Raw genomic sequence first — 72,089 nt, 5'->3', positions numbered from 1 at the left:
TTTTGCAGGGAAAGGTCTCCAGCCGAAAACCAAAATCGTCTGACGCTACTGCTGGGGACCTTAAACTTCTTGTAGGGCGCAAGATCAAATGCCCAAATGGTCTTATTATGTACTTTGTTCCTGAATCGCTTGCTACTTGCCCTATCAGTCCAAATCTCGATCTAAGCTTTCATAATCCACTGGTTCGTCAAATGTTTTTGCTTCACAATTCTCTTCGTGAAGCCTATCCCCCTAACTGCACTATAGGGTACGACACCAGCTGCTTCAGAATGGATTATTGATAGTGGGTGTACCAATCACATGACTGGCAAGCGAAGCCTTCTTATGGACTCAACACTACGTCCATATGACAAAAGTCACATCACATTTGCTGACACTGGTAAAAGCAAGGTATTGGGTCTAGGTAGAGTTGCAATCTCAAAGGATCAACACATGGATAAAGTCATGCTTGTTGAATCCCTTGGTTTCAACTTAATGTCTGTTTCAATGCTTTGCGATTTAAACATGATTGTGATATTTGGAAAACATCGTTGCCTTGTACTAATGGAATCTGACAAGTCTCTAGTGTTTGAAGGGTATCGGAAAGATGATTTGTACATGGTAGATTTCTCAGCAGGACCACAACTTCCCGTATGTCTTCTAGCAAAAGCTTCTGAATGCTGGCTCTGGCATCAGAGGCTAGGGCATGCTGGCATGAGGAACCTCCACACCCTTGCAAGGAAGAAGCATGTCATAGGCATCGAGGGCGTCAAGTTCAAGAAGGATCACTTATGCGGTGCCTGTGAAGCAGGAAAGATGACGAGGGCCAAGCATCCCTCGAAGACAATCATGACAACGACTCAACCCTTCGAACTGCTCCACATGGATCTTTTCGGTCCCACTCATTACTTAACTCTTACTACTACTGCTTGTCTCTATGGCTTTGTCATTGTTGATGATTATTCAAGATATACTTGGGTGCATATAATCCTCTACAAGACTGAAGTGCAGGATGTCTTCGGACGCTTCGCGAACAACTATGGCGTCAAGATCAAGCACATCAGAAGTGATAACGGCACTGAATTCAAGAACACTGGTCTAGACACTTATCTTGATACTTTGGGCATTACACATGAATTCTCAGCTCCGTACACACCACAGCAGAATGGCGTCATGGAACGCAAGAACAGAACACTTATTGAGATGGCCCGGACGATGCTTGATGAATACAAGACTCCAAGAAAGTTCTGGCCTGAAGCCATTGATACTGCATGCCATATCATCAACCGTGTTTATCTTCACAAACTTCTCAACAAGACATCCTATGAGCTCCTTACTGGAAAGAAGCCAAATGTCAGTTACTTCAGAGTATTTGGTGCCAGGTGCTGGATCAAGGATCCACATCACACCTCAAAATTTGCACCAAAAACACATGAAGGTTTTATGCTTGGATATGGAAAGGATTCGCACTCCTACAGAGTCTTCAACCTCTTTCATTATAAAGTGGTTGAAACAGTGGATGTGCGGTTCGATGAGACTAACGGCTCACAGACAGAGCACCTGCCAAATGTGCTAGATGAAGTTCCATCCAGTGAATCAATCAAACTTATGGGAACTGGAGAAATCATACCTTCTAAAGCTCAGCCTGAAGAGGAAATTATCATCTCCGCACCTGATCAACCTGAAGACAATGCTCAGCCTGAATACTATCCTTCTAACGATGACAATGATCAACAAGAGCAAAATCTTTGTCCTGTACATCCTCGTGTCGCAAATGAAGTACAGATTGAGAGAATAATTGATAGCATCAATGCACCAGGTCCACTCACTCGTTCAAGGGCAACACAGCTAGCAAATTTCTGTGGGCACTTCGCATTTGTCTCAATATCTGAACCCAAGAAAGTTGAAGAAGCCTTCTTGGAACCTGAATGGATTCAAGCTATGCAAGAAGAGCTTCAACAGTTTGAGCTGAATAATGTATGGGAACTGGTTAAGCGTCCTGATCCTCACAAGCACAATATAATAGGCACCAAATGGATATATCGCAACAAGCAAGATGAGCATGGTCAAGTTGTCAGAAACAAAGCTCGTCTCGTTGCTCAAGGGCACACTCAAGTTGAAGGGATTGACTTTGATGAAACATTTGCTCATGTGGCTAGACTTGAAGCCATACGCATACTACTGGCCTATGGAAATCATCATAACATTCTTCTGTATCAAATGGATGTGAAGAGCGCTTTTCTCAATGGCAAGATTGAAGAAGAAGTGTATGTTGCACAACCGCCTAGCTTTGAAGATCCAAAACATCCTGACATGGTGTACAAGCTCAACAAGGCACTGTATGGCCTCAAACAAGCCCCTCGGGCTTGGTATGACACACTCAAATACTTCTTGAAGAGCAAAGGCTTCAAACCTGGTTCCCTCGACCCCACTCTCTTCACGAAGACATATGATGGTGAACTATTTGTGTGCCAAATATATGTGGATGACATTATCTTCGGCTGCACCAATCAGAAATACACTGACGAGTTTGGATATATGATGCAAGAGCAATATCAGATGTCCATGATGGGTGAGCTGAAGTTCTTCCTTGGTCTTCAAATACGTCAGCAACGCAACGGAATCTTCATATCTCAAGAGAAGTATCTCAAAGATTTCCTGAAGAAATTTGGGATGCAAGACTGCAAAGGCTTCACGACGCCAATGCCCGCCAAACATCATCTGGGTCCCGGCGACAATGGTAAAGAGTTCGATCAAAAGGTATACCGCTCCATGATTGGTTCTTTACTGTATCTATGTGCATCTAGGCCAGATATTATGCTTAGTGTTTGCATGTGTGCTCGATTCCAAGTGGCACCAAAGGAATCGCATCACTTAGCTGTGAAGCGAATTCTTCGATATTTGGCTCACACCCCAACACTAGGATTATGGTATCCAAAGGGCTCAGAGTTTGATCTAGTTGGATTCTCGGATGCTGATTATGCTGGTGACAAGGTGGATCGCAAGTCTACATCAGGCACATGTCATTTTCTGGGACGATCACTTGTATGTTGGTCTTCAAAGAAGCAGAACTGTGTATCTCTCTCCACTGCTGAATCTGAATACATTGCTGCTGGATCTTGCTGCGCTCAGCTTCTATGGATGAAGCAAACACTCAAAGACTATGGCATTCATCTGAAGCAAGTGCCACTCTACTGCGACAACGAAAGCGCCATCAATATTGCCAACAACCCAGTTCAGCACTCGAAGACAAAGCACATTGAAATTCGTCATCACTTTCTCAGAGATCATGTTGTGAAGGAAGATATTGATATCATACACGTCAACACTGAAGAGCAATTGGCAGATATCTTCACCAAGCCCTTGGATGAGAAGAGATTTTGCAAGTTACGGTGTGAGCTAAATATCTTGGAATCCTCAAATGTCCTGTGATCAGGCACACATCCTAACACTTCTGCATATTGATGACTTAGATGTGCAACACATGAAGTAAATTATATCTTCAATCGATGAAGACTTACATTCTAAGTGTGAATACATTAATGTGGAATTTGACTTCGGAGCGCCACGATAATTGTGCACCGTGTCTGGGTCTAATACTTCCTATACGGTGGGTAACGCCACCACAAAATTTTTCTGTTTGAAGTGTTTCACTCATGGCGTTACGTTTGGTATGTCTTCACATTTGGTTTGGTTTCAATCTCAACCTGTCTTCATGATTATCTTCACTATGTTGATTATATATATACTAGTGTTCTGTCCTCTACAGCATTCACTTATAGCTATGTCTTCTTGTTGAATCTTTTGAACTAAGTGAATGTGATCGGACCCTAACCTCTCTATGGTTTCTATCTCAAACTCTATCTCTCCAAACCATATGCATTCTATTGAAACTGTCGAATATCTTCTCTGTGTCCTTGTCAACAGAAGATACAGAGACAAACATTAAGTCCGTTTTCAATGCTAATTCCTTCACCTGAAACCCGGAGAAGTGGGAACGACCACCCGACAATCCAGGCGTGCGTGGGAACGTGGAACAACCTCCGATATGTTGCATGATGGCCACGTGTCCTTCAGATGTGAATCGCCAGGGGCACCTGTGTAATAACACTGTGCCGTCCCTGTCTCTATAAATACACGCCTCACCACAGTCATTATCCTTTCTTCCACTCTCACACAAACCCTAGCACCACCGCTCACCCTCGACGACGCCGGCGACGAAGCGCTTAGTTTCCGCGACCTCACCGACGCCGTCTTCACGCCGGCCGCGGACATCGTCTTCTCTGCCGTCGCCGTAGGTGTCCTCCGTCGCCAAGTTAGGGCACGGACAATCGATCTGCTCGGCCTCCTCTCCCACTCCGTCTAGCAGTTCTTCAAGTGGTAAATAAAACTTCTTTTTTACGGCCCCTTTGATTCTATAGATCCATCACTTTCTACCACAAGCAGTTTCTGTTCACACAAGTTGGATCTATTTCATACTGCATCTCATAATATGCCTAGTATGTTCACTTATGCTTCACAAAGTAGTTAGATTCCTCACTTGTACTTATTCGTGGATTCGTACAAATCTGGAACCAACTCCCTATCTATGAGTGAATGTCTTCGCACTATGAGGTCAATGTCTTCTAAACTGATTTATCTTCAAAATCTTCTGAGAATGCATATGACCTCTTCCCCTTCCTTCGCACCTTAATGCTGTCATAGGTACATGTCCGTGGGAGAATCCCTTGGTTCTCATAGTCTGCATTCATTTGCAGAATTCTTACAGCATCATATAAATTCTTCCGAAGCCAGTTCCTGTTTGACCAGCAAGTGGAAGCCTTTGAAATCTTTGAACGTGTTGAAGCCATTCAGTTTGAAGATCATGGCTACAGAAAAATCAGCAAGGAAGGGTGGCCGACAGCATCGATGTCACAGCCCTAGAGTACCTGAGTGAAATTGTTGCATCTGCACTCATGCATCATGTCTAAAATTTCTGAAAGTTGAATCGAGGTTTGTTGAAACCCTCAGATACCAGTTCAAAAATAATCAACATTAAAATGTCTTCAAAGAAGTCCAAGAAAATGTTCCTCTTAGTCTTTGAAAATATTGGCAAGAGGTAAAATTCAAACCAATGTTTTTGGTATCTCAGAAACATTTATTTTAGGCCTTTGAATTAATTCAATAACTATTTGCATTGGATATATATTCTTTATATAATTAATATATGTCCAATAATTCTAGAACATTTTATGTGGTTTTGGATATTTTAGTTCTAGCCACATAATTATTTTCAGGATTTCATAAAATGGTTTGGTGTTAAAACTAAACCCAAAACAATTGCAGAAAAATAGAAAACAGAAACAATTTAGAAAACAGAGAAGAGAGAGAGCTTACCTGGGCCACTGCTGGCCCGACACTGTGCCGGCCCAGCCGACTGGCTAGCGCCAGTCACCCCCTACCTCGCGCCAGAAGGCAGGGTCGCATGCTCTCCGCGCGCCGGCCACGCGCCGGCCACCTCCTGCCTCCCTGCCTGCCTCCTCGTCGCTCTGGCCCTCCCTCGCGACGCCACGCATCCCCCGACCTCTCTCGCACTCTCCCTCGCCCTCATCCCCTCCTCTGTCTCTCTCTCCCGCGCACGACCGAACACAGCCGTCGCCGCTGACGAGCTCCCCCACGGTCAGAGCCACCTCCGAGCCTCTCCGACGCGTCCCCGAGCTCCGCTGTGACGCCCCGGTCCTTTCCGCCGAGCCACATGACGCCGGACGCCTCGAAGCACCATCCCCGACCCCTTCATCCTCCTCGGGTCGCCAGAGATTCGCCTCGCCGCCTCGCTCGCTCTGACACCTCCCCGGCCCCGCCGTCTGCACCGGAAGACTCAACGTAAGCCCCTGCCCCTAACCCCCCTCCTCTACGCCTCGGTTGCGCCCCCTAGCCACCATCTCCACCGAGCCCGAGCACTCGGCTCCGCCGGCGACGCCGTCGTCGTGGCCACAGCCACGCGGGCTCGAAACCGAGCGCGTCACCGCGTTTGCCACACTCCCAGGAGGCCGTAGCCCCTCTCCACGCCCCTGTTGTGTATCCCAGCGCCGAACCCGAGCACGCCCGAGCTCCGGCCGCCGCGGCCGAGCTCCCCGCCGTCGCCTCCGGCCGCCCCAGGCCCGGCTGGCGCCACCATCCGACGCGCGCTGGTTTGGGCTCTCAAACGAGGCCAACCACGCTGCGAACGGGGCCCCAGAGCCCGTTCCCGTGGCCCTCCGCCACGTCTGGTCATCGCCAGCGGCTAAACGCCGGTGGTTTAGCCCCGGTTGACCAGGGGTTTGACCTCCCCTGACGTGTGGGCCCAGGCGCCTGCTTAATTAGTGTTAGGTTTAGTTAGTGTTAATTAACTTAGCTAATTAGATGAGCCACTGACATGCGGGCCCCGCCCGGCTAACTAAGTTAGTTAGGGCTAATCCTATTTAGGTTAGTTAGGTTAGTCGCTGACCAGTGGGCCCAACCCAGTTAGTTAGGGCTAACTAACTTGGTTAGTTGACTGGGTCACTGACCAGTGGGTCCCACTGGTCAGGTTTGACCTGGCCGACCAGTTGACCCTCTAACATCACCCTTGCGCAATGCTGACACAGTAAAGCTTTTCTGGGATTTTAAATAAATCAGAAATGATTTATTTATTTCAGAAAATAGCTAAAACTTCTAAAAATCATAGAAAATAATCTATAACTCCAAATGCAATAAATTATATATGTAAAATTATCAGAAAAATCCAAGGAATCTGATTATGGCATTTTCATGCATGTTTGAACAACTTAACCTCACTGTTTAGTCCAAAACATGATAATGCACTATTTGAATTCATAGTTTGAATTTGATTTTGAACCTAGTGTTCAAACCAACTCCATTTAACTTGTTGCTAGTTGCATTAGCTCAATCAACAGCATATTGCCATGTCATGATCATGCATCATATTGTTGCATCGCATTGATTGTGTTCTTCCTTGTTTGCCGGTGATTGTCCCCTGTCGGTAGACGCTGCTCCGATGCTGTGATCGTTGACACTGATGAAGACTCAATGTTATCTTCAGAAGTGCCAGGCAAGCAAAACCCCCTTGTTCATTCCGATACAATCCCACTCTCTCGCTCCTGCTCTCTTTTACTGCATTAGGACAACAACGATTCATCTGTTACTTGTTGCGGTAGCTGAATCCCTTTATACTTTGCATGACCTGTCATTGCCACAGTAAATAGATGAAACCCACTAGCATGAGTAGGAGTTGTTTGAGCCCTGATGTGCCTACTCATTCATGCTTGTTGTCATGCCTGCTACTGCTTAGAGTTCAGTCAGGTCTGATTCATCGGGGATGAATTGGAACAGTGATGAACATGTCCTACTGTGTGTGAGCTAAGTGTGTGAACACGATTTGGTAAAGGTAGCGGTGAGAGGCCATGTAGGAGTACATGGTGGGCTGTCTCATTGAAACCGTCCTTAGGAACTGAGTTCTGTGTTTGTGATCCATGAAACAGTTACTACCACGCATTGGGCCCGAAACCAATGGACCCTCTCGGCTTCTTGATCACCCTTGTCCCCTGTCCAGGAGTTGCAACTAGTTTCTGGTGTTTATAGGATATGTGTTGGTGGCCGTGCGTAACGCTGACCCTAGGGGTGGGCTATGATGTGGTAGATACACCGTGGCCGGGCATGCCGCGCGCCCGTTCGGTGTCTCGGAACCCTGTACACATCGTCCGGGGCCGTATGTGGAAACCTCGGCTGCACTCCCTGCGGATGGAACCTGGATAGGCGATAAACCTGGACTAGAGACTTGAGTGTTTAGGTAGGCTGTGGCCGACACCCTCGTTGGGCCTCCGGTTGAAGGTTGCCGAGTACATGTCGTGTAAACGGCGGTAAGTGGTGAGAGCGTGTGTGAAGAAGTACACCCTTGCAGGGTTAACATCATCTATTCGAATAGCCGTGTCCGCGGTAATGGACTTCTGGGTTGCCTATAACAGTTCATAGACGAGTGAAAGTGGATACTCTAAAACTCGCAAGATAAGTGTGAGTGCTATGGATGGCCTTCTCGTAGGGAGACGAGAGCGGATCCATAGTGGTGTATTGAATGGTGAACATGTGGACTCGTGTGCGCCACCTCAAAAGAGTTGCTTGCATTCGTAGTTCAGGATAGCCACCGAGTCAAAGCTGGCTTGCTGCAGTTAAACTCCACCACCCCTTTGTTGATACCGATGCATATGTAGTTAGTTCTGATGTAAGTCTTGCTAGGTACATTTGTACTCATGTTTGCCTATTTTATGTTTTGCAGAGAGACGTCAGTCTCGCTAGTAGTTCCGCGTGGACTTCGACGTTTAGCTTGATACCTCAACTACGATCTTGTGCCCTCGGCAGGATCTGGTAGATAGTCAGGCTTCTTAGCCTTTTTCATTTGTAGATGTCTGTACTCAGACATGTTAAGCTTCCGCATGTGCTTTGACTTGTATGCTATGATTGTTGGGTCATGAGACCCATGTTTGTAATATCTCGCTCCTCGGAGCCTAATGGATAAATACTTGAGTTGTAGGGTTATGTTGTGATGCCATGTTGTATTTACACATATCGAGCATATTGTGTGTATGATTGAAATGCTTGGTATGTGTGGGATCCGACAATCTAGTTGTTTATCCTTGGCAGTCTCTCTTATGGGGAAATGTAGTCTAGTGCTTCCATGAGCCATAGTAGTCCGCTACAGCCCGGTTCACCGGAGTCCTATTAGCCCAGCACTACTGCTCGGGACACTTGACTGGCCGGCATGTGTTTCACTTCGTTCCTGTGTCTGTCCCTTCAGGGAAATGTCACGCGGTGACATCCGGAGTCCTGCCTAGCCTGCTACAGCCCGGGTTCCCGGAGTCCTGTTAGCCCAGTGCTACAACCCGGATTCACACGCTGCTGACCGACACGCTCGATGTGATTCATGTATGCCTGTCCCCATAGGTTAGTGCCGCTTTGGGTTCACGACTAGCCATGTCGGCCCGGGTTCCCTGTCATATGGATGCTAGCGACACTATCATATACGTGAGCCAAAAGGCGCAAACGGTCCCGGACCATGGTAAGGCGACACCCGTGGGAATATCGTGCGTGAGGCCGCAAAGTGATATGAAGTGTTACCGGCTAGATCGATGTGACTTGGAATCGGGGTCCTGACAGCATTGGTATCAGAGCCTGACTGCCTGTAGGATTGCCAAGCCAAACGGGTCGAAGTTGTGTCTAGAAATGCTTTAGTTATATAAGGGAATTGATTGTGGAAGGGAACATAAGGCTCTTTTTACTCCTTATACCTCATGCCCTCTGATCTGAGTCATCCTCTTCCTTCCTACGGGGATTAAGAACTAGGCCTTCTCATCTATCTATTAGGATGACGAATTGCTATGATAGAGACTTATAAGATTGTTGGATTCAAGCCTCAGTTCAGTTCCTATTATTTTGTATGTTGACCATTGATCTCGGAACCTTGTTATTGTGATGTTGAGTGGTTATGCCACCATTTTGCAGGATGTCTTAAATCTTTTGAGCATTTACAGCCGTTATGCTGTCCGAGTCATCCCAGGTTTCTAAATAATCTGATGCATTTGCAAATCCTTCCTCCCAGTTCCGGATGTCCTTTTGGGCCAGTTTAACCACACTAATCGGTGAGTTGAGGTACTCTGTTGCCTCGACATATATGTTGGAACTATTATTATGGCCATAGGTGTCTTAGGGAATCACCCAGTAATCTAGCAATGCTTTATATTCCTAGCGTGATGATTCTGGCCATTCTTCTCGAAAGCATCCCGTGATGTTATTAGTTAGTAGGTATTCTACTCCTGGGTTCTTGACCCAAGATTCACTCTACTTACCTCGTGTTGATAGTGTTGCTCGTACCTTTAGGATATTAGTAACCTTTGCGATAGTCCTCAAGATCCATGGTATTTCCTTCTTCCAAATACCATGAACCATTAAGGCAGAAGTTCTTTGAACCAAAAGATCACCATTAGAGTACTCCTGAGGAGTTCTCCATTCATAATTGTGTCTCTGCCAGTCCTACCTCTCAGCATGGGTCATCCGGAAGAAATATGTTGAACTTGTTCGACATACTAACCTATGCATCCACAACTCAGAAAGATATATGTTCCTTGAGTTGTCCCTCTGTAGTTGTATTCCGATCCTTGTCTATTAGTTGATAGCCAAGTTTATGTCGTGCATTCGTGTTATCAATGCCTAGTATTCTTGTGGTTCGTCAACCCGTTCTATTTCAGAATGACTAGGAGAAACAAACTCCAGTACCTCATCCATATCCAGGATTGGGTCAAAGCAGTTGTATTCCGTAGATCAAATGCAATCAAGCTTTGATTCTGTTCTACCCTGAAGTATTACCCACTTTTATGTCAGGAACGTCATGAGAATTGCACCTTATCTTATGAATTCTTGATGCAGTGATACTCTAGCCATCATCGTTCATTCCTTGGTCCCGTGTTGCCATAACCGGAATGCCGACAAGTGAACTGTAATGTGTGAAATCAATACTCCTAGCAACCTCGATACTTGGTAGTTAATGGACAATATTCTCATTCTTAGCGTGTTGGTTATTGAATCATCATTCTAAGATTGATTGTGCTACCTAGTCCATTTCCCTGGTGCACTCTTCGATCAAGAGTTGGGACTGTGTCTATCCTTGCTTATTTGATCATATTGTCTTGCCCTGACAAGCAAGATTTTTCTTGAGCTTAATAACATATCGGTGGTTCGTGATTTCCGAAGATCTTCTCGGAAGTATTACCTGGTTGTCACCTGACCGGTATGTTGAGTTCGTGATTAAATGGGTTTTCTTATAAATCACCCCTTCTCCAAGAATCTGTGTTGGATATCCCTGAGCTAGTTGGTTGAGCTAAACAACAACTTGGAGAGTTGGAAGATAAAGCTTGTCCGACTTAGTTCATGTTAAGGGATATCTTTTTGTGTGTGTGCGTGTTGAAGAAAGATGATATCTCCATCAATTGGTCCTCGTGATCAGTTGTTGGATCTATTGCCTTGTCAAAACCTTGACTTGAGTATGGGCTATCGTCAAGTCAAATCAGAACCAATGATGTTCGTAATGTTGTCTTACTCGTGGTTGATCCCTCGAGCATACATCATTACATCTTCTAGTCTGACCAATACTATCACCGTGTTCACATGATGGTGGAAGTCCAGTGATATGGAAATTCAGATGAGTTGCTGTTGAGCCCATTAGCAACATTCTGTCTTCCCCCATGACTCATGTTGAACATCAACCTAGTGTTGGAAACTTGTGTAAGCATTTCTTCGTGTTTCGTTCATGAAGCATATGTTTGGATGAAAGAAGCGACTTTCTCTGATTCATGTGCATTTGGTGCAAGTTGCCGCTATAAATTCGAGAAAGCTTGTTTTTGCTCCCTCTGGAATCATCCCAAGTTAGTCATGCCTATGTGCGAAGTACTCTATGGTATGATAGGTTGGCCGCCTCCATTCTGTATGTGTTCCTAGCACACCAAGCCACTGATTGATTTGTTCAAGGAGAAGAAGTTCCTTCTTAAGAGCTAATGATGACTTATGCAAGGACTTTGTTATCCTTGATGATGGTTCCCCACCTGAACTCGGTAGTGTTTTATTATAAGACTACCATGTGGTCATGCTTGTCTGGAACAGTGTGTTCACAGGTTTGTAGCAGAACCAGATCATGTTTTGGAGCCTGCTATCGCAGTTCATTCCCCGAGAATCTCGCAACGTCATCTCGTCAAATTGTGTTGCAAACCTTCATTTTCCTTTCTAGACTCGATGAGTCTGGAATATCCTAACACCAACCAGATCTGAATCTCAGGCAGATATGATGGTTGGAGCATTTTCCAAGAACTATAATATCGGTCTCTCAATAACCGGTAAAGTGGATGTTGTGGCCAACACACCCAGTCGGAAGATCTATTATTGTAGTATCTTGATTGAAGAAGTTGGCCACCTCTCTATAAGGATTTCGTAGGATTTTCTCCAGAAGTTGTTCCTTATGGATCCTTTGTATTCCGAAGTCCGACCACTACTTGATGGCTATGTTGATGCTTTAAAGCATGACCATGGTAACCAGTACATCAAGGGGAACATTAGAAGCGGAGTGCTAAATGTCTCTCGGTCGATTATCCAGATTTTATCCCCTTGGCCTCGCTAAGGTGAAATCTGAGAAAGTGTTATCTTCCTTTGCATCCGCATCCTCCACCAATATCCATCATGGTAGTATGTTGTGTTGCCAGGATCCTTGTCACGGATATTGGTAAAACCTTGATGAATATGGAAATGCTCAAGTTCTTGAGAGCACGTGCAAGCACTAGGATTTATCTTCGGCATTAATTGGGATCCGTTCTCAGTTTCTTCGATTATGCCATAACCTTTCAAACAGTGGAATCTCTCTCTACTGTTGGGTTCCTCCCCAGTTACTAGAATCATTCCCAGCATTTGCATTTTGTTCCCAGCTTGCACCTCCATTGTGTCCTCCTACTACGGACTACCCTTCTCAGTAATTACTGATCAGGATCATCTTCAAAGTGGTCCTACCACGGGTTCCATCCATTTCCGGTGATAAGCAAAAATCATCCATTGCGTTGTCTTCAACAAGGTAGTCCACATCATCCATCCTAGTCCAAGTATGCCATCTCTTCGAGCTATCTCAAACGATCAATTGTAAATTTCCTTAAGCCAGTATGAAGAGTTTCAATGATCTCTGATTCAAAAGTAATTCTTTTTGCCACTTAAGGGAATATTTCTGCGAGTCACCTTCCTTAAGATGTCTCGTTATGGTATCATGGCAATTATCTCCTCACTACCTTGAAAACCATGCACCATCCTACTCCAGCATGGAATTATCGCCTACCAATTTGAACCTTTGTCATATGTTTCTCTTCCATCATCTCCGATGCATGTTTTGCCTCTCAGCTCCAGAGATGTTTCTATGTCTCATTCCATGAGTTGATCTTGTGATCATTAATATGTTGCTCGAACCTCAAGAAGATGTTTCTTCTTAAATTCTCCCTTTCTACTCGTTGTCATGTTGGATGTAGTTCTCAAAGCAAGACGTCGAGATCAAGATGATGCAATAAATCAACATCCTCGAGAAGACATCTGGATCATGAAGATTTTGTTAGCTTGTGTTTCCCCCTTCACCTTACCCTACGCTTGAATCTCGGGATGAGATTCTTGTTTAGTAGGCGTGAGTTGTCACAGCCCTAGAGTACCTGAGTGAAATTGTTGCATCTGCACTCATGCATCATGTCTAAAAATTCTGAAAGTTGAATTGAGGTTTGTTGAAACCCTCAGAAACCAGTTCAAAAATAATCAACATTAAAATGTCTTCAAAGAAGTCCAAGAAAATGTTCCTCTTAGTCTCTGAAAATATTGGCAAGAGGTAAAATTCAAACCAATGTTTTTGGTATCTCAGAAACATTTATTTTGGGCCTTTGAATTAATTCAATAACTATTTGCATTGGATATATATTCTTTATATAATTAATATATGTCCAATAATTCTGGAACATTTTATGTGGTTTTGGATATTTTAGTTCTAGCCACATAATTATTTTCGGGATTTCATAAAATGGTTTGGTGTTAAAACTAAACCCAAAACAATTGCAGAAAAATAGAAAACAGAAACAATTTAGAAAACAGAGAAGAGAGAGAGCTTACCTGGGCCACTGCTGGCCCGACACTGTGCTGGCCCAGCTGACTGGCCAGCGCCAGTCACCCCCTACCTCGCACCAGAAGGCAGGGGCGCATGCTCGCCACGCGCCGGCCACGCGCCGGCCACCTCCTGCCTCCCTGCCTGCCTCCTCGTCGCTCTGGCCCTCCCTCGCGACGCCACGCATCCCCCGACCTCTCTCGCACTCTCCCTCGCCCTCATCCCCTCCTCTGTCTCTCTCTCACGCGCGCGACCGAACACAGCCATCGCCGCCGACAAGCTCCCCCACGGCCAGAGCCACCTCCGAGCCTCTCCGACGCGTCCCCGAGCTCCGCCGTGACGCCCCGGTCCTTTCCGCTGAGCCACATGACGCCGGACGCCTCGAAGCACCATCCCCGACCCCTTCATCCTCCTCGGGTCACCCAAGATTCGCCTTGCCGCCCTGCTCGCTCCGACACCTCCCCGGCCCCGCCGTCTGCACCGGAAGACTCAACGTAAGCCCCTGCCCCTAACCCCCCTCCTCTACGCCTCGGTTGCGCCCCCTAGCCGCCATCTCCACCGAGCCCGAGCACTCGGCTCCGCCGGCGACGCCGTCGTCGTGGCCACAGCCACGCGGGCTCGAAACCGAGCGCGTCACCGCGTTTGCCACACTCCCAGGAGGCCGTAGCCCCTCTCCACGCCCCTGTTGTGTATCCCAGCGCCGAACCCGAGCACGCCCGAGCTCCGGCCGCCACGGCCGAGCTCCCCGCCGTCGCCTCCGGCCGCCCCAGGCCCGGCTGGCGCCACCATCCGACGCGCGCTGGTTTGGGCTCTTGAACGAGCCCAACCACGCTGTGAACGGGGCCCTAGAGCCCGTTCCCGCGGCCCTCCGCCGCGTCTGGTCATCGCCGGCGGCTAAACGCCGGTTGTTTAGCCCCGGTTGACCAGGGGTTTGACCTCCCCTGACGTGTGGGCCCAGGCGCCTGCTTAATTAGTGTTAGGTTTAGTTAGTGTTAATTAACTTAGCTAATTAGATGAGCCACTGACATGCGGGCCCCGCCCGGCTAACTAAGTTAGTTAGAGCTAATCCTATTTAGGTTAGTTAGGTTAGTCGCTGACCAGTGGGCCCAACCCAGTTAGTTAGGGCTAACTAACTTGGTTAGTTGACTGGGTCACTGACCAGTGGGTCCCACTGGTCAGGTTTGACCTGGCCGACCAGTTGACCCGTTGACATCACCCTTGCGCAATGCTGACGCAGTAAAGCTTTTTTGGGATTTTAAATAAATCAGAAATGATTTATTTATTTCAGAAAATAGCTAAAACTTCTAAAAATCATAGAAAATAATCTATAACTCCAAATGCAATAAATTATATATGTAAAATTATCAGAAAAATCCAAGGAATCTGATTATGGCATTTTCATGCATGTTTGAACAACTTAACCTCACTGTTTAGTCCAAAACATGATAATGCACTATTTGAATTCCTAGTTTGAATTTGATTTTGAACCTAGTGTTCAAACCAACTCCATTTATCTTGTTTCTAGTTGCATTAGCTCAATCAACAACATATTGCCATGTCATGATCATGCATCATATTGTTGCATCGCATTGATTGTGTTCTTCCTTGTTTGTCGGTGATTGTCCCCTGTCGGTAGACGCTGCTCCGACGCTGTGATCGTTGACACTGATGAAGACTCAACGTTATCTTCAGAAGTGCCAGGCAAGCAAAACCCCCTTGTTCATTCCGATACAATCCCACTCTCTCGCTCCTGCTCTCTTTTACTGCATTAGGACAACAACGATTCATCTGTTACTTGTTGCGGTAGCTGAACCCCTTTATCCTTTGCATGACCTGTCATTGCCACAGTAAATAGATGAAACCCACTAGCATGAGTAGGAGTTGTTTGAGCCCTGATGTGCCTACTCATTCATGCTTGTTGTCATGCCTGCTACTGCTTAGAGTTGAGTCAGGTCTGATTCATCGGGGATGAATTGGAACAGTGATGAACATGTCCTACTGTGTGTGAGCTAAGTGTGTGAACACGATTTGGTAAAGGTAGCGGTGAGAGGCCATGTAGGAGTACATGGTGGGTTGTCTCATTGAAACCGTCCTTAGGAAATGAGTTCTGTGTTTGTGATCCATGAAACAGTTACTACCACGCATTGGGCCCGAAACCAATGGACCCTCTCGGCTTCTTGATCACCTTTGTCCTCTGTCCAGGAGTTGCAACTAGTTTCTGGTGTTTATAGGATATGTGTTGGCGGCCGTGCGTAGCGCTGACCCTAGGGGTGGGCTATGATGCGGTAGATACACCATGGCCGGGCATGCCGGGCGCCCGTTTGGTGTCTCGGAACCCTGTACACATCGTCCGGGGCCGTATGTGGAAACCTCGGCCGGACTCCCTGCGGATGGAACCTGGATAGGCGATAAACCTGGACTAGAGACTTGAGTGTTTAGGTAGGCTGTGGCCGACACCCTCATTGGGCTTCCGCTTGAAGGTTGCCGAGTACATGTCGTGTAAACGGGGTAAGTGGTGAGAGCGTGTGTGAAGAAGTACACCCCTGCAGGGTTAACATCATCTATTCGAATAGCCGTGTCCGCGGTAATGGACTTCTGGGTTGCCTATAATAGTTCATAGACGAGTGAAAGTGGATACTCTAAAACTCGCAAGATAAGTGTGAGTGCTATGGATGGCCTTCTCGTAGGGAGACGAGAGCGGATCCATAGTGGTGTATTGAATGGTGAACATGTGGACTCATGTGCGCCACCTCAAAAGAGTTGCTTGCAGTCGTAGTTCAGGATAGCCACCGAGTCAAAGTTGGCTTGCTGTAGTTAAACTCCACCACCCCTTTGTTGATACCGATGCATATGTAGTTAGTTCTGATGTAAGTCTTGCTGGGTACATTTGTACTCACGTTTGCCTATTTTATGTTTTGCAGAGAGACGTCAGTCTCGCTAGTAGTTCCGCGTGGACTTCGACGTTTAGCTTGATACCTCAGCTACGATCTTGTGCCCTCGGCAGGATCTGGTAGATAGTCAGGCTTCTCATCCTTTTTCATTTGTAGATGTCTGTACTCAGACATGTTAAGCTTCCACATGTGCTTTGACTTGTATGCTATGATTGTTGGGTCATGAGACCCATGTTTGTAATATCTCGCTCCTCGGAGCCTAATGGATAAATACTTGAGTTGTAGGGTTATGTTGTGATGCCATGTTGTATTTACACATATCAAGCATATTGTGTGTATGATTGAAATGCTTGGTATGTGTGGGGTACGACAATCTAGTTGTTTATCCTTAGTAGTCTATCTTATGGGGAAATGTAGTCTAGTGCTTCCATGAGCCATAGTAGTCTGCTGCAGCCCGGTTCACCGGAGTCCTGTTAGCCCAGCACTACTGCTCAGGACACTTGACTGGCCGGCATGTGTTTCACTTCGTTCCTGTGTCTGTCCCTTCGGGGAAATGTCACGCGGTGACATCCGGAGTCCTGCCTAGCCTGCTAGAGCCCGGGTTCCCGGAGTCCTGTTAGACCAGTGCTACAGCCCGGATTCACACGCTGCTGACCGACACGCTCGATGTGATTCATGTATGCCTGTCCCCATAGGTTAGTGCCGCTTTGGGTTCACGACTAGCCATGTCGGCCCGGGTTCCCTGTCATATGGATGCTAGCGACACTATCATATACGTGAGCCAAAAGGCGCAAACGGTCCCGGGCCATGGTAAGGCGACACCCGTGGGAATACCGTGCGTGAGGCCGCAAAGTGATATGAAGTGTTACCGGCTAGATCGATGTGACTTGGAATCGGGGTCCTGACAGTTGAGGGGGAACATCAAGAGATTTGCCTGATGACCTCTCAGAGTTGTACAAGACAGACCTAGAAGAGGATTACAATCAGCGCAAGACACGAATCCAATGGATTCGAAGGTACTGGGCTGAGCAATGGTTCAAGTACAGATTTGTGACCCAGGAATATGCAGAGAAGAATGCCATCAAGCGACCATGGGGAGACATCCTATACAGAAATCTTCAACCCAGGTCCAGAGATGAAGCCATTGAACAAGGCTTCTATCCCTGCATGGTCCATGGACCACAACCTGCAGATGCTGATCCATCGTCATTGCTATGGTGTCGTGATGACAATCTGTTCAAGCGCAACTTCCAGTTTGCCAAGAACTTGGCTAAGCAAAACAAGAAGACATTGGGACTAGACTTCAACCCTGGTCCTTCTGCTCCCCGTGCCGATGGCACCCGCGAAGCTGAACCCAATCTTGTTGGGCCTTCTACAACCTGGAAGGTCTCATCACTCATATCATGGTTCAAGGGACAGCCGTGGATGAGCCTGCAGATGACGCTGAATCTGATGAAGCGCCTGTACCACCGAAGCCAAAGAAACTGAAGAAGCCTAAAGCTTCAAAGCCTGCTCCTGCACCAAAGGTCTTACATGCGAAGCCACTGGCTACTGCACCTCCTGAAGACAGTGTGCAGTCTGAAGATCTATCACATATCTCCAAGAAGACTGAGATGAGAAGGAGTACTGATCAGGCACTGACTGCTGCTGCTATTCTGCGCAATGACGCCATTGATCTCTCCAGCGATGAAGATCTTGCAGATGACGCTCTTGAGCAACTGACCAAGAGCAAGGAAGAAGCAGAGATATTCAATGATCTGCCTCTATTTGATGTGGCAATCCTCCATAACTTCATTGATGAGTGGTTTGACACGCCCAACCTCAGCTTTGAAGATCTGCAACTTCCAATTGGCCTCACTGTCTCCTTCACTGGCGCCATTGCTTCTGAGCTATCTCTAGCTCAGCGCATCGTTGAACTGAAGCAAAAGATCGACTATGAGAAAGCTCAGTTCAAGAAGCACATGGCTAAGCTTAGCGTGCAAGATGTGAAAAACTTCAAGATTATGCTGCACGAGCTCAAGGAAGCCTTTCTCAAAAAGCGTGAAGAAGCTCAAGGTTCTCGTGAACACATGAAGAGCCTGGCTGACAAGTGTGTGCAAGCCTACAATGAGGCTGAGAAGCGCAAGGCTCTTGGTCGTCCTGGCATCGACCCAAGAATGGCTGCAAAGAATAAGAAGCCCTCAACTGACCAATCTGCACCTTCAAGGCAGGAAGAACCTCGCATAGTCTTCCCAAGCAGCATGACTGGCTCGAAGCCCAAGGTCAGGTCAACCGCTTCAGAACTGAAGAAGACGAGGACTGCCAAGGCTGAAGCCAGAAAAAGGAAAAATCCTGAAGCTTCTAATGTCGCTCCCTCTATGAAGAAGCGCAAGACCAAAAAGGATCGGGCTGCTCCCACAAAGCCCTTAGTTGTTGAACCCATCTCAATGGTTCTCCCTGCATCTGAACACCATGAGCGCCAACTGGTTGTTCATGAGCCTGCTTCCACAGAGGCTCATGATGCTGAAGACATTCCAGCAGTTGATCCCACCGCTGCTGAAGACATTGGTCACCATGACAATGTTGAAGATGATGAATTCCTTCCTCAGATCAAGCACCAACTGGTATCATCACCTGTGCTCACGCACAACAAACTCATCAGCATTGGCCGTCCTCTGACGCCAACTGCTCAGGATGCATCGTGGGCTGATCACGCACAGAGACAAGACACTCCATGCTCTCCCCAACCGCAAGCAACCCCATCAGTGCAAGAAGAAGATGACTTTGAGGCCCAGCCAACTCCATCTCCACAGGCGTCTCCAGCGCTACGCAGGCTTCGCAAAGGACCAAGGCCTCAAGTCCCTCTTTCGAGCGTTCCAGAAGGAGAAGTGCCCCACCAATCTGTTGCACGTCAAGTGTTTCCAGATGCCACTCCTACTATGAATGTCTCCGAGTCTGAGGCTAAAGCTGCTGAAGACATTCCGGCTGCATCAGCCGACGACAGACAAGAAGAAGAATGTGTCCCTACTCCCCCCCATTATTGAAGAAGCTGTTCTCGAGGAGAACGTGTCTGTGCCCGACCCTTCAGCTCATCAAGTGGAGGTTGAGAATCTTGATGCTGCCACCACCAACACAAATGAAGCCAATGACGTAGTCATGGCTGAAGCAAATGTGGAGCCTGCACCAACCAATGTGCCAGAAGTCAATGAAGCCAATGATGCAACTGCTCCTGAAGCCTCTGCTGTGCAGCCTAACACCTCTGTTAATGCCACTGCTCCTGTTCCGCCACCTCGGCCACACACTATCAAGCAAGCATTCAACTATGGCCAACTTGTCACTGTCAAATGGCCTTTCCTGACTCCTCCACCTGCTGCTGGTCCTCAATTTGACTATCACGTTGAGCACAGGCCTCAGGTTCAGAAGCCAATACCGAGGTTGCCCAGGTTTCTAGGCACTGCATCTGCACTCGGATCATTCAATATCAATGGCTTCAAGGCACACAACACCTTCTTCAATAGCGCCAAGAACCCCTACTCAAAGGCAAGAATATCTTCTGGTCGGTTCTGGAGCTATCAGCAGTGAAGTTATTACTCATGCATTCTGTACAATCAAGGTCGCATTTTCCCACATATGCGTCTTCACACTGAAGCCATAACTGGTCTGCCCTGTTTGGAAGAAGCTCTGGATTGCTTCAGAGAGTCAGGCTTGCTGCAGTTCGTCACTGATAAGGAGCACTGAAATGAAGAATTGTTGCTCCAATTCTATGCCACTTTTCATATCTGTGGCTATACCAGGGATCCGAAGACTTGGGTCCTTGAGTGGATGACAGGCAATGTTCATCATGAAGCCAAAGCCTTTGATATCATTGAGCTTACTGGCTTGCCCACTCCAGGAGATCTGTATGAACCTGGTTGTCAGCTTCATAGTGCTGCTATGGAAAGCATCTTCCACAAGCCTGAGCCCAATATGAGTCAGATGCTTAGCATGATGAAGTCTTTGCCTCCAGATGCTGAATATCCTAAGGAGTTCTATGTTGAAGACCTTGAGTATCTGCCACGTACCATCTATCACATCATAAGGTGAACTCTCTGGCCCATCAAAGGACATTCTCCCCATGCCAAGCTCGAAGGCGCAATGAAGACATTGGTCTTTCATATTCTTCATGGCAAAAGCTTCAATGCACAAGACTTCTTTATTCGCCAGCTTGCTGCATCAGGATCTGACATTTTTGGCTTGAAGTTTTACGCTCCATGGATAATGCGGCTGATCAAACTACACTCAGCTGTCACCTATCAGCCCTCTGCTCGCAATCATCGGATCTTTCTGCCTGACGTCGATATGTCAGTTGAAGCCATCTATCTAGAGCCTGCCAAGGAGCCTCTTAGTCTTCAGAATGCTGAGAATCAAAGCTCCTCTCAAAACATTGAAGGAGTTCAACCAGTCTCTCATGTTTATCCTCTGGCTGGCACTACACGTGCACCTCACCGTGCCCTCACTGAAGCCACTGACAGCACCATTGCCCAACGGCCCAAGAAGCGATCCCGTGTTCTCAATGATCGAGAGCTTCTGGTTGCCCTTCATCAGAAATAGGATAAGCATCATGACTGGCTGAAGCGCCAAATGCAAAGCCTCATGGTGGACGTAAACAGGATTCGCAATCTTGCCACCAAGAATGCCTTTGTTTCCCATGAAACTTGTCGGCATACATGGAAAGGGCTGACGCTTATGTGTTTTGAAGATGATCTTCAAGAGGACGGCTTCTCTGAACGCTTCAAGTTTGACTCAACACCTTCAAGAAGGACTGTGCTGCGACGAACTCCGTCTCTTGAAGACTCTGAGTTCTCCTCCTCTGCTGCAACCGTGAATGCCAGAGTGATCGATGATGAAGACGATGCTACTTCACCGCCCCCTACTTCTGCATGCATCGACACTGCCCCAAGTTCGTCTGCACCGCCTAACAACACCGACGACCCTGCTGCTTCACCTACTCCTCATGGGAACGAGTAGGTGCTCTATGTCTTCAAACCTTTTTGGTCCTTACTGAAAAAAGGGGGAGAAGCAGATGAGTTTGATAGTCTTCAAGCGGGTTCATATGGGCGGTAGTTTTATATTTTGCCTAGTGTTTACAACTCTTGCGTTTTGATACATTTGGTTCTTTGAGTTGTAACACTCAAACTCGATGGTCGTCTGCTACTTATTTGCTTTACTGTGATGCGATGATAAATTCCGCATGTGCGACGATAAATTCCGCACTTAGATCATTTTGCAGACGTCCATTTTTCATTATGCATGTCATTATCTTCACATACTTTTCATGCATGATGAATTGTCATCATAAGTTGAAGAGGATCTCCACAAGTACAACCTGCCATGTGCATTTGCATACCAAAAGCAAATTACTTATATGCACATCTTCAGGGGGAGCCTTTGCCACTTATGAAGACAATAACCTATCCTTTACAATTTCACATACTTTATTCCCCGTTGAAAACTTCAACTAGTTTGTCATCAATCACCAAAAAGGGGGAGATTGTAAGTGCATCTAGTGCCACCCCTAGTTGGTTTTGGAGTATTGACGACAAACCTAGTTGAGGGACTAATGTGTTTGTGAGAAAGGATAACACAGGTAGAAGTCCCTCATTGATTCGGTTTTCCTACCAGAGATGACCCCTAAAAATGTATGAAGACATTGAAGTCAGAGGTGGTATGTGAAGACATTCACATTGAAGACTATGACAAGAGAAGACAACACGTGAAGACTATGGAGCGCGAAGACTTAGCAGTTTCGTCGTTCTGTGTTTTTCTTTGTTGAGTAATAGGAACCATCGTACTATTAAGTGGGGTCCAAGAGAACCGGTCAGAATGACTAAAGTGATGCTTAACCAAAATCCTATGTGAAAGTGCGTTATATCGACTAGAGGGGGGTGAATAGGTGATTTTTATGAAAGTATTCAAAACGTGGAAGTTTCGAAGACAAACAATAGAAATAAACCTATTACCATGCAGCGGAAGGTAGACTACACTAGGCAAACCATAGTCAAGTATTCAATGAAGTGAAAGCACAATGACTAATAGCAGCAATGTAGTAAGGATCAGGTAGGAAGATATTATGAAGCCAAACAGAACACGCAGTCACTCAGTGAAGACAAAAGATAGTGCAATCATACAATGACTTCACCAGGACCAATAGTAAGTGAAGGGAAGGGAAGGATGAAACCAGTGACTCGTTGAAGACAATGATTTGTTGGACCAGTTCCAGTTGCTGTGACAACTGTACGTCTGGTTAGGGCGGCCAGGTATTTAAACCTAAGGACACACAGTCCCGGACACCCAGTCCTGAACACCCAGTCAGATTCTTCTTCAGATGAGGAGACAGCTTTTGCCTTCAAGGCACGAGTTCGCCCATAGTTTGGACCGTAGATATCTCTTTTCTCAGAAAGCTGAAACTCATGTGTGTTGAGCCTCTCAAGTATGTCAGACGGATCGAGTGTCTTGAAATCAGGACGTTCTTGAATCATCAGGGCTAGGGTGTTAAACGAACTGTCAAGTGATCTCAGTAGTGTCTTGACGACTTCATGCTTGGTGATCTCAGTAGCGCCAAGGGCTTGAAGCTCATTTGTGATGTCAGTGAGTCGATCAAACGTGAGCTGGACATTCTCATTGTCATTTCTCTTGAAGCGGTTGAAGAGGTTGCGAAGGACACTGATTCTCTGATCTCTCTAGGTTGAGACGCCTTCATTGACCTTGGAGAGCCAGTCCTAGACTAGCTTAGATGTTTCCAAAGCACTCACACGGCCATATTGTCCTTTGGTCAGATGACCACAGATGATATTCTTGGCAGTAGAGTTCAGTTGAATGAACTTCTTGACATCAACAGCAGTGACACCTTCTCCAGCCTTCGGAACGCCATTCTTGACGACATACCATAGGTCGACGTCAATGGCTTCAAGATGCATGCGCATCTTATTCTTCTAGTAGGGATATTCAGTTCCATCGAAGACAGGGCACGCAGCGGAGACTTTAATTATCCCTGCAGTCGACATAGCTAAAACTCCAGGTGGTTAAACCAAATCACACAGAACAAGGGAGTACCTTGCTCTGATACCAATTGAAAGTGCGTTATATCGACTAGAGGGGGGGTGAATAGGCGATTTTTATGAAAGTCTTCAAAATGTGGAAGTTTCGAAGACAAACGATAGAAATAAACCTATTACCATGCAGCGGAAGGTAGACTACACTAGGCAAACCATAGTCAAGTATTCAATGAAGTGAAAGCACAATGACTAATAGCAGCAATGTAGTAAGGATCGGGTAGGAAGATATTATGAAGCCAAACAGAACACGCAGTCACTCAGTGAAGACAAAAGATAGTGCAATCATACAATGACTTTACCAGGACCAACAGTAAGTGAAGGGAAGGGAAGGATGAAACCCGTGACTCGTTGAAGACAATGATTTGTTGGACTAGTTCCAGTTGCTGTGACAACTGTACGTCTGGTTAGGGCGGCTAGGTATTTAAACCTGAGGACACACAGTCCCGGACACCCAGTCCTGAACACGTAGCTCAGGACACCCAGTCCTCACCGTATTCCCCTTGAGCTAAGGTCACACAGACCTCGCCCAATCACTCTGGTAAGTCTTCAAGGTAGACTCCCAAACCTTCACAGCCTTCGTTCACCGGCGATCCACAATGTCTCTTGGATGCTCAGAACGCGACACCTAACCGGCTGGAGGATTCACAGTCCTCAAGTGTAATAAGTCTTCAGATCACACAGACAAGAAGACTTAAGTGATGCCTAACACTCTTTGGCTCTGGGTGGTTAGGGCTTTATCCTCGCAAGGAATTCTCTCTCAAAGGCTTCGAGGTGGGTTGCTCTCAAACGACAAAAGCCGTACTCTAACTCTAAGCAGCCAACCGTTTATGGTTGTAGGGGGTGGGCTATTTATAGCCACTGGGCAACCTGACCTGATTTGTCCAAAATGACCCTAGGTCACTAAGGAACTAACACATGTTCCAACGGTCAGATTTCAAACACACACGGCAACTTTACTTGGGCTACAAGCAAAGCTGACTTGTCCGACTCTGGACAAGATTCGCTCTCATAGTCTTCACTCGAAGACATAGGTTTTGGTTAAGCATCACTTCAGTCATTCTGACTGGTTCTCTTGGACCCCACTTAACAGTACGGTGGTTCCTATGACTCAACAAAGAAGAAAAAGAACTAAGAAAGACCTAAGTCTTCGAGCTCCATAGGCTTCATGCGATGTCTTCTCTTGTCATAGTCTTCAATGTGAATATCTTCATATACCACCTTTGACATCAATGTCTTCATACATTTTTAGGGGTCATCTCTGGTAGGAAAACTGAATCAATGACGGACTTCTACCTGTGTTATCCTGCAATTCTCACAAACACATTAGTCCCTCAACTAGGTTTGTCGTCAATACTCCAAAACCAACTAGGGGTGGCACTAGATGCACTTACACTATGTCTTCGAGTGAAGACTATGAGAGCAAATCTTGTCCAGAGTTGGATAAGTCAGCTTGCTTGTAGCCCAAGTAAAGTTGCTGTGTGTGTTTGAAATCTGACCGCTGGAACACGTGTCAGTTCCTTAGTGACCCAGGGTCATTTCGGACAAATCAGGTCGGGTTGCCTAGTGGCTATAAATAGCCCACCCCCTACAACCATAAACGGTTGGCTGCTCAGAGTTAGAGTACGGCTTTTGTCGTTTGAGAGCAACCCACCTCGAAGCCTTTGAGAGAGAATTCCTTGCGAGGATAAAGCCCTAAACACCTAGAGGCAAAGAGTGTTAGGCATCACTTAAGTCTTCCTGTCTGTGTGATCTGAAGACTTATTACACTTGAGGACTGTCAATCCTCCAGCCGGTTAGGCGTCGCGTTCTGAGCATCCAAGAGTCATTGTGGATCGCCGGTGAACGAAGTCTGTGAAAGTTTGGAAGTCTACCTTGAAGACTTACCAGAGTGATTGGGCGAGGACTGGGTGTCCTTAGCTCAAGGGGAATAAGGTGAAGACGAGGTCTTCTGAGTTGAATCTCAGCCTCCCTAACCAGACGTACAGTTGTCACAGCAATTGGAACTGGTCCAACAAATCATTGTCTTCAACGAGTCACTGGTTTCATCCTTCCCTTCCCTTTGCTTACTGTTGGTTCTTGTGAAGTCATTGTATGATTGCATTATCTTTTGTCTTCACTGAGTGACTACTTGTTCTGATTGGCTTCACAATATCTTCCTACCTGATCTTTACTGCCTAGCTGCTATTAGTCATTATGCTTTCACTTCATTGAATACTTGACTATGGTTTGGCTAGTGTAGTCTACCTTCCGCCGTATGGTAATAGGTTTATTTCTATCGTTTGTCTTCGAAACTTCCATGTTTTGAAGACTTCCATAAAAATCGCCTATTCACCCCCCTCTAGTCGATCACTAGCACTTTCACAAACATGGGGAGCTTGTTAGCCAAAGAGGAATCGCCAATCTAAACACCCTCCCAAATTTTTTTGCCTAGAAACCTCGCAACAAACTATTGGAAAATACACATTATTGAATTTCATTAGACCCCGCCAGAATGATAGCCACTAGACCCAGGTCCCATGCTTGACAAGGTTTGAGAATGAAGATACTTATCTATGAACAATTTTTGTTACACACCTTTAGTATTATCAAGTTTCCAGAGCCACTTGAAAAGCAAAATATGATTCAAGGTCTAGAGGTCAAGCACCCCAAGGCCACCACAATCCTTAGGCAAACAAACTATGCGCCAATTCACCAAATGGTATGTCCTTCAAATGGTCATTCATATGATCAGTCCAATCAGGCAAATGCCCCTTGGTTGTTGCATGATAGGAGGTTGCAGAACCGAAGGCATTGTATGGGCTCTCTCCATCTTAAAGGTGGCAAGTGCTCTGTTGAAATATATTGTCGGCCTCTCTTCATCAGTTTGGAATTTTGGAGTAACTAGTTGGAGCACGAATATGATATTAGAACCAAGAGGTCTTGAGTTCAAGACCTTGCCAAAGTAGTATTAAATGATTCCATGGTCTACATTGATCCACCGTCTAGGGACTAAATAAGCCTAGACATTAGAAAGAGTGTTGAAATATATTGCATGTCTCTCTTCATCAGCTTCGACTTTTGGAGTAACTGGCTGGAGCATGAATTCAATATGCTCAGCTGCAGGAAGACCACCTAGCATATTGCGGCCCAATATGAATATTGGAACATATCATGCCTCTGACCGATGTTTGGAGCCAGGAGAAACCACACAAGCCGGATAGCGACATGATGGAGGAAGAAGAGAGATGACGTGCGCGGCCAATTCAGGAACACCAACGACGTGAGGCTAAAGCTTGGTGTTGTAGACAAGCTACAAGGCGGTCACCATCAATGTAACATGGGTCATGTTGCAAATCTCCAAGCACAACATGGATTAAGTTGCAATATATCTTTTATTCACAAGCGTAACATGTGTCATGTTGCAAACATTATTTGCAATGTCCCATGTTGCAGTCTCCCAAGCGCAACATTGGCCATGTTGCAAGGAGAGCCGCAACATTGACCACTCGATTATCCGATCCAACGGCTTGGGTCCCGGCCGATCCTTGCAAAAGACCAGCCAACTGAAAATATTTCTGCGGCAAGGTCGGAGTGATACGATCATTCGTGTACTACAAGGAAGAAGAAAAGAAGAACGCGGCTAGAAAATCAATGGGTAAAATTTTGTTTCTCTTTTGCAGCGGCAGTATAGTGCTTCGATTTCATGAGTAAACATTTGCAGGTTTGAATCACCGAATATGTCGATAAAAGGAACAAAAAAGAATGCTACTGCCATGTTTAAGGCTCTTTCGTTCTTGCAACAGCACAGGGGAAGGTCGGAGAAGGCCAATGGTGAAAGGCTCCTGACCCCCGCGTCGTCCCCCTTTCGGGCGACACGGGTGGTTCTCCAACCCTAGACGCCGCCGGGGCCGACTCTCATCCCTCCCTTCCTCCCACCACCACCGGAGGACACCACTGGTCTGCGCCCGGTGGCCGACAGCGGTGGCGGGGGTTCTCCTCGCTCCTGTGTCTCAGGGGCGGTGCGGGCCCCCTATGCGCGTGGAGGCGTGATCGATCTAGCGAAGTGGCGCCGATGGCTGCGGCGATGGCGGCGAAGGCCACTCCTGCCTCGCGGCGGGCGGTTTATGTTGAGGCGGCGCATCATCTGGCTTTGGATCGGCAGCGACGTCGAGGGCCTGGTGGACTGCTTGGCGGCACCTCCGGTCTGATCTAATCTGGATGGTGCAGCCGGTGGTGGTGATCTTCTTCTTCGTGGAAGGTGGCCGGCCAGAGGCGGGGTGGTCAGATCTCGAGATCCGACATCTAGTCCCGGCTGCGAGTTGGGGAGAAAGAGTTGCCGGTGAAAACCGAGCCGACGACAGGCGATGGCGGCGTTCTGCGTTGTTACCTTGATGAAGGCATCATCGTGTAACTACTGTCGACCCACCCGTGCTGATCCGGGGAAAACCCTAGGATATGTTTTTCCTGATCGGATGATGGCGGCACTGCGGCATCGTTCCTCTCTTGGGAGCATCGTTTGTGGAGCAGTGCTGGAAGTCAAAGGTAGGAGGTGAAGCGGCTTCGTCTTGCACGGAGCTTCGGTGGAGATGTCAAGTCATGCCTGGCCGACAGGTGCTACGCTTTGTCATGCCTGGTCGGCAGGTGCTACGCACGACAGATCTTTCAGATACTTCAAGCTGTGTCAGCTGGTGGTACTTGGCGGCATGATGCCGAGGTGTACCGGCGATGACCGCGACGTGCTCAGCAGTTCGTTCGCAGGGAGGTGGTGGCGTTGGGCGCCGTGGTGGCATCGACCACAGCTAGACCGGGCAAGGATGATGTGTCGGTACAGCTCTGAAGTTGGAGTGGTGGCAGTTGGCGGCGGCGACCTCTGAGAGCGCGCCGGACCGGTGTGTGCCCCATACCCAACAAATGGCTTGGTTGGGGCCTCAGGTCTTAGATGTTAAGCTTGACTGCGAGGTCTGTGGTATTAAGCCCGGACTATCAGCATCCCTTCATTAATTGAATATAGGAGTAGCGATAGATGTTGCCTATACGGTGGATTCAGACTTACTGTTATATTTCTTTGTAAAGTCTTGTATGATTAATTAATAAAGTGACTGCATGCATCATTCAGATGTAGAGGCCGGGGTCTTCCTCCTTTTGAAAAAAATGCATGTTTCTTTAGGCAGACACCCCGTTGCCGTCGAAGGCATCCTCGAGAGCGCCCTTTCCATCGAGGTGGCCGACGTCGCCGAACCTCGCTAGGGCCCACTGCCTGGTGACACCCGAGACATGGAAGACGTTGAGCGAGGTGTTGGGGAAGTTCCGGTGAACCGAGCTGCCGGGGGGATCGGTGTGCCGGCAGAGCTCCACTATCGCCGCGCCGTGAGAGACCACGATCACCCGCTCCCCTGTCGTCAAAGAGCTCAGGGCTCAGTTAGAGCGCGATGTGACAACACTAACAGACATTGCTGAATCTGGTTTGCTAACCACACATGAATATATTCGGGAGATGAAATTGCAAGGATGGGGTGATCACTGCTCGCTTACCGATGTGTTGCTGGGCGATTTTGTTCAGGTAGGTGACGCACTGCTGGGTTAGCTGGTTCAGGCTGTCAGCGATCCCGAAGTGGGCCAGAAGCCAGCGGAAGAGATGACCAGGCCCAGGAGGCAGCCTCGCCTACCGGCTCGGCTAGCTGGGCCTGAATAGGCCTAGAACGCTTCGCTACATATACCCGGCTTCAAGGCGGATGAAGGAGGCGAACGAATAACGGCTAGTGTGGCGTGTGATGTGTGCTCCTGCGTGAGTGATCCTCTTGTAATCCCTCCTTGTAGCTTGAATCCATGGCGATGGTGGAATATAAACCCTAGACCTCACAATCTGGTATCAAAGCCGTTCAATCCTGGAGCCGCCCACCCTTCCTCGCCACACCCGTCTCGCCGCACGCCGTCGGGCAAAGGCCATGGAGAAAATTTCCCCGGAGACCCGCGCGATCTACGAGTTCCTGCATGCAGATTTCGATGCCGCCCTCGCCAAGGCCTCGACGGAGCGCAGCAAGGAGGTGGTCACCGCCTTCACCAAGCTGGACAGTAAACTGGATCGGCTGTCTGGTCGTATCGACGACATGAAGCTCGCCATCGGCGTCGACCTCGACGAGTTGCGCGGCGAAATTGGTGTCGATCGAGGATCCACCCCGACGACATCGACGCCCGTTTCGTCAAGGGAGCCTGGTCAAGTACATCCGCCAGCGCCAGCGAGCGGTGGTTCGCATGGATCCGACGGAGTCCGAGCTGATCTGGAGCAGAGGAGTTCGGGCCCCCATTACGTTCCTCCACCAGTTCGAGGTATGCACAGAGATCCAGCTCAGTCGCGCCAGTTGATTCCTGCTGCTGAAAATTTTCGGGCCTTCCTCCCGGATGCGGTGAATTTTGGTCCTAGAATTGAACTTCCGTGATTTGATGGTTCGAATCCAAAACTGTGGCAATCTCGTTGTGAGGATTACTTTCGGTTTTGGAATACTCCTTAGCACCAGTGGATTTCCTTTGCTTCGTCGCAATTTGAGGGAACCACAGCTCGTTGGTTAGAGTCAGTCCAACGTCGTGCACCTAATGTTAATTGGTCTGAATTTTGTGGGTTGTTACAGTCTCATTTTGGACGCAATAAGCACCAGAACCTCGTCCGTCAGATGTTTCATATCCGACAGACGAGTACAGTGGAGGATTATGTTGAGCGTTTCTCAGAACTGTATGATCAGTTGACTGCGCATATGAATCTAACCCGAGTGATGTGCATTATGTCACTCGTTTTATGGAAGGGCTGGTACCGTCAGTGCGTCTGTTGGTTGGGATTCAGCAGCCAGTCGATTTGGACTCTGCTTATGCACTGGCGCTTTTGTCGGAAGAACTGGGTGATCAATCTATGTTCACAGGAAGCAGTACAGCCAGCAGTAAGCGTTCCATGGCTCCAACAGCAATTCGTCCAACTGTAGCTCGAATCACTGATGAAAAGAAGCTACCTGACACCAGTCGATCAACAACAGTTGAAGATGACCGTTGGGCTCCGCTTAGAGCTTACCGCAAGTCCAAAGGGCTTTGTTTCATCGGTGGAGAACGATGGGCTTGCGATCATCGTTGCAAGCATGAAGTGTAGCTACATGTTGTGCAGGAGATGCTTGATTATGTTCAGAGTATGCCATTTGATGTCAGTGAGTCTGAAGAGGAAGTTGTTCATGAGGCCAATGCAATTTTCCTGTCTGCTGCTGCTTTAGGGGAAAATTCTGCACCTACAATTACAACTATGAAACTGAAAGTGCAATTACAGGGTCAGCCAATGATATTTTTGGTGGATTCGGGCAGTACACATTCATTTGTGGATTGTACTGTGGCCAGTAAATTGCAAGGTGTTGTTCCTATGACTGTATCCATGGTTAAGGTGGCTAATGGATCACTGGTGCCCTCTAGTCAACAACTGCAAAAAGGGCAATGGTATTGTGCAGGACATGAATTTGTAAGTGATTTTAAAGTTTTTCCTCTTGGCTCTTATGATGGGATACTGGGCCTGGATTGGTTAGCAGGTCATAGCCCTATGCAGGTGGACTGGGTTGAACATTGGCTTTCTTTTCAACTGCATGGTGAACTGGTGACACTGTTTGGACAGGATGCAGCTCCTCAGGTTTTTGCTTTGATTGAGTTATCTGCACTGCTCATTGGCACTGAGACAGCTCCATCTGAGTTACCTGCAGAAATTCAACACGTGTTGTCAAAATTCAGTTCAGTTTTTCAGGTACCAAAAGGATTACCTCCAAGGAGAAAGTATGACCATACCATTCCCTTAATTCCTGGGGCTCAACCATTTTCTATCAGACCCTACAGGCTGGTTACTGTGCTTAAGGATGAACTGGAAAAGCAGGTTCAGGAGATGCTGACCTCTGGTATTATCAGACACAGCAACAGTCCATTTTCTTCTCCTATGATTTTGGTACAAAAGAAGGACAAAACTTGGAGGCATGTCATTGACTACAGACATCTAAATACCTTGACAGTTAAGAGTAAATTTCCCATTCCAATCATTGATGAGTTTTTGGATGAGTTGGCAGGATTTTGTTGGTTCTCTAAGTTGGATTTGAGGGCTGGGCATCACCAGATAAGATTGGCCCCTGGAGAAGAATATAAAACTGCTTTTCAGACACACACTGGTCATTATGAATTCTTGGTGGTTTCTATGGGTCTGACTGGAGGGCCCAATACTTTCAACTTTGCAATGTGTGACACACTGTCACCTGTGTTGAGAGAGTGTGCAGTAGTTTTCTTTGATGGTATTCTCATATTCAGCAAAACTTGTGCCCAACATTTGGAACATCTAGCTCAAGTGTTGTCCTTATTGGAGCAGCATAAGTGGTATGTTAAACTCTCCAAATGTGCTTTTGCTCAGAAAAAAATCAGTTATCTGGGGCATGTTATTAGTGGAGAAGGAGTAGCTACAGATCCTGCCAAGATCTCTACTATTCAAGAATGGCCAGTTCCAGTTTCTGCTAAGGAAGTCAGGGGATTTTGGGGGCTAGCTGGGTACTATAGAAAATTCATCTCGCATTATGGAATGTTGAGCAAGCCACTATCTAATCTTTTGAAGAAAGGTGTGCCATATCATTGGACAGATGTAGAGTAACAAGCTTTTGTTTTGTTAAAACAGGATCTAATATGAGCTCCAGTTTTGGCTCTTCCTGATTTCTCCAAGACTTTTGTTGTGGAAATAGATGCTTGTGTTGTTGGCGTGGGTGCTGTGCTTATGCAGGATGGTCACCCTCTGGCTTATGTCGGCAAAGCACTGGGGCCTAGAAACCAAACACTTTCAGTTTATGAGAAAGAGTATTTGGCTATCCTGTTGGCAGTTGAGCAGTGGCGCCAATATCTTCAGGTTTCTGAGTTTATTATCCGGACTAATCAACACAGCTTGGCCAGTCTAACTGAGCAAAGATTACACACTAAATGGCAGCAGAAAGCACTTACAAAGTTACTGGGTTTGTAGTATACCATTGCTTACAAGAAAGGCACTGAAAACAGTGCAGCTGACTCTCTGTCTAGAAGGCCACATGTTGATTCTGATGTACTGCCTGAGTTACATATTGTCACCTCTGTTCAACCTGCATGGTTACAAGAGATTGGGCATAGTTATCAAGCTGATCCGTTTGCATCTGAATTGTTGCAAAAGTTAGCTGCTGCTCCCAAGTCTGATGACAAGTTTTCTCTTTGGGCTGGGATCCTCAAGATAGGCAAATGTGTTTGGGTGGGCCACTGCCCTGAACTGCAAACCAAGATTGTTGCTGCATTTCATGACAGTCCTATTGGGGGACACTCTGGATTTCCAGTAACTTACAAAAGAATTCATTAGCTGTTTCATTGGAAAGGTATGAGGGGTTTTGTGAAAAAATATGTACAACACTGCTTAGTGTGTCAGCAAGCGAAGCCCGAGCGAGTGCCCTGCCCAGGTTTACTGCAGCCTCTGCCTGTTCCAAACACACCTTGGGAGATGGTCACAATGGACTTTTTCGAGGGATTGCCAACATCCGGTCGTTACAATTGTCTACTGGTGGTTATCGATAAACTGTCAAAGTATGGTCACTTTGTTCCACTGCACCATCCGTTTACTGCAGAAACTGTGGCTGAAGCGTTTCTGAATACAATTTATAGGTTACATGGCATGCCTCTATCGATCGTTTCTGATCGGGATCAAGTGTTTACCAGCAAGTTTTGGAAGGAGCTGTTCCAAAAATGTGGTGTTCTGCTCAGAATGAGTACAACTCGTCATCCACAGTCTGACGGACAGACAAAACGAGTTAATCAGCAGGTCGAATGCTTTCTTCGGTGCTTCGTCAGTGCTCATCCCTCTCGGTGGGCCAAATGGATTCCTCTATGTGAGTTTTGGTATAACACTAACTGGCACTCCGCTACTGGGAAAACTCCATTCGAAATCATCTATGGTCATGCACCGCGGCAGTTTGGGTTGGCTGCGGAAGATGCAATTTAGTTTGAAGATTTACATCAGTGGGTTGCACACTGTCAAACCATTTTGGAGTCAGTATGACAACATTTGCTGTGAGCACAACAGCGTATGAAAACACAAGCGGACAAACATCGGAGTGATCGTGAATTTGTAGTGGGTGAGCGTGTGTTCCTGAAGCTTCAACTTTACTTGCAGTCATCCGTTGCTCCTCGGGCCAACCATAAGCTGGTGTTCAAGTTTTATGGACCATTTGAAATTTTGGAACGCATTGGGGCAGTAGCTTATCGGCTTGAATTGCCAGGAAGCAGTAAAGTACACCCAGTGTTTCATGTGTCGCTTCTTCGCAAGGTGTTACACCCAAAACACCAGGTATTGCCTCAGTTACCTACTCCTGATGATCAATTCCAAGTCCCTGAGCAGATTTTGGATCAAAAAGTGGTTTGTCGAGGGTCTGGGTCTCTTGTCCAAGTACCGGTTAAATGGAATACAGCTCCTGCCGAGATGGCTACCTGGGAAGACAAGGTGACTTTGCAGCAAAAGTTTCCGCGGGCACCGGCTTGGGGGCAAGCCGTTTCTAAGGAGGGTGGGATTGTTAGCGATCCTTGTTAGAGTTATAATATAAGTTATGTACCCCTTTGTATTTGTCTCGTTGAATAAGGGGTTTCCTGCATATGTTCCACACCTGTACATGTATATATATCGGCCTATGGCCTCATGGGAATACAAGTTGCATATTTCCTAACATGGTATTAGAGCCAGGTCAATTTTTTCCCACGCCGCAACTCGTGTGATTGATCCTCCCGTGACGCCGCGGCTGCTTCTCTCTCCGCCGTCGGTTCCCCACGTCCGCTCCTGCTGCTGGTCCCCCACGGCCGCTCTACTCTTTCCCAGATCGAAGCCGCCGACGCGAAGTCAGTCTCCTCTCGCCTTGTTGCGAATCAGCCGGGATCGACGCTGCCGGCCCGCTCGCTTCTTGCCCGACTACTGCTCCAACTTGGATCGAAGCCCGCGGCCCCATCTCCCAATTGGATCGGCTCTCGTTGCGAAGCAGCCGGGATCGACGCTGCCCGCCCGCTCGTTTTCTTGCCCGACTACTGCTCCAACTCGGATCGCAGCCCGTGCCATATCTCCCGATTGGATCGGCCTGTTCTGGCTCGTTCCGCTCCCGGCCAGATCGGGATTCTGCTTCCGAGGCTCGTCTACGGTCTGATCGAGCCTTCCGCCGTTGCTGCAGATCGAGACTCCTGCCCGTCTGCCTTCCGTTGGTAAAAAAAGAAGAAAAAAAAAGAAAAGAAAAGAAAAGAAAGACGATGTCTCAATCCTCAGGTTATGTTGCTGTTCCTCGTTGTCCGCTGATTTTCGATGGTACTAACTACACCGAGTTCACTGGCTTTATGCGCATTCACATGCGTGGCATCCGTCTCTGGGGTGTTCTTTCTGGCGAGGTCCGCTGTCCGCCACGTCTAGTTTCTCCGGTGGCCCCTACTCTGCCGACTCCAGTGGTTCTTCCTACGGATGCTAATCAGGCCGCCAAGGATGCGGCTAAGCTTGCTGATGAGGCTGCTAATCATGCTTATGATGAGAGGGTTTTGGCTTATGAGGAGGCTCTTCAGACTTATCATGGTGCTCTGTCTGTTTACACCCAGTGGCTTGATGATGATGCTCGTGCTGCAGCTGTTCTCACTGCTAGTGTTCTGCCTCAGTTTGCTTCTGAGTTTCTGGGTCTTCCTACTGTCTTTGAGATGTGGACCCGTCTTCGTCAGCGCTATGAGCCCTCTGGTGATGCCTTATACCTTTCTGTGGTCCGTCAGGAGCATGCTCTTCAGCAGGGTGACTCTACTGTTGATGACTTCTATGCACAGAGTTCTGCTATCTGGCGCCAGCTTGATTCTCTCCGCAGTGCTGGTTGTCGTACTTGCCCCTGTTGCCAGGCTGTCCAGGCCAATTCAGAGTTTCATCGCGTCTACGAGTTCCTGTCTTGGCTCCGTAAGGAGTTTGAGCCCCGGCGTGCTCAGTTGTTTGCTTGTGGCCGTATTTCTCTCATGGAGGCGCTTTTTGAGATTCGTGCTGAGGAGACTCGCTTACGTGGTGCTGGTTTGCTGGAGGTTCCCTCTGTGCTTGCTACTCGGGCTCCTTCTATGCCACCTGCTGCACTAACCCCTTCTCGCTCGAGTGCTCCACCACTCTTGCCCACTCCTTCTGGAGGCTCAGGTCGCCCCCGTCCACATTGCGACTACTGCAATAATGATGGTCATGTTGAGTCCTAGTGCTACACGAAGAAGCAAGACCTGCGCAAGGCGCGATCATCATCTTCAGGGACTTCGTCATCTACCTCGACAGCTTCCGCCATTGCTTTGACTGAGCAGGATATTCTGAGACTTAAGCGTCTTCTCGCGGCTTCAGGTTCTTCCTCGACGGGTACTGCTGGTTCTGTGACTGATGCTTCCCGCACTGAGCAACCACCCTCTACACAGTCAGGTACATCACCATGGGTTCTGGACTCTGGAGCTTCTTTTCATATGTCTTCTCATTCTTCCCCTTTGTCCTCTCTTCGATCGCTGGATTCTCCTGTTCATGTACTCACTGCTGATGGTACTCCACTTTCTGTCGTTAGTAGAGGCAATCTTACCACTCCTTCTTACTCTATTCCTGATGTTGCTCATGTTCCTCGACTTACCATGAATCTGTTTTCTGCTGGTCAACTTACTGATTTTGGTTGTCGCGTCATCCTTGACATTGACTCTTGTTCTGTCCAGGACCGTCGCACGCACACTCTGGTTGGGGCTGGCCCTCGCCGCCGTGATTCTCAGGGTCTTTGGGAGTTGGACTGGCTTCATGTTCCTTCTGCTGCCACCACTATCGCCAGTTCCTCCACTTCAGTTGCCTCCGTTACTAGTTCCTTTAAGCAGTGGCATCATCGACTTGGTCATCTGTGTGGTTCTCGGTTGTCGTCTTTAGTTCATCGAGGTCTTCTGGGGTCTGTCTCAGGAGATGTCTCTTTAGAGTGTCAGGGTTGTCGTCTTGGCAAGCAGATTCAGTTACCATATTCACATAGTGAGTCAGTGTCTAAGCGTCCTTTCGATTTAGTCCATTCTGATGTATGGGGTCCGGCTCCTTTCGCTTCGAAAGGTGGTCATAAATACTATATTATTTTCATAGATGACTTCTCTCGTTACACATGGCTTTATTTCATGACTTCTCGTAGTGAGGTGTTGTCTATTTATAAGCGTTTTGCTGCCATGGTTCATACTCAGTTCTCTTCACCCATTCGTGTTTTTCGTGCTGACTCTGCTGGCGAGTATATCTCTAAGATGTTGCGTGGTGTTCTTGCTGAGGAAGGAACTCTCTCTCAATTCTCTTGTCCTGGTGCTCATGCTCAGAATGGTGTGGCTGAGCGAAAGCACCATCATCTTCTTGAGACGGCTCGTGCATTGCTGATTTCTGCCTCTCTCCCGCCTCATTTTTGGGCCGAGGCTGTCTCCACCTCCACCTATCTTATCAATCTCCAGCCTTCCGCTGCTCTACAGGGTGGTGTTCCTTTCGAGCGTCTTTTTGATCGTTCTCCCGATTATTCGATGCTTCGCTTGTTTGGTTGTGTTTGCTATGTTCTTCTTGCCCCTCGCGAACGCACCAAACTGACCGCTCAGTCTATTGAGTGTGTCTTCTTAGGCTACAGTGATGAGCATAAGGGCTATCGTTGTTGGGATCCTATCGGTCGTCGGATGCGTATCTCTCGAGACGTGACTTTTGATGAGTCTCGTCCCTTCTACCCACACCCATCTTCCTCGACCTTTTCCGTGGAGGATATCTCTTTCCTCACTTTTCCTGACTCACCTATCACCCCCGTCGAGCCTGTGCCTATTCGTTCCGCTCCCTCTGCTTCTCCACCTCTAGTCGATTTGCTGCCACCATCTTCCACGGTCTCCTCGTCTAGCATGTCACCGGATTCTACACCTTCATCTCCGGAGACTTCTTCGTCGCCACCCCTCGATTCTACCTTGGCGATTCCTCCTTCTATTGTTCCATCTTTTCCTCAGTATTACACTCGTCGTTCACGTCCTGTGGATGCCTCCGTGGATGTGTCGTCATCTTCCTCTCAGCCTACTTATGGCTTGTGTTCTCGTCCTCGTCCGCCTGTTGACCGCTTTGGATTTCCCACTGCTGGTGCTGCTGTTCTTGAGCCGACTTCTTATCGTCAGGCTGTTGTTCATCCTGAATGGCAGTTTGCGATGGCCGAGGAGATTGCTGCTCTTGAACGCACTGGTACCTGGGATCTTGTTTCTCTTCCTCCCGGAGTCCGTCCCATCACTTGTAAGTGGGTCTACAAGGTTAAGGCTCGCTCCGATGGTTCTCTTGAGCGTCACAAAGCTCGTCTTGTGGCTCGTGGTTTGCAGCAGGAGCATGGTCGTGATTATGATGAGACTTTTGCTCCTGTGGCCCATATGACCACTGTTCGTACACTTCTTGCTGTTGCCTCTGCACGCCACTGGTCTATATCTCAGCTTGATGTTAAGAATGCTTTCTTAACGGTGAGCTGCGTGAGGAGGTGTACATGCAGCCACCACCTGGGTATTCTGTTCCTGATGGCATGGTATGTCGTCTTCGTCGCTCTCTCTATGGCCTTAAGCAAGCCCCCCGTGCCTGGTTTGAGCGTTTTGCCTCTGTGGTCACTGCTGCTGGTTTTTCAGCAAGTGCTCATGATCCAGCATTGTTTATTCATCTTTCTCCTCGTGGTCGGACTCTTCTTCTTCTCTATGTTGATGACATGGTCATCACTGGGGATGACCCCGAGTATATTGCCTTTGTAAAGGCCCGTCTTAGTGAGCAGTTTCTTATGTCTGATCTTGGACCTCTTCGCTACTTTCTTGGGATCGAAGTCTCTTCTACCTCTGATGGCTTTTTTATATCCCAGGAAAAGTATATCCAGGATCTTCTTGCTCGTGCTGCTCTTACTGACGAACGCATTGTTGAGACTCCTATGGAGCTCAATATTCACCTCCGTGCTACTGATGGTGATCCCCTCCCTGACCCGACGCGTTATCGTCATCTTGTTGGCAGTCTTGTCTATCTAGCTGTCACTCGTCCGGATATCTCTTATCCGGTTCATATTCTGAGTCAGTTTGTCTCCGCTCCCACATCGGTCCACTATAGTCATCTCGTTCGTGTTCTCCGATATCTTCGGGTCACAATCTCTCACCGTCTATTCTTTCCTCGCTCCAGTTCTTTACAACTTCAGGCTTATTCGGATGCTACGTGGGCTAGTGATCCTTCAGATCGCCGTTCACTTTCTGCTTACTGTGTTTTTCTTGGTGGTTCTCTCATTGCCTGGAAGACAAAGAAACAGATTGCAGTTTCCCGTTCGAGTGCCGAGGCTGAGTTGCGAGCAATGGCTCTTTTGACGGCAGAGGTGACTTGGTTACGGTGGTTACTTCAGGATTTTGGTGTTTCTGTCACTACACCGACTCCGCTCTTATCTGACAGTACAGGTGCTATTAGCATTGCGCGTGATCCTGTGAAGCATGAGCTCACCAAGCATATTGGTGTTGATGCTTTCTATGTGCGCGCTGGTGTGCAAGATCAGGTTATTACTCTTCAGTATGTGCCTTCCGAGTTACAGTTGGCGGATTTCCTGAGGAAGGCCCAGACTAGAGCACAACATGGCTTTTCTCTCTCCAAACTCAGTGTTGTTCATCCACCATGAGTTTGAGGGGGGGGGGTGTTAGAGTTATAATATAAGTCATGTACCCCTTTGTATTTATCTCGTTGTATAAGGGGTTTCCTGCATATGTTCCACACCTGTACATGTATATATATTGGTCTATGGCCTCATGGAAATACAAGTTGCATATTTCCTAACAATCCTAAAGTGGGGCAGAAGCCAGCGGAAGAGATGACCAGGCCCAGGAGGTAGCCTTGCCTGCCGGCTTGGCTAGCTGGGCCTGAATGGGCCTAGAACGCTTCGCTACATATACCCGGCTTCAAGGCGGACGAAGGCGGTGAACGGATAACGGCTAGTGTGGCGTGTGTGGTGTGTGCTCCTGCGTGAGCGATCCTCTTGTAATCCCTCCTTGTAGCTCAAATCCATGTCGATGGTGGAATATAAACCCTAGACCTCACACAGGCTCTCTCCACCACCCTTAACACGAGGTAAACAAGAAAAAATACAGGATCAGCTGAGAACCACACTAACATAAAGCTATAACTAGATCATCGATGGCGCGCGTTGCCGCACCTGTCCATTATGGCAATAGAATGACAGGTATATCATGGCACAAAAATAAAATTTAAAAATAGATGTTTTTTTTCTGAACCGCTAATATAAAAAAATAGATGTTAGTATCAACAATAACCATACATCTAAGTAGAAGTGTCTAGCAAATTGTATTTTAACCAATATCATAAGAATATAGTCTCTTCATTTCCAAAATAATAGCAACATAGATAATTTAACAATACACATTGGTGGAAACAAACCGAAAGATAGAAGATTTTTTGCTTGAGAAACAGCTTTAAGCAACAAGCGGAAACATATTATCATTGAAGAACTTGAGATAAAATTCATCAAAAGTATAAGTTAAAATCATGTATACTATATTGCAATGTGTTGTGCAAAAATAAAAAAATGTAGGTATCCCTATCCTAGACTACACCATTGTGTGATGCTATCCTTCACTTGGTTAAATAATGAAGAAAATTCCAATGCCATCCTTCACTTTTGATGACATCCTTCACCGAATGAAGATGTAATGTGCTGAAGGCATGCATAGAAGTTCTACTGACTAAAAGAATCTTCATATGGTATGCCATTAAAAAGGGCCATATCTCATGACACGATATCTAGTAATTTCTACCTTTTTCACAAGCCCAAACAGTTCAACTTTGTTCACAACACAACGATGAAGGTGATAAGTAGCATGTACAATGTAATAGTTCTTACTCATTTGCTGCACAAAATTTAAGAAAAATAGATATCACATAGAGTTGAGAACACAAAGAGAAAAATGACCAATGGAAATCGAAGAATTGTATAATCAGTAAATATATCAGGATTGTTTTGAAGCAAACGGTGCAGCATACCGTTGACTAATCCGGTAGATTTCTACAATACATAGCGCGATGAGCACTCACACTCCCAACAAATGAGTACACTACAACTGTTTCTAACAGGCCAAACCACTGGAGCAGTGAAAACTTATCATTTAGAGCAAATTATGAGATTGGTCACGAACTGAAGGCTAAATAGCCTTAAACCGAGACAAAGAAAATCGTCTCAAATTGGTAATGATAAAACCGAGGAGATGCTTAAGAATATCGGACACTACATTCAACTAATTAGCTTTCCAAACTATGCACGAACCTTTTCAAGGCATGTTGAGCTCAGCCTTTTATCTAAAAAATTCATTTATATCGTCACATGCAAAAAAATGGATAGATAAACCTCATAACATGAAAAAATTATGTTAGCAGAAGAAAGTTTTAGTGCAATCAGAACAGGCGATATAGAAAATTGCACAAAAATTACAATAAATAATGATCTGATAGGGGTAGTAAAAACATAAGCCCAGGCCAAAATTTAATATTGTATAAGGGAAAGGAGGAAATAAAGACATGTCAAATATTGGCCCAAAGGGATTTCGGCAAATAATACTGCGCCAATGAAGTAGTAACTATTTATTCATGGACTATAAGACAGTCACAGATGCGAGGATACATGTTTCAAATTTATGATTTGCTACTCTTCCCCAACGCTTAATTGAAATATACAAAAACTAATAACTAATTGATGGATAGATGGAACTAAATGTTAACAACACAAACAGGTGAATGTCAATAAATGAAAGTACCTAGTAGAAGCAAAGGTTGTTCTTCTCATTCTTAATCGGGTACAGTTTGCGTCTCCTGAGAAGCAGGCATGTTATTGATAAAAGGACACACCAGCAAGAAGTGTGTTGGCATAAAAATATTCAGTTGTCGGTCCCTTATTTCACTGCATAGTAAAAAAAATACATTGTTGTAGTGGCAAAAAAAAGAAGTCTAGCCTCTCCAGGAAAAGGAAGCAACATTAAGGACATATGCAAATAAGCAGAGGTTGAAGATAAGAAACCGGTTGGCACAAGTGAAGAACCAAAGGCTATAATAATAAATATGGGCCAATAAAAGGAACACCATGTTGCTAGCTTCAAGAAGGTAATAACAGATAATGTTGCTGACAGGTTATTTACAACCCATATTGCATCAAAGTGGTCTGCTTAGATGTAAGTAATCCTTTCTTGAACAACATTCTACAGTGTGTGCAGTTCAGAATTCTTATTGAATTTAAACTTCAATACTTCTAAATTAGAAAGTCCAAAGCGAATTCTAAACTTGTAATTTCAAGTCTATATTAACCGCTTCACCAAATATACAGTTTAGGATTGAATTGTTTTCTTTTGAGAGACTTGCCTGAACATTACGGGTGCAGTACGTTGTCCCTTTTCAGTTTGTTTCTATACAAATTTGGGACTTTCATTGTATTGCTCTTATCATTACATAAATGCATCTCATGAGGTTTTGGGGGATGCAGGGTGGAGAATCGGACAAAGGAGGACAAGTTGCAGGTGGCGGTGTCGCCTCAGATCTGGTGCGCTGCGCACCGTGCTTGGATGCTAAATAATGTTCATTCAGTTTGGTTATTTGCATCAAATTAGGAACCAATGTATAAAGTTTCTTTAACTGATATATAAATGAAGAATAAAATGTAAGCAGTTTTTTTAACTGTCCTACTTTTATAAAAAGCAAAATTTCCAGCCTCGACATGATCTCTATTGTATTGTCTCAGCCCATGATCTCTACTGTATTTGCCAACATCATGTCCAGACGCAGTGAATAAAAATAATCAAACAATACATATAACAATCTCAAGAAGGGAAGGGGGTTTATCATGTTGACTTGGACGGATAGTTCGCTGCTAGTTGGCCGAAAAGCTCTTGCTGGAAATTGAAATCAAAGGGAGTAAAGAAGGAGATGGATTTCGGGATGCACACCTTGCAAACGATCTGGCCGGACTCTGACTTCATTGTATAGTTTGATGCCACGCTGATGAGCTCACTCCGCTGGCTTCTGCCGACGCAGTGGAAATGGCCAGCCCAGCGTCGCCTCTCCCGCTCGCGGGTCCTCGTCTCCAGTGCCGATGCTTGACCTCCAACTATCTCCTCGCAACGGCCCCCTCCCTCCTCGATCTCCTCTACCCTCCTTCGTCTTACATTTCTTTTTAAGGATACCCTGTCTTAATTAAGGAGAGGGTTCCATGGAGAATAACATAGGAAGCTAACACTAATAAGTTGAACTTTTTTTTTGAAATCCCACTAAGATGTTCTTTGTACCTGGTGAACCCATATCTTGGATATAATTGACAGATTAAGAACAGGATGTATGAGAGGACATACTCTGCATACCTCGAAGAAGCTGCAGTGTAGTTGCACTTTCATTCTGGTTGCACATTTTGATGACATGAACAACCTCCTGATGCTAGCGTTAACAGTGCCACAATGAATTGTATATTTTCTTCTCCCTGAACAGAATCACCACCAGTCAGGACGTCTGTATAGAGATGAGTTGGGTCAGAAATCACAGGAAGTCTGTACAGATTACAATATTATCATTTGGATCAATGAAATTCAGTTACTAAAGTATGAAAACTCAGGTTCAAATTTCTTGGATATTGACATCATAAATTACAAAAGGAGCTCTTGGGAAAATTCAGTCATAACTAAAGAAAAGATCTCAATACAGAAACAAACCTTAGTGTCTTTGGACAGATTCTTAATGCAGGAATCAATCTCTTCCCATCTCTTCTCTCGAACGATGATCTAAGAAATATGAGCGCTTGAACATCCCATAAAAGAGATGGAAAGGAGGGGGAGGGGGCGTTCAAAATGGACTCACCAGTACAAACAATAGACAGATCTGGGCTCTGACGGGCAAAGAAGACACGGCATCCATGAAAGAAAGGAGGTGGAAACAGAAAGGGCTCCTCATCGGTCGTCGCTGTCACTGCAAGAAACGTCGTTCATACTCTCCTCTCCTACCGCAGGAGTCTGGCGTGAGATTGGATGGCGCCGAAGGACTGCAGGAGCGACGGCTTTGGCGAGGTTAGAGCAAACACGGGGACGGGGGTGGAGAGACCCTTCACTAGGGTTTGAGGCCCAGTAGTGTAACACCCCGAGACCGATGTGCCAGGTGTCCTCCAGTTATTCGCTGTTGTTGCCTTGTCATTGCTTGCGTGTCATGCATTGCATATCATGTCATCATGTGCATTTCATTTGCATACGTGTTCGTCTCATGCATCCAAGCTTTTCCCCGTTGTCCGTTTTGCATTCCGGCGCTCCTATCTCCTCCGGTGGCCATTTCTACCTTCTTCTAGTGTGTGGGGAGTAAACATTTCCGGATTGTACCGAGACTTGCCAAGCGGCCTTGGTTTACTACCGGTAGACCTCCTGTCAAGTTTCGTACCATTTGGACTTCGTTTGATACTCCAACGGTTAACCGAGGGACCGAAAAGGTCTCATTTGTGTTGCAGCCCAAAACCCCTCCAATTTGGCCCAAAACCCACCTAAACATCCTCCATCATCTCGGTCGTTCGATCACGATCGCGTGGCCGAAAACCGCACCTCATTTGGACTCTCCTAGCTCCCTCTACCTATAAAAGAGCACCCCTCCCTGAAATTTCGGATCATTTCACGGATGAACCCTAGATCCACTCCTCCCCGCGCCGCCGGACATGTCTGCCCGGTGGCCGGACGCGTCCGCCGCCTCCCGCGCCCTATCCGCAACTGCCACCTGTCCTCCGCCGCCGTCTCCACCGCGCCGGCCCGCGGAGCCCATCGCGGGCCCGCCCGGCCCATCCGTCCGCCGCCCCGCGCCTGGCAGCGCCCGCCGCCGCCGCCGATGCTGCGCCTCTCCCGCGCCGCCGTCCAAGCCCACCGTGCCACCGAGCCACTCCACCGGCGGCCCGCACCTCGCCGCTGCTCCGGCCACCTTGGGCCGCCTCCGCCGCCGCCATGTGCCTCGCCCCCGTCGCCGCTCGTCGCGGATCCGGTCGGGCCGGACCGGATCCGGCGACCTCGAGCCCCGCCGTCGTCCTCTCCTCCTCCGGCGGAGTTCCGGCCAGATCCGCCGCCATCCTCGTTCTCCGCGCCGCGTTGACTTTACCGTGGGGTGAGAATTTCACTAAGTCCCCGAGATTTCCATGTTTCATATGCCCATATTCATCATGTCGTAACTTTGCACCCGTAACTCCGTTTTGCGCTTATAGCATATTAAAATGTTCGTCTCAGAGAGCTCATCATTTCATCTCATTGCATCATTTTCATTTGAGTTCATCTTGATGCCAGAAATGCTGTTGGAAGAGTGCTATTTGAGATAGTTGCCAGATCTGCTGCTCCAATTAGATATTTGTCATTTTTGCCATGATTAATGTGTGCATGATATGCCCCTGAGCTCTTCATGAGTTTTGTTATATGCCATGCCATCTTTCCAGAGGTGCTATACATGTATTTTTGTGATGTGTGTGGTGACTAGCACAAGCTTGCAAAGTGGAGCATTCGTTAATACTGATTTCAGGGACTTAGCAATTCCACTAAGTCCTTGATCTGTTTATCTCAATATGCCATATGTTCATGTTGTTTCCTAGTGATCCGTGCCTCTTTTGAGAATGATCAGTAAGGATGTTTTGTTAATATTGTAGTGCTCTATCCATCCATGTCCTTGTTTGCAATTATGGAGCACCCTAGCTTGAGTCAATCGAGCTCTACTTTTGCTATTTCGTGAATGTGGGCAGATTGTCTACTTGTTAGCGATTTTGCCGAGGATGTTAAAGTTGATACATGCATGCTATGTTAATGTTCTTGCCATGTCTAGCTTGTATAATGTGTATTCTTGATGGGTGTATGCTTAGATTGTCATGACTTGCTCTGTAGTGAGTGCATCGAGCTCGTAAATATGCCTACTTGATATCTATTTCAGCATGCTCCAGTTTTCACTAAGTCTGAGAACTGATTATGTTTTTGCCTTGTTCACATGGTTGCAATTGTATTTTCTGATCCCTTTTGGCTCAAGGTCATTAAGGGATTTTTGTTAATCTCTTTGAGTAGCTCCATGTCATGCTTTACTTTGCCATGTTCAGGCCCTGTAGCATATAGTTTTCATGCTCCAAAGTGTGCTACCTGATCTGAAATTCCAGGCTTGTGTTAATTTCACTAAGTCTGAAACCTGTTTACCAATTGCACTTTTGCCATGCTTGTTTGAACCTGTTAATGGATGAATTGGCCGTAGCTCAGTGTTCCTTTTTGTTAAGCATCATGAATGGATCCCTTCCATGTATTTTGATGCCATGTTTGGGTGCTGTAGCATGTTCATCTTGTTGCATTTAGATGGCTACTTGCTGTATATCGCAGACCGATGCCATATTTGAATTGCTTGCCATTTCCAAACCGTAACTCCGATTCCGGCGTTCTTTATATCGTTTTCAAGCGATTTCACCTCACCTTTTCAGTGGCACACTTGAAATTCCAAGTTGAGGCCAGGTTCTTTCATTCCCTTGCAAATCATGCATATGCATCGCATACCGCACCTCGCATATCATATCATGTTCATGTGTGGTTTGTTTACTATGTTCTGTGCTTCTTTCCGGTGTTTGCTTCTTTGGGTTGATTCCGGTAACGTCGCGTTTGTGAGGACCCGTTCGTCTACGTCCGTTTGTCTTCTTCATGGACTCGTTCTTCTTCCTTGCGGGATTTCAGGCAAGATGATCATACCCTAGAAATCACTTCTATCTTTGCTTGCTAGTTGCTCGCTCTTTTGCTATGCCTATGATGCGATACCTACCACTTGCTTATCATGCCTCCCATATTGTTGAGCCAAACCCCTAACCCACCTTGTCCTAGCAAACCATTGTTTGGCTATGTTACCGCTTTGCTCAGCCCCTCTTATAGCGTTGTTAGTTGCAGGTGAAGATTGAAGTTTGTTACTTGTTGGAACATGGAGATGTTGTTCCTTATTGGAACATGTTTACTTGTTGGGATATCACTATATATCTTATTTAATTAATGCATCCATATACTTGGTAAAGGGTGGAAGGCTCGGCCTTATGCCTGGTGTTTTGTTTCACTCTTGCCGCCCTAGTTTCCATCATATCGGTGTTATGTTCTCGGATTTTGCGTTCCTTACGCGGTTGGGTAATAATGGAAACCCCTTGACAGTTCGTCTTGAGTAAAACTCTTCCAGCAATGCCCAACATTGGTTTTACCATTCGCCACCTAGCCTTTTCTTTTCCCTTGGGGTCGCGCGCCCAAGGGTCATCATTATTTTAAACCCCCGGGCCAGTGCTCCTCTGAGTGTTGGTCCAAACTGAGCGATGTCCAGAGCTACCAGGGGCAACTCTGGGCTGGCCCACCCGACGTCTGGCTCATCCGGTGTGCCCTGAGAACGAGATATGTGCAGCTCCTATCGGGATTTGTCGGCACATCTGGGTGGCTTTGCTAGTTTAGTTTTACCTTGTCGAAATGTCTTGTAACCGGGATTCCGAGTCTGATCGGGTCTTCCCGCTAGAAGGTATATCCTTCGTTGACCGTGAGAGCTTGTCATGGGCTAAGTTGGGACACCCCTGCAGGGATTTGAACTTTCGAAAGCCGTGCCCGCGGTTATGGGCAGATGAGAATTTGTTAATGTCCGGTTGTAGAAAACCTGAAGTTGACCTTAATTAAAATGCATCAACCGCGTGTGTAGCCGTGATGGTCTCTTCTCGGCGGAGTTCGGGAAGTGAACACGGTGTTGGAATTATGTTTGACGTAGGTTGTTCTAGGATCACTTCTTGATCATAGTTTCTCGACCGTGCTTCGCCTTTTCTTCTCGCTCTCATTTGCGTATGTTAGCCACCATATATGCTAGTCGCTTGCTGCAGCTCCACCTCATACCTTTTACCCTACCTATAAGGTTAAATAGTCTTGATCGCGAGGGTGTGAGATTGCTGAGTCCCCGTGACTCACAGATACTTCCAAAACCAGTTTGCAGGTGCCGATGTAACCGAGTAGGTAACACAACCGAGTTCAAGGAGGAGCTCAATAAAGATCTTGTCCTTTGTGTTGTTTCGTTCTAGTTGATCAGTAGTGGAGCCCAGTTGGGGTTGATCGGGGATCTGTGTAGCTTTTGGGGTAGTCTTTTTTTATTTTGGTTCCGTAGTCGGACCTTGTGTGTAACTGGATGATGTAATGCTTTATTCATGTATTGTGTGAAGTGGCGATTGTAAGCCAGCTATGTATCTCTTTTCCCTTATTGTATTACATGGGTTGTTTGCGAAGATTACCTCACTTGCGACATTGCTTTCAATGCGGTTATGCCTCTAAGTCGTGCTTCGACACGTGGGAGATATAGCTGCATCAAGGGCGTTACAAGTAGGCCAGTAGGCCAATTGAACGTGAGACACCCAAAAAAGCCACCGGAGCAGCGGCCCGAAAAGGCCAGCGCTGCCTGACGCGCGAGTTAGTCCTGCGGACGAGATTCAGGTGGGACTAACAGCGAATCCGATGGCCAAAAACGACTAAAAGTGACGATCTAATAGTTAGAAATGCTGATGGTCTGAGAAGATTGGGAGGGTGCTCAATTTTAATATATCTAAATTTCTCTAAAGAATCGTGCTTCTTACCGGGATTTCTTGGTCTCTGTCGTTGAAATTCAAGCCCCCTTTAGGCTCAAAGATATTGAAACCTTTGAAAGCCCCTGGGTTTTGAACAAACGCATCGTCCCACTTCATACCTTGGAGATGTCCCATGTGCCTCTCTCTTAGTTCTTCAGTCAACACTAATTGAAAATCCCAAAAGAGAGAGCATACATGTATCGGTGAGATATGGAACCATGATGAAGCAAGCAGCAAAAATGTGCCATGGAGCTTAGTGTCGTGATGACTTCGAAACTTCGATCGGTATGTTCTTACGTTTGATACATCACAAGCTTTAGCTATGGCTTGTGCAGTCTCGGCAGCACGCTTGAGGTCGGAGGAGTATACATCAGCCGGCTTGGCCTCTGCCGACAGACGACGGGCCACCTAATGGTCGAGTCCGCATCATATTTAGACGAATTTAAGAAAATGTCAGTGGCTCAGTGCTAATGAGCAAATGAACTATAGTACATACCACAACAGCTTGCTGCCTGCCGGTCTCATTTAGTTCTGGATTCATTTGTCCGTGTTGCAAGATTGATTACAACGTGTGTTGTGTCAGTTATTAGAGAGAAAATGACCACATAATTACGGCTGTTCATAGTTCATACGGGAATCGCACTAAGGAGAAACGGCCCAGAATAAAAGATGCTTGAGCTTCCACATCTGAATGCAGAACTGAGGATATATCTATACTAGGATCGGCGGATAGGACCTGAACGATGCGGGAGGCGTTCCACGACGTCTCCCCGTGCCGGACCACCACCACCTCCGCGAACCGCTCGCCGTCATCGCCGCCGTGCTGCGGCGTGGTTGGTGGCATGGCTCAGCTGGGCCGTGGTGGCCGGCCGGCAACACCCGCGAGGGAGTGCCACCTGACGTCGTCTCCCGCTCCGGCTGGCCGGACTAATGCCGTATTGGTAAAGCCAGGCACCCCCCACCAAGCCGAGAGGTGAGTGGGCTCTCCTTTGCTGGCATGTGGTTACCGAATCAACGTCGAGATCTTCTTGTCCTACTGTGGCCATATTTGTCAACATACGCACTGATTAACTCACGACGCACCATTTGGTCAATGGTTTGCATTTACGCCTGCTTCAAGTTCAAGATGCGAGCAACTTTTTTATTTTGTTGTTTGGTGTCTTCCTTTCACAAATCACGTAGTTCGCATATGAAATGGACAATATTTAACAACCATCTGCCTCCACTAGAAAATTATGAAGAATCAAACGGTCTATCAGCAAGTAGCCTCCATTAACTTTCTTTCTTGACACAACTAGCCTCCACCTACCTAAGTAGTTTGGTTCAGTCTCCAACACTTAAGGTTACACCAACTTTTATTTAAAAAAAAACTTCTAATCTATTCATCAAATATCACGGTCGTATAAAAAACATCAGAAGTAACAAAAAATACATGAATGCCAATAAACCAACTAACGATGATTACAAGCATTGGAGCAAGCCGAAAGCGCGATCATCATCGCCCCTCCCTCACAGGAGCGGGGCAAACCTTATTGTAGTAATTAGTCGGAAACTCATCGTGCTAAAGCCTCAAAGCACCAGCGCACCAAGACAACAACCGTCGTTGATGAAAAGAAGTGTATAGATCGAAATGATCCAACCTGTAGATACACAAACGCAGGCGAACGAAGACCGGATCCACCGCAAACACCGGCTGAATCCCATGAAATCCGTCAAAGACATACCCCACACGCTCTCCGATGACACAAGACACATAGCCAGGGTGAGGATTAGGCAGGGAGAACCTTACTCCACTTTCGACGCTGCGGCCTCGTTTTCCTAAATAGGACACAAACCATAAACAAACTGAAAAGAACACCTAAAACAAAGGAGAAGCCCTCCCCTCGGCAAGGGCCGGAATCCACCGTGCCTTCATGGCCTAAGACCACAGAAGACGAGGCAGATCAACGATGGCACCGACGGAAGGCGGGGAAACCTTCGATGCCTAAGAGTTGCTGTGGGGGAGAAGTAAAATATTTGGTCAACCCAAAATTATACCAATTTCACATCACTAATAGCTAAATCGTTAGCAACCGAACTCCTAGAAATGTCTCACATATTTGTAAGCGTCGGCGTCTATATTTCACACACACACACAAAATCCGACCCTCTTACCAGAACATAGGCAACTTGAAATCACCCACGTTTATATGACATGAAATTGGAGTATTTACAGTACTTGACAATACATGGCGTTGTTTTGTCAAAACTACGTAAAAGTTGGGAATGACTAAAAATTAGTCAGCTGAATTTTTCATGTGTGGTCAATCGATTTCTCAAACATTGGATGCGAGATCAAAGGCCCACGATGCTTCTTCAACCTCCATCTCCCCTTGAGCCGCCAGCCATCACCGGCCCCCGCTGCCTCACCGTCCCGTCCTCCCCGAAACCACTTCTCATCGCCGGTCCTCCGCCGCCTCGGCCATCCCTCTAGGCCCGCCACGCTAAGCTTTTTCTCCGGCGAATCCCCACGCCACCGCCCTACCACTGCGCCCCGCCATCGCCCCCATCATGAACCCTAAGATAGATACTGGGGTAGCCTCTCCGGCGAGCCCCCTCCACTGCGGCTGGTTCTTCCTTCCCTCCGGCGAGCCCCCCATGAAAATCGACTGACCCAAAGTCGGATCAGTCGACTGAAATGTAGCTATTCTGATAAAAAATAACCAAATCATTTTGTTTTGTTTAATGGAGATCCTGACTTGAATTTCAAACAAGCAATCAACTCCGCCCTTTGCCGGTGGGGGCACCACCGCACCGGCACAGTGCCCAACGGCTGGCCCCCCACCTTCTCAATGCCCAATCACAATCACAACCCATCTGCTAATCTAAATTCTGATAAATATATTTAACTAATAAAATGTTCATGCATGTCATAAAAAATTATATTATTAAAAACTATGTTCAAATACGAATCCAACTATATAATTTTTGTTGACATGCATTAATATTTTATTAGTGAAACCTTTGGTCAAAATTTGACACAAATTAGAAAAAAGACCAATAAACCAGGACGGAGTCAAAATTACATAGAAAATAGCCAAATCGTTTTATTTTATTTAATAAAAATTCTGACTTGAATTTCAAACAAGCAATCAACTCCGCCCTTTGCTGGTGGGGGCACCGCCGCACCGGCACAGAACCCAACGGCTGGCCCCTTTTTTCTCTTCACGCCCAATCGCAATCACAACCCATCTCCTAATCTAAATCGCACTCAAAATCTAACCCAAATCCACGGCCCAACTCTGACGGTACGGCCATGGACTCGTAGAAGTACTCACCATCGGCGAATGCAGCACCGCGACCCCGATCCACTCCGGCGAGCTCCCGAGGCCACTGTCATGGCCGCGAACAGCTACCACTCCCGCAGCATGTCGTGGTTCGTCAAGTCCTGCATCCCTGCCGACCCCGACCGCCACATCTCCGTCCCCGTCCCAGTCCCCGCTCCTGTCGCTGCTTCATCCACCACCAGCCTCTGCTTCCCCGCCCAACCACCACCGCCCATCTCCGCGCTGCCCGACGACCTCATCCTCGAGTGCCTTGTCCGCGTGCCCAGGGTCTCCCTCCCGCCGCTCCCCGCCGTCTGCCGCCGCTTCGCCGACCTCCTCGCGTCCCACGCCTTCCTCCAGCTCCGCCGCGCGCGCGGCCAGCTCCAGCCCTCCCTGCTCGCCGTCTCCGTCCCCGACCACGGCGGCGCCTTCGCCCAGGCCCTGCTCCAGTTCCGGCCGGAGCAGCAGCAGCTCCAGGTCACCGCGCTGCCGCTGCCGCTGGCTCTGCTGCATTGCGGCCGCTCCGTGTTCGCGCACGCGCGCGCCGTCGCGCTGGGCCGCGACATCTTCCTCGTCGGCCGCGGCGCGACGCTGCGGGTGGACGCGCTCACGGGCGCCGCGCGCGCGTGCGCGCCCACGCTGTTCCAGCGGAAGAAGTTCGCGGCGGCCGCCGTGGGAGGGCGGATCTACGTCGCCGGCGGGTCCGCGCGGACCGCGGCGGTCGAGGAGTACGACCCGGTGGCGGACGCGTGGCGCGTGGTCTCCGAGGCTCCGCGGAGGAGGTACGGGTGCGCCGGGGCCGGGGCAGGAGGTGTGTTCTACGTGGCCGGCGGGGTCGCGGTGTCCGGCGACGGCGCGCGGGCGCTCGGGGCGCACGTGTGCGCCGGGTCGGTGGACGCGCTGCACGTCGCGTCCGGCAGTTGGGCGCGGCCGCGGGCGCTGCCCGGCGGCGGCTGCGTCGTGGGCGCCTGCGGCGTCGGCGACCATCTCTACGTGGTGGCCAGCCACGCGGTGGAGCTCTCCTTCTGGAGGTGGCACGGCGGTGCAGGTCGAGGCAGCGATCTCAGAGCTGGTGGCGGGTGGGTGGCGCTCGAGGCCCCGCCCATGCCGAGGGGGTCGGTGGGGCTGGGCATGGCGGTGCGCGTGACGATGGCGGGCATCGGGCGTGAGACAGTGACAGCCGTAATGAGCGCGGCGGCAGTCCGGGGCCACAATGCGGCGGGGGCCGGCCCGTTCGAAGGGATGGTGCTGGCGTACGACATCGCCGGCGGCAAGTGGAGCCGCGCGCCGGACCTGCCACCCGGGTTCCGGCGAGCCGCCTGTGCGGGCGTCGAGTGCTGACAGCGTGGGCCACTGACATTTGTGCCTGTTCGGTGGGTTTCACATGGTGTGCAAGTAAACACTGGGTTTGTTTGATTTGATTTGACTTGATGCTACATTTTCGTGTATTGTTATTGGGCGGAGGCTGGTTTATTCGAGTACAGTTCTTCACTATTGATGCCGAAATTTGGCGTCGTATTCAGTTTTCCAAACTAGCCCGGGCCATCGTTATGGGTCGTGGCCATGTATGAAGCGACTCGAGTTTGACGCCTTCCCACCGTCTGTTGTGCGAGGACTGTTAGAGCAACCCACATAGGTCACCCATATTGTATTGTCTGCCTCTATATCTTTTCTTCTTTTTCTTCTTCTTGTTGTTACACCAACCAAATAATCAAATGCTTACATTGATTTAAGCTAACGTTGCATTACGATGTTCTTACATGGAGGATGAAAAGTCAATTAGCACTTGAGTCCACACACCCCTAAGAAAAGCCTAGGGTTCCTTTGCCTCCTGCCGGCGCCCCACCTCCACCAGTCCGCCTTGTCTTCGGTGGCTTTAGGACGATGGCGGCGCGGTGGATACCAGCCCTTGCCGGCGGGAAGACTCTGTTTTCGGATGTTCCTTCGAATTTTGTTAGGATCCGTGTCTTGCTCCCGAAGACGAGACGACGGCGGCTCCCTTAAGATGGAATAAGGTTCTTCCGGCTAGCCCCTGTCTTGGTGGTGTGTCTAGCATCATCGGTGGACGTGTGGAGGTGTGTCTTCGGTGGATCTGTCCTTGGTGGATTTTCTCGAATCTGGTTGTACTTCTATGTTTGTGTCATTTTAGGTTGGATCTTTTCAATCTACACTACTCTTCAGTGGCACTTGATATTCTGTTGTGCTGGTCCTTGTAACGCCTTCGATGCGGCTATATCTCCCACGTGTCGAAGCATGACTTAGAGACATAACCGCATTGAAAGCAATATCGCAAGTGAGGTAATCTTCACACAACCCATGTAGTACAAAAGGGAAAGGGATACATGGTTGGCTTACAATCGCCACTTCACACAATTACATGAATAAAGCATTACATCAACCAAATACATACAAGGTCCGACTACGGAACCAAAATAAAAGAAGACTACCCCAAATACTATACAGATCCCCGATCGACCCCAACTGGGCTCCGCTACTGATCAACTGGAAACGAAAACAACATAAAGGACAAGATCTTCATCGAGCTCCTCCTGAGCTTGGTTGCATCATCTGCATGGTTCAACGGCACCTGCAAGCTGGTTTTGAAAGTATCTGTGAGTCACGGGGACTCATCAATCTCACACCCTCGTGATCAAGACTATTTAAGCTTATGGGTAAGGTAAAAGTATGAGGAGGAGTTGCAGCAAACGACTAGCATATATGATGGCTAACATATTCACAAAAGAGAGCGAGAAGAGAAGGCAAAAGCACGGTCGATGAACTATGATCAAGAAGTGATCCTAAAACAACCTACGTCAAGCATAACTCCAACACCGTGTTCACTTCCCGGACCCCGCCGAGAAGAGACCATCACGGTAATACACGCGTTTGGTGCATTTTAATTAAGGTCAACTTCAGGTTTTCTACAACCAGACGTTAACAAATTCCCATCTGCCCATAACCATGGGCACGGCTTTCGAAAGTTCAAATCCCTGCAGGGGAGTCCCAACTTAGCCCATCACAAGCTCTCACGGTCAACGAAGGATATTCCTTCTAGCGGGAAGACCCGATCAGACTCGGAATCCCGGTTACAAGACATTCTCGACAATGGTAAAACAAGTCCAGCAAGACCGCCCGATGCGCCGACATCCTGATAGGAGCTGCACATATTTCGTTCTCAGGGCAACACCGGCTAAGCAATTCGTACAACTAAAACCAGCCCTCGAGTTTCCCCGAGGTGGCGCTGCAAGGGGCTCTAGTTTAGACCAACACTTAGACAAGCATTGGCCCGGGGGTTTAAAATAAAGATGACCCTTGGGCTGGCCCAACCCAAGGGAAAAAAGGCTAGGTGGCAAATGGTAAAACCAATATTGGGCCTTGCTGGAGGAGTTTTATTCAAAGCGAACTGTCAAGGGGTTCCCATTATAACCCAACCGCGTAAGGAACGCAAAATCCGGGAACATAACACCGATATGACGGAAACTAGGGCGGCAAGAGTGGAACAAAACACTAGGCATAAGGCCGAGCCTTCCACCCTTTACCAAGTATATAGATGCATTAATTAAATAAGAGATAATGTGATATCCCAACAAGTAAACATGTTCCAACAAGGAACAACATCTCCATGTTCCAACAAGGAACAAACTTCAATCTTCACCTGCAACTAACAACGCTATAAGAGGGGCTGAGCAAAGCGGTAACATAGCCAAACAACGGTTTGCTAGGACAAGGTGGGTTAGAGGTCTGGTTCAACAATATGGGAGGCATGATAAGCAAGTGACAGGTATCGCAGCATAGGCATAGCAAAAGAGCGAGCAACTAGCAAGCAAAGATAGAAGTGATTTCGAGGGTATGGTCATCTTGCCTGAAATCTCGCAAGGAAGAAGAACGAGTCCATGAAGAAGAAAAACGGACATAGTCGGACGGGTCCTCACAATCACGACGTTACCGGAACCATCCCGAAGAAGCAACACCGGAAAGAAGCACACAACATAGTAAACAACCAACACATGAACATGGTATGATATGCGGGATGCGGTATGCGATGCATATGCATGATTTGCAAAGGAATGCTTGAACCTGGCCTCAACTCGGAAATCCAAGAGTGCCACTGGAAAGGTGAGATGATTTCGGTTGAAATCGATATAAAGTTCACCGGAATCGGATGCACGGTTTGGAAATGGCAAGCAAAACAAATATGGCACCTGTCTGCGATAAACAGCAAGTAGCCATCTAAATGCAACAAGTTAAATATGCTACAACACTCAAACATGACAATAAAATACATGGCAAGGATCCACTCAAGATGCTTGACAAAAGATGAACACTGAGCTACGGCTAATTCACTCATTAACAGATTCAAACAAGCATGGCAAAAGTGCAAATGATAACAGGTTTCAGACTTAGTGAAATTAACACAATTCTGGAATTTATTATCAAGAAGCACACTTTAGAGCATGAAAACTACATGCTACAGGAACTTAACATGGCAAGGCAAGGCATGGCATGAAGCTACTCAAAGTACTTAACAAAAGTCCCTTAGTGACCTTGAGCCAAAAGGGATCATAAAATACAATGGCAAGCATGTGAACATGGCAAAAACATAAACAGATTCAGACTTAGTGAAAAACTGGAGCATGCAAATCAGTTAACGAGTAGGCATGTTTACGAGCTCGATGCACTCACTACAGAGCATGGCATGACAAACTAAGCATACACCCATCAAGAAGACATGGCATAGAAGCTAGACATGACAAGAACAACAACATAGCATGCACGGATCAATAGCAACATCCTCGGCAAAATTGCTTATCATGTCAACGATCTTCCAGGAACATTAAATAGTAAAAGTAGAGCTCGATTGACTCAAGTTAGGATGCTCCATAATTGCAAATAAAGATATGGATGGATAGAGCACCACAATATTAACAAAACATCCTTATTGATCATCCTCAAAAGAGGCACGGATCACTAGGAAACCACATGAACATATGACATAACGACAAAATCAGGGCAATGACTTGGTGAAATTCTAAGTCCCTGAAATCAGCATTACCGATTACGCTACTTTGCAAGCTTGTGCTAGTCACCACACATATCACAAAAATGCATGGCAAGCACCACTTTAAATATGGCATGGCATATAACAAAACACATGTAGAGCTCAGGATCATAGCATGCACACATTAATCATGGCAAAAATGACAAAATGTCATTTGCTGAAACAGATCTGATAAATACATTACATAGCCCTCTTCCAACAGCATTTCAGGCATCAAGATGAGCTCAAATGAAAATGATGCAATGAGATGAAATGATTTACTCGTCGAGAAGAACATTTTTATATGCTACACGCATGAATCGGAGCTACGGATGCAGAGTTACGATGCGTTGAATATGGGCATATGAATCTGAAAACTTCGGGGACTTAGTGGAATTTAACCTCTGCGAAAAGTCAACGCGGGATGAGGATATTCGGGACGTGGGGAAGGAGCCGTTTGGTTGGAGGGATGGGTGGATCTGATCCACCCTCACCAGATCTGGCCGGAGTTGACTCTGGTGAGGGCGAGGATGAACTCCGCCGAGGAACGCGGAAGCCGAGGCGGCGGCGCACGGCAATCGAGGCAGCGGCGCGCGGCAAGCAAGGCGGCGGGGCACGGCGAGCGGCGGCGCGGGAGACATGGCGGCGGCCGGCGGCGGCGATGCGCGGACGAGCGACGAGCGAGAAGGGCGGCGGTGGTCGCGGGCGCACGGGAGGCGAGGAGCGGAGGCGCGGCTTGGGCCCGGAGGGTCGGATCCGGGCCCGCGGGCCTGGCACGGTGGGAGGGGAGCCGGCGGGCCAGGTGGCGCGCCGTGAGTGGCTTGGGGCGGCGGCGCAGGTGATGTGGCGAGCGCTGGTTGGTTGGAGCGACGTGGTGGCGGCAGCGGACATGTCCGGCCGGCGCGGGAGGAAGTGTCCGGCGACGCGCGGAGGAGTTTTTAGGGTTTCATCTACGCGAGAATTTCGGAGGGAGACACATATTTATAGGTAGAGGGAGTTAGGAAGCTCCAAATGAGGTGCGGTTTTCGGCCACGCGATCGTGATCGAACGACCGAGATGATGGAGGAGGTTTAGGTGGGCTTTTGGGCCACTTTGGAAGGGTGTTGGGCTGCAACACACACGAGGCCTTTTCAGTCCCTCGGTTAACCGTTGGAGTATCAAACGAAGTCCAAATGATACAAAACTTGACAGGCGGTCTACCGGTAGTAAACCAAGGCCGCATGACAAGTCTCGGTCCAATCCGAAAACGTTTAACACCCGCACACGAAAAGAGGTAGAAAGGGGCACCGGGTGACATAGGAGCGCCGGATTGCAAAACGGACAGCGGGGAAAATGCTCGGATGCATGAGACGAACACGTATGCAAATGAAATGCACATGATGACATGATATGCAATGCATGACACGCAAGCAATGACAAGGAAACAACAGCAAATAACTGGAAGACACCTGGCACATCGGTCTCGGGGCGTCACAACACTCCACCACTACGAGAAGATCTCGTCCCGAGATCTAGAATGGCACCGGAGGGACAAACGGAGGAGAAAGAGAAGAGGTAAAACTAAGTTGCTTCTTTGACCAATGAGTGAAACCAAAGAACCTTGCAAAGGTTAAGCCATCTCGAGAAAAGAATACAACGGAGATGAACGAAGTTGAAAACACTCCGTTAGAAAAGAGGAACAATGAAGAACAAATTCGTATGGCACTCCGGTTAAAAGAGATGCAAGACTTGATATGGCGAAAAGAACTTGAGCAAAAGGGCACAACACTCCGGTTAAATGGATAGGCATGAAAAGAACATGATCTTTGACAAAACGAGATGATGGGTGAAAAGAACAACATCGCAATGCCTTCGGAATGAAAGAATAGAAGATAGATAATTGAAATAGGAGAATGGAGAAGAAAATGTCAATTTCTGCCACAAAAGAGCTTGAAAAGGCATACTTAGGATAAGGTTCGGACGGAGTTGTTGGAAAACCAACAACGAAAAAGGATAAGCTTGATATGGTCTTATGGAATACATCTCAAATTATGAGGTGACAACCTGCCACTCACGGGAAAAAGAATTGGATTGGTATGAACAAGGAGACGAGAAAATATTTCACCGGGAGGATAAAGAAGAACTTGCATCATTTATAAGCACCACAAATAGTAACATCCTTACAGAAGGCTTTAGGTGAAATATAACCCAAGGTAAATCCAATGAAGAGATTGATGGATTTAAGATACCTCATACTTGACAACATGTGAATCATGAACATGAACTCAAGTTATGAAGAATGACATAGCACCACCTCAAATGATACGGTAGAAGGAATTACACTTCGAAATGCAAGATGAAGAATGCTTGAGCTCCTTTGAAAAGAATCTTGATGAACACTTCGAGAAGGAATTAAATCTTTGATGAACCATCATGTAGAACCTCCATGAAGAACTTCGGTAATAAAAGAATGTTCAAACGAAAGGAAAGAGAAGTAGAAAACACAAGGTGAATCCTTGTGACGATTTAGATGAATCTCCGTGGTGATATAATTGAAATAACTTGGAGCTCCAGAAAATAAAGATGAACAAAAGAAATCAAGAATTTTGATGAACCTCCGGAATAAGGAATTAAATCACTTAGATGAAACAAGAATAAGAATTACATTATGCTTATCCTTCACCAATTTAAATTGATGACAATCAACGGATTTGGCATATTACTTATTCTCGTCAAAAAGATTAAGATAGATATAGCACAAACTTTGGAAGATCTTCAACGAACCACCGTAAGAATTGAAACAACGAATAAATTGATATGATAAATGAAGGAAGAAGAATCTTGAGCGAACCACCGTAAGAATTAAAAATGAACAAAGAAAAGATAAGGAAGACACCGGGAAGAATTTAGCAAATGAACGAAGATGCTTGAGAGAATTTAGATACATGAGAACGAAGGGATCACGAACTGATTAGAGATCACTTGATGCACCGGTAAGATTGGAGAATGACAACTGAAAGTTGAGAATGAATACACCTGAATTGATGGACTCCGGATAATCAAACTGAGAAGACTCTTGAATTGCTCCGGATAGGTGAAAAGAATTCTCACAATCAAACAATTATGAGAGGATGGCCTCGAACTAGAACCATGAATCTCTGATAGAACGGATAAGATATGGAGGTAAAACTCTTCTTCGGGCTTCAAATGTTGAGAGTGACGACGAGAAACACCACCGTGAATTGTTGAGATACTCCGAAAGAATCAAAAATGAAGAGATTGAGCCAACGATGAAAAGAATTTAACCTATCTTGGAGAAAGGCATTTGACTGATGATAAATCATTCTTACGTCAAACTTCGAAAAGAATTTGATGGTAGCTCCGGGGAAAAATAGAAGAGTCAGGTAAGATCCTGGAGAAAGACCTGTGGGTTAGGGCCCACTCAAAAGATACACCGTTGAACGATTTGAAGGAGAGATTGCACCAGTTGAATTAAATGGCTTGAATGGGATAATAACCTCGAAATAGGTTGAATGGATCTTGGATGACAAGACGAGCCTTATGAGATATCTTGAACACTCCAGAACAAAGAATAGCGAAAAGTGAATGATTATGATGTGCACCGGTTTAAGAAAAGCATTGGGCAAAATGAAAGAACTATGCTCAATACAAAGCTTGAATTGAATCCACCGGAGAAGAAAAATAATGAATAATGATGAACTTGAGGTTCCGTTAGAATCTTCATGAGAATCACCGGATAAGAACATTGAAGGAAAAGAATGGAGAGACTTCCATCAATAAAATGATACTTGATTGAGAAATCTGAGTCCCTGAAGAAAAAGGGTGGGTGGGCGGGAAAAACAAAGGCAACTTGGAGACGGATGAAACAAACACCATTGAGAAGAACTGATACTTGATCTTGCGGATGTTGAAATGATCGGATCCACTAGAAGAGAAACACACCGGTTGAACAGGATTTACATGACAATCTCGATTATCAAGAAGGATTAGTATTCACATCGGAGTATGAGAACACCTCTTAGGAACAGGTATGGAATCAACATTTGACTTCGAAGCAACTCAAATACCACAACTCAAAACAAAACAAAGAATTGCCTTGCAGAATAAGCCGGAACAAACATATGATAGAGATTTCGTCCGAAGTTTTCGTGGTGGGGCCTACACGGGCTCGATCGTACAGCACCATCATGTACAAGGCAGTGCACATGACATATGAAGCATCCCCGAGTTGGCATAGCCAAGGACTCTTTAAGACACAACGAGACCACTGTAAAACCAACCGTGGATAGGCGGACCACTAGACGTCGAACCCCAATTTCATATCATACATCCGTCGGAAAGATATCCTAAGAGCTACTTGAATTCCCACTTATAAACTCCCGAAACTTTCCGATTATGCAATCAAGTGTTGGGGATACAGGGGAAGCATAATATCTCACCCAAAACTAACAAATCCTACATCCAGCTGTATCCATCCTTCAACACATAACCAAGAAACCTTCAGAAATCGTTTACCTCAACCTTCGAAAAGCATCCATTATACGAGTTATGGCAATACTCCCGAACTCTCGCCCCAGTACTGGGTGGCGTCGAGGTTATCTCACCAACAACTGCATAAAAGAGATTTTTGATGTCGGCGAAACTAAACTCAGGTATTCCAGAACTGCAACGATAAAATTGTGATGACAACACCTCGGAGCTCAACTCCCCGGGACACTGCCACAACCCCTAAATGTCAGGAGGCACCAAGAACAATGTTCTCATCACAAAACCATCAGAACGATTCCAAGATACCAGTGTGATCCTAATTTTTTTAGTGAAATCTGAGAAGAGAAGAGTCAAAACTCTACATCATGATGCCTCACCAGAGCCACGAAGGGACTGAGGAGTAAAAATAAGTCCTAACTCTCCGATATATATAATCCTAAATGACTCAAAACATTTGTAGACTCAATAACGCCAGCGATTCGATCAAGCAGGGGGCTCCTAAGGTCGGGGAAGGCTCTGATACCAACCTGTAATGCCCTCGATGCAGCTATATCTCCCACGTGTCGAAGCACGACTTAGAGGCATAACCGCATTGAAAGCAATGTCCCAAGTGAGGTAATCTTCACACAACCCATGTAGTACAAAAGGGAAAGGGATACATGGTTGGCTTACAATCGGCACTTCACACAATTACATGAATAAAGCATTACATCAACCAAATACATACAAGGTCCGACTACGGAACCAAAATAAAAGAAGACTACCCCAAATTCTACACAGATCCCCGATCGACCCTAACTGGGCTCCGCTACTGATCAACTGGAAACGAAAATAACATAAAGGACAAGATCTTCATCGAGCTCCTCCTGAGCTAGGTTGCGTCATCTGAACGGTTCAACGACACCTGCAAGATGGTTTTGGAAGTATCTGTGAGTCACAGGGACTCAGAAATCTCACACCCTCGTGATCAAGACTATTTAAGCTTATGGGTAAGGTAAAGGTATGAGGTGGAGCTGCAACAAATGACTAGCATATATGGTGGCTAACATATTTGTAAAAGAGAGCGAGAGGAGAAGGCAAAAGCACGGTCGATGAACTATGATCAAGAAGTGATCCTAAAACAACCTACGTCAAGCATAACTCCAACACCGTGTTCACTTCCCGGACCCCGCCGAGAAGAGACCATCACGGTAACACACGCGGTTGATGCATTTTAATTAAGGTCAACTTCAGGTTTTCTACAACCGGACGTTAACAAATTCCCATCTGCCCATAACCGCGGGCACGACTTTTGAAAGTTCAAATCCCTGCAAGGGTGTCCCAACTTAGCCCATCACAAGCTCTCATGGTCAACGAAGGATATTCCTTCTAGCTGGAAGACGCGATCAGACTCGGAATCCCGGTTACAAGACATTCTCGACAATGGTAAAACAAGTCCAGCAAGACCGCCCGATGCGCCGACATCCTGATAGAAGCTGCACATATCTTGTTCTCAGGGCAACACCGGATAAGCAATCCGTACAACTAAAATCAGCCCTCGAGTTTCCCCGAGGTGGCGCTGCAAGGGGCTCTAGTTTGGACCAACACTTGGACAAGCATTGGCCCGGGGGTTTAAAATAAAGATGACCCTTGGGCTGGCCTAACCCAAGGGAAAAAAGGCTAGGTGGCAAATGGTAAAACCAATGTTGGGCCTTGTTGGAGGAGTTTTATTCAAAGCAAACTGTCAAGGGGTTCCCATTATAACCCAACCGCGTAAGGAACACAAAATCCGGGAACATAACACCGACATGACGGAAACTAGGGCGGCAAGAGTGGAACAAAACACTAGGCATAAGGCCGAGCCTTCCACCCTTTACCAAGTATATAGATGCATTAATTAAATAAGAGATAATGTGATATCCCAACAAGTAAACATGTTCCAACAAGGAACAACATCTCCATGTTCCAACAAGGAACAAACTTCAATCTTCACCTGCAACTAACAACGCTATAAGAGGGGCTGAGCAAAGCGGTAACATAGCCAAACAACGGTTTGCTAGGACAAGGTGGGTTAGAGGTTTGGTTCAACAATATGGGAGGCATGATAAGCAAGTGGCAGGTATCGCAGCATAGGCATAGCAAAAGAGCGAGCAACTAGCAAGCAAAGATAGAAGTGATTTCGAGGGTATGGTCATCTTGCCTGAAATCTCGCAAGGAAGAAGAACGAGTCCATGAAGAAGAAACACGGACATAGTCGAACGGGTCCTCACAATCACGACATTACCGGAACCAACCCGAAGAAGCAACACCGGAAAGAAGCACACAACATAGTAAACAACCAACACATGAACATGGTATGATATGCGGGATGCGGTATGCGATGCATATGCATGATTTGCAAAGGAATGCTTGAACCTGGCCTCAAATCGGAAATCCAAGAGTGCCACTGGAAAGGTGAGATGATTTCAGTTGAAATCGATACAAAGTTCACCGGAATCGGATGCACGGTTTGGAAATGGAAAGCAAAACAAATATGGCACCGGTCTGCGATAAACAGCAAGTAGCCATCTAATGCAACAAGTTAAATATGCTACAGCACTCAAACATGACAACAAAATACATGGCAGGGATCCACTCAAGATGCTTGACAAAAGATGAACACTGAGCTACGGCTAATTCACTCATTAACAGGTTCAAACAAGCATGGCAAAAGTGCAAATGATAACAGGTTTCAGGCTTAGTGAAATTAACACAATTCTGGAATTTATCATCAAGAAGCACACTTTAGAGCATGAAAACTACATGCTATAGGAACTTAACATGGCAAGGCAAGGCATGGCATGAAGCTACTCAAAGCACTTAACAAAAGTCCCTTAGTGACCTTGAGCCAAAAGGGATTATAAAATACAATGGCAAGCATGTGAACATGGCAAAAACATAAACAGATTCAGACTTAGTGAAAAACTGGAGCATGCAAATCAATTAACGAGTAGGCATGTTTACGAGCTCGATGCACTCACTACAGAGCATGGCATGACAAACTAAGAATACACCCATCAAGAAGACATGGCATAGAAGCTAGACATGACAAGAACAACAACATAGCATGCACGGATCAATAGCAACATCCTCGGCAAAATCACTAATCATGTCAATGATCTTCCAGGAACATTAAATAGCAAACGTAGAGCTCGATTGACTCAAGCTAGGGGGCTCCATAATTGCAAACAAAGACAAGGATGGATAGAGCACCATAATGTTAACAAAACATCCTTACTGATCATCCTGAAAAGAGGCACGGATCACTAGGAAACAACATGAACATATGGCATAACAACAAAATCAGGATAAGGACTTAGTGAAATTCTAAGTCCCTGAAATCAGCATTACCGATTACGCTACTTTGCAAGCTTGTGCTAGTCACCACAAATATCACAAAAAATACATGGAAAGCACCACTGTAAAGATGGCATGGCATATAACAAAACACATGTAGAGCTCAGGATGATAGCATGCACACATTAATCATGGCAAAAATGAGAAAATGCCATTTGCTGAAACAGATCTGACAAATACATCACATAGCCCTCTTCCAACAACATTTCAGGCATCAAGATGAGCTCAAATGAAAATGATGCAATGAGATGAAATGATGTACTCGTCGAGAAGAACATTTTTATATGCTACACGCATGAATCGGAGCTACAGATGCAGAGTTACGATGCGTTGAATATGGGCATATGGATCTGGAAACTTCGGGGACTTAGTGGAATTTTACCTCCGCGAAAAGTCAACGCGGGATGAGGATATCTGGGACGTGGGGAAGGAGCCATTTGGTTGGAGGGATGGGTGGATCTGATCCACTCTCACCAGATCCGGCCGGAGTTGACTCCGGTGAGGGCGAGGATGAACTCCGACGAGGAACGCGGAAGCCGAGGCGGCGGCGCACGGCACCCGAGGCAGCGGCGCACGGCGAGCGAGGCGGCGGGGCACGGCGAGCGGCGACGCAGCTGCCAGGCGGCGGCGCGGGAGACATGGCAGTGGCCGGCGGCGGCGATGCGCGGACGGCGCGGCAAGCGAGAAGGGCGGCAGTGGTCGCGGGCGCATGGGAGGCGAGGAGCGGAGGCGTGGCTTGGGCCCGGAGGGCCGGATCCGGGCCCGCGGGCCTGTCGCGGTGGGAGGGGAGCCGACGGGCCAGGTGGCGCGCCATGAGTGGCTCGGGGCGGCGGCGCAGGTGACGTGGCGAGTGCTGATTGGTTGGAGCGACGTGGCGGCGGCAGCGGACATGTCCGGCCGGCGCGAGAGGAAGTGTCCGGCGACGCGCGGAGGAGTTTTTAGGGTTTCATCTGCGCGAGAATTTCGGAGGGAGACACATATTTATTTGTAGAGGGAGCTATGAAGCTCCAAATGAGGTGCGGTTTTCGGCCACGCGATCGTGATCGAACGACCGAGTTGATGGAGGAGGTTTAGGTGGGTTTTTGGGCCACTTTGGAAGGGTGTTGGGCTGCAACACACATGAGGCCTTTTCGATCCCTCGATTAACCGTTGGAGTATCAAACGAAGTCCAAATGATACGAAACTTGACAGGCGGTCTACCGGTAGTAAACCAAGGCCGCATGACAAGTCTCGGTCCAATCCGAAAACGTTTAACACCCGCACACGAAAAGAGGTAGAAAGGGGCACCGGGTGACATAGGAGCGCCGGATTGCAAAACGGACAACGGGGAAAATGCTCGGATGCATAAGACGAACACGTATGCAAATGAAATACACATGATGACATGATATGCAATGAATTACACACAAGCAATGACAAGGCAACACCATCGAATAACTGGAAGACACCTGGCACATCGGTCTCGGGGTGTCACAGTCCTGTAGGGCCTTAGCATGACGACTTGACAACTGTCTACTACAACAACTTTTTCTCGGCTCCGTCGAGGGAGGGGTGATGATGGCGGTGCGCCTTTGGCTCGCTTGATCAGGATGTAATTTTTTTATTATTTCTGGTGTTCGTTGTGCTGTCATGATTGAAGATGAATAGATTCAAAGTTCTCTGTCAAAAAAAGAAAAGAAAAGTCAATTAGCGATATTGTTGGGTAACGTTGCATGGAAAACAAAAAATTTCTACACACACGTAAGATCTATTCATGAAGATGTATAGCTACGAGAGAGAGAGAGTATCTACATACCCATGTAGATCGCTAAGCGGAAGCGTTTATCGACGCAGTTGATGTAGTCGTACAACTTAACGATCCGTTCCGATCAAGCACTGAATGCATGGCACCTCCGCGTTCAACACATGTTCAACTCGATGACATCCTCGCCTTCTTGATCCAGCAAGAGGTGCGAAGTAGTAGATGAGTTCCGGCAGCACGACGACATGGTGACAATGGCGGTGAAACTATTTTCGCAGGGCTTCGCCAAGCACAGTGGATTTAGAGCAGAGGATGAATTAGAGGGAGAGGGGGCGCCGGCACACGGCTTGTTGAATCATGGTGTGTTCTAGGGGCTAGCCCTGCCCCTCTATTTATATGTTGAGCCCTAGGGTCGTAACTTGGAGAGAGGGCCTCCCTAAAGTCGGTTGAATGCAAGGAAGAATCCTTCTCGGATTCCAGCACCAGACGTCATGGGCCTCGGCGTCTGCCCCAGACATCAGGGTCCCTGGCGTCTGGTCCTCGATCTCCGCAAAACTTCCTTTTGCACCAACCTAAAGCCCCGTGGGCCTTACCCCTTGGCCCAACCAAAGTTTCCTCGCACCAGAACATTTCTGGAAACATCTGAAACCCTTCCGGTGTATTCCGAAACCCTTCTGGTGTATTCCGAAACCCTTCTGGAGACCAAACACTATCATCCTATATATCAATCTTTACCTCCGGACCATTCTGGAGCTCCTCGTCATGTCCGTGATCTCATCCGGGACTCCGAACAATATTTGGTCACCAACATACATAACTCATATAATACTATATCATCAACGAACGTTAAGCATGCAGACCCTGCGGGTTCGAGAATGATGTAGACATGACCGAGATGCTTCTCCAGTCAATAACCAATAGCGGGGCCTGGATGCATATTCTACGAAGATCTTTATCGGTCGAACCTTTATGACAACATACGTAGTTCCCTTTGTTCGTCGGTATGTTACTTGCCAAAGATTCGATCGTCAGTATCTCCATACCTAGTTCAATGTCGTTACCGGCAAGTCTCTTTACGCGTTTCACAGTACATCATCTTGTAACTAACTCCTTAGTCACTTTGCTTGCAAGATTCTTGTGATGCTATATTACCAAGAGGGCCTAGAGATACCTTTCCGCCATAAGGAGTGACAAATCCCAATTCCGGTCCATGCCAACTCAATAGACACCTTCGGAGATACCTGTAGAGCAGCTTTATGATCACCCAGTTATGAAGTGATGTTTGATACACACAAGGCATTCCTCTGGAGTCCGGGAGTTGCATGATCTCATGGTCGAAGGAACATGTATTTGACATTAAGAAAGCAGTAGCAATAAACTGAACGATCATATGCTATGCTAACGGATGGGTCTTCTCCATCACATCATTCTCCTAATGATGCGATCTCGTTATCAAATGACAACTCATGTCTATGGTCAGGAAACCTTAACCATCTTTGATCAATGAGCTAGTCAAGTAGAGACTTACTAGGGACTTGGTGGTTGTTTATGTATTCAAACATGTATTTAAGTTTCTGATCAATACAATTATAGCATGAATAATAAACCTTTATCATGATTAAGGAAATATAACAATAACCACTTTATTATTGCCTCTAGGGCATATTTCCAACAGATATAAGTTCAAAATTTGTCACTTTTTAGCGACTACATCATGATTTTGAGCTCTACCATGTCAATGTTGAATGCTATGCACGGGGCATATGCATATGCGATGAGTTGACTCATTCTCTAGGCATCACGGTGTGACGGTCTGGCGATTTTGTCTTCGATCCATTCATCCACACAGTCGTTGAGAGGGGCAAGGCCAATATGGTGCCATTCGTGTCGGCGAATGTCACCATCTCCATGTCGAGTTTGTGTCATCTAATGTGCTCCCTCTCTGTCGCCAAGTTCGTCCGTTTCGTCTTCGGTGTCCGGACAGTCGACGATTTGGTTCTTCTTAGTGAGAAACCTGTTCCAAAGCTTTCGGGCGGACTCTCCGGGCTGTTGAATTATATGGCTTAAATCGTCTGCATCCGGAGGTCGGACATAGGTCCCTTGAAAATTAGCCGGAAAAGCGTCCTCGAGCTCCTCCCAACTTCCAATTGAGTTTTCGGGGAGGCCTTTCAGCCAATGCCGAGCTGGTCCTTTAAGCTTGAGGGGCAAGTATTTGATGGCATGGAGATTGTCTCCGCGAGCCATATGGATATGGAGGATAAAGTCCTCAATCCAGACCCTAGGGTCTGTGGTCCCGTCGTACGCCTCTATGTTCACTGGTTTGAATCCTTTTGGGAATTCGTGGTCCAGTACCTCATCGGTGAAACACAGGGGGTGTGAGGCACCACTGTATTTGGATGTACCATGGCGTTCGGACGCTTGTAGTATTCGGTTTTGATTTTGTGCCGGAGCACGCCTCCTAGATCCATAGATGGATCTGGTCGTACCAGATTTTTGGCGCAAGTCCTCATGTAGATCATGTGTTGACTTATGTGCGACCTTGTTAGCCGCTCTATCGCGGTCACAAGGTGGTTGATCCGGCCGGTTGGCCGTTTCATTTTCTGGCTGTGCGGGCTCTAAGGCCTCATCATCGAATTCAGGTAATAGCTTGCGCTTTGGATAGCTCTTTGTGTGGTAACTTCCACCATACTTTTCTTTGTTGTCGAGCACTTTGTTCCACCTGCTGTTGAGCGTATTTTGTGCGGCCTTAAGCCTTTGCTTCTGCTTCTTCAGACTCCTCGTTGTGGCAATAAGCCTTCTGCTGAGGTTCTCTTGCTCCAAGTGCGTTTCCGGGATGATGTGTGCATCTTCGTCCGGACTGTTTTCCTCCCCAGAGGGGGTTTGATGAGGGTTATCCTCGGTGTCGCCGTGTTCGGACGTCGGATCCGTACTATGTTCGCCGTTTGCAGCTTCATTGTGCTCTGCCGCCGGGGCAATGTGGTCGTCGTTTCCTCTGGAGTCGACCGGAGTGTTATTATCTCTTGCGCTGTTATCGCTATTTTTGCTATGGCGGGACTTAGGGCGGCGCCGCTGACGTCGGCGCTTGGGTTGCTTCTTGGAGGGGCCATCCTCCGCTGTCTCTTTTCCATTGGCTTCTTTGGGTGTATCCACCATGTATATGTCATGTGATGAAGTGGCTGTCCGGCGCCCTGTGGGCACTAGTTCCTATTTGTCTCCTACATCTTCGTCCATGCCGTCGATGTCTTCGGAGTCGAAGTTGAGCATGTCGGTTAAGTCGTCGACAGTGGCTACTAAGTGGGTGGTGGGTGGGCAGCGAATTACTTCGTTGTCCGCATCCCATTCTAGCCGGACATAGTTTGGCCAAGGTTCTCCTGACAAGGAGAGAGACCTTAATGAATTTAGCACATCGCCAAAAGGCGAGTGCTGAAAGATATCCGCGGACGTGAACTCCATGATCGGCGCCCGGTTGGATTCGATAGGCACAGATGCAGGCGGCTCGGAGTTCGTGGCCGGAGACGAATCCAGTGGTTCGGCGACACGACTCTCGTAAGGGGTGAAGTCAGTATCCAGCTCCATCGCCACTGAGAGCGCGACCTCCATGGCGGGGTCTATTCCTCCGTCCTTGGATGGCGCAATTTGCTCCGGATTGAAGGCCGGAGTGATTGCAGATGCGATCTCCCGAACACTATGCGAAGACAGAGTTACGCCATGCTCGTCGTGATTGTGCGGCGCACCTGACATGGGCTCGAATCCGTCGAAGATCAAGTCTCCGCGGATGTCGGCAGTGTAGTTTAAGTTTCCGAACCTGACTTGATGGCCAGGGGCGTAGTTCTCGATCTGCTCCAGATGGCCAAGCGAATTGGCCCGCAGTGCGAAGCCACCGAATACAAAGATCTATCCGGGGAGGAAAACCTCCCCCTGGACCGCATCGTTACCGATGATCGAAGGAGCCATCAAGCCTTACAGTGACAACACAGTGGAACTCTCAATGAAAGCACCAATGTCGGTGTCAAAACTAGCGGATCTCGGGTAGGGGGTCCCGAACTGTGCGTCTAAGGCGGATGGTAACAGGAGGCAGGGGACACGATGTTTACCCAGGTTCGAGCCCTCTTGATGGAGGTAATACCCTACGTCCAGCTTGATTGTTCTTGATGATATGAGTATTACAAGAGTTGATCTACCATGAGATCGTAGAGGCTAAACCCTAGAAGCTAGCCTATTGTATGATTGTCCGTCGTCCTACGGACTAAACCCTCCGGTTTATATAGACACCAGAGGGGGCTAGGGTTACACAGAGTCGGTTACAAGGGAGGAGATCTACATATCCGTATTGCCAAGCTTGCCTTCTATGCCAAGGAAAGTCCCATCCAGACACGGGACAAGTCTTCAATCTTGTATGTTCATAGTCCAACAGTCCGGCCAAAGGATATGGTCCGGCTGTTCGGAGACCCCCTAATCCAAGACTCCCTCAGCGCCCTACCCCCCTAGGTGCGCCCCTGCCTCATGGGCCCCCTGGTGGCCCTCCGATGCCCATCTTCTGCTATATGGAGTCTTTCATTGGGAAAAAAAATCATAAGCAAGCTTTCGGGATGAGACTCCGCCGCCACGAGGCGGAACCTTGGCGGAACCAATCTAGGGCTCCGGCGGAGCTGTTCTGCCGGGGACACTTCCCTCCGGGAGGGGGAAATCATCGCCATCGTCATCACCAACGATCCTCTCACCGGGAGGGGGTCAATCTCCATCAACATCTTCACCAGCACCATCTCCTCTCAAACCCTAGTTCATCTCTTGTATCCAATTCTTGTCTCTAAGTCTGGGATTGGTACCTGTGGGTTGCTAGTAGTGTTGATTACTCCTTGTAGTTGATGCTAGTTGGTTTACTTGGTGGAAGATCATATGTTCAGATCCTATATGCACATTAATACCCCTCCGATTATGAACATGAATATGCTTTGTGAGTAGTTACGTTTGTTCCTGAGGACATGGGAGAAGTCTTGCTATTAGTAGTCATGTGAATTTGGTATTCGTTCGATATTTTGATGAGATGTATGTTGTCTCTCCTCTAGTGGTGTTATGTGAACGTCGACTACATGACACTTCACCATTATTTGGGCCTAGAGGAAGGCATTGGGAAGTAATAAGTAGATGATGGGTTGCTAGAGTGACATAAGCTTCACTCTAGTTTATGCGTTGCTTCATAAGGGGCTGATTTGGATCCATATGTTTCATGCTATGGTTAGGTTTACCTTAATACTTTTGTTGTAGTTGCGGATTCTTGCAATAGAGGTTAATCATAAGTGGGATGTTTGTCCAAGTAAGGGAAGCACCCAAGCACCGGTCCACCCACATATCAAATTATCAAAGTACCGAACGCGAATCATATGAACGTGATGAAAACTAGCTTGACGATAGTTCCCATGTGTCCTCGGGAGCGCTTTTATCTATATAAGAGTTTGTCCAGGCTTGTCCTTTGCTACAAAAAGGATTGGGCCACCTTGCTGCACTTTATTTACTGTTGTTACTTGTTGCTCGTTACAAATTATCTTATCACAAAACTATCTATTACCTATAATTTCAGTGCTTGCAGAGAACACCTTGCTGAAAACCGCTTATCATTTCCTTCTGCTCCTCGTTGGGTTCGACACTCTTACTTATCAAAAGGACTATGATAGATCCCCTATACTTGTGGGTCATCATACTGCAGGATGCTGCTAAGAGACACTACAATCAGAGACCATTCGAGAAACTGTGTGCGATGCAATAATCGCAAACGGTGGTGTGTGAAAACCGTCAAAAAAGGTGCAAAATGTTTGCGATGAAGGATGCATCAAACACGGTTTAGATTTTAGTTACGTGTGCGATTCAGGCCACATGGTTAACCCGTTCGAACTA

At 47.3% G+C, this 72,089-nt stretch overlaps 2 protein-coding genes across 9 annotated transcripts; one reads left to right on the top strand and one right to left on the bottom strand.

The window, feature by feature from the left end:
• Positions 1–40,175: 40,175 nt before the first annotated feature.
• On the bottom strand, positions 40,176–49,340 carry LOC125508612 (phosphoglycerate mutase-like protein 4). Of its 8 annotated transcripts, none has more exons than XR_007283644.1 (3): positions 48,987–49,335; positions 43,014–43,129; positions 42,480–42,844 (listed from the first exon to the last, which is right to left on the bottom strand). XR_007283644.1 is itself a non-coding variant. In XM_048673370.1 (3 exons), the coding sequence occupies exons 1-3, from the start codon at positions 49,092–49,094 to the stop codon at positions 48,409–48,411; spliced, it is 225 nt and encodes a 74-aa protein (XP_048529327.1). In that variant the 5' UTR covers positions 49,095–49,337; the 3' UTR covers positions 47,944–48,408. The 8 variants fall into 8 exon arrangements, 2 of the variants coding, with proteins under 2 accessions (XP_048529326.1, XP_048529327.1); XM_048673370.1 differs by lacking the exons at positions 42,480–42,844; positions 43,014–43,129 and adding exons at positions 47,944–48,414; positions 48,548–48,658 and having other exon boundaries at positions 48,987–49,337; XR_007283639.1 differs by lacking the exon at positions 48,987–49,335 and adding an exon at positions 40,176–41,566 and having other exon boundaries at positions 42,603–43,846.
• Positions 49,341–50,933: 1,593 nt separating this feature from the next.
• Positions 50,934–53,049, top strand: LOC125555894 (F-box/kelch-repeat protein At5g26960). Its single transcript, XM_048718701.1, has one exon. The coding sequence runs from the start codon at positions 51,577–51,579 to the stop codon at positions 52,894–52,896; it is 1,320 nt and encodes a 439-aa protein (XP_048574658.1). The 5' UTR covers positions 50,934–51,576; the 3' UTR covers positions 52,897–53,049.
• The last annotated feature ends 19,040 nt before the right edge of the window (positions 53,050–72,089 follow it).

Source organism: Triticum urartu, chromosome 5, assembly GCF_003073215.2.
Source record: "Triticum urartu cultivar G1812 chromosome 5, Tu2.1, whole genome shotgun sequence".
Classification (NCBI taxonomy): Eukaryota; Viridiplantae; Streptophyta; class Magnoliopsida; order Poales; family Poaceae; genus Triticum; species Triticum urartu.
Note: the sequence above shows the minus strand (reverse complement) of the source record. Positions and strands in the feature narration are given on the sequence as shown.

Excerpts from the sequence above, each read along its gene's own strand:
- LOC125555894 (XM_048718701.1), top strand. The coding sequence starts at position 51,577 with ATGCAGCACCGCGACCCCGATCCACTCCGGCGAGCTCCCGAGGCCACT.
- LOC125508612 (XM_048673369.1), bottom strand. The coding sequence starts at position 49,094 with ATGCCACCAACCACGCCGCAGCACGGCGGCGATGACGGCGAGCGGTTC. Across the intron at positions 48,659-48,986 it reads ACGCCTCCCGCATCGTTCAG|GTGGCCCGTCGTCTGTCGGC; the intron begins GTCCTATCCGCC and ends CTCGACCATTAG.